Source organism: Ixodes scapularis, unplaced genomic scaffold, assembly GCF_016920785.2.
Source record: "Ixodes scapularis isolate PalLabHiFi unplaced genomic scaffold, ASM1692078v2 PGA_scaffold2__306_contigs__length_199485367, whole genome shotgun sequence".
NCBI classification, from domain to species: domain Eukaryota; kingdom Metazoa; phylum Arthropoda; class Arachnida; order Ixodida; family Ixodidae; genus Ixodes; species Ixodes scapularis.
In genome coordinates, this window is record NW_024609857.1 from 109,762,751 (window position 1) to 109,834,839 (window position 72,089).

General features: G+C 42.9%; 1 pseudogene; it reads left to right on the forward strand.

The window, feature by feature from the left end:
* The first annotated feature begins 23,699 nt into the window (after positions 1–23,699).
* Positions 23,700–24,418, forward strand: LOC121046464 (annotated as a pseudogene).
* Positions 24,419–72,089: the final 47,671 nt, after the last annotated feature.

Sequence of the window (72,089 nt, forward strand, 5' to 3'; positions counted from 1 at the left end):
AAGCGTGCGTGGTCTTAGGCTCCTTTGAGGGGTAAACAAACGCACAAGGTGCAGAAGGAGCAGGCGATCTTCTACGCCGTAGGAGATCGTTTCGTAAGACCCCTACAGATTCTCCTAACAAGGTGTGGTACGAGTTTAAGCATACACCGGCAGCAATTCGGAATCTATCTTTCCCACCATAAAAGAGGCTCTTGATGTTGGTGCAGGTAGTCAGTGCCTGTGACATATCGGCGGCTTACGTTTGCTGCCATGACAACAGTGTGCAAACTCTTTTCGGGAAAAGAAAAAAAAAAAACACGCACATACAATATTATTTTGTTCGTATTTCAACTTGCTGCTTCCGCACAAAACTTACTCTTGTTAAGGATCTGCGCAGCGCCGCTCGCAGATCTTGCCCGCTTTGTGCGTAACATTGCAGCGGATATTTAATGCTCAGAAAGAGCGAGGCCGTTCCAAAGAAACCCGTTCGATTGTAATTCGGAGAAACACGAATAGAATAAGAGATGCTCGACAACATAAAGCGTACTGAATTAAGAAAATAAAAAGCATTTTGTGTGCATCTTTTTGTTATTTTTGCCGCCCGTCCTTTCGCAAAGGCACATATTCTAGTGCCTTTGACTCCCGTCCTTTCAAAACATCGTTTTCGAGCATGCTTTAAGACGCTACATTTCCTTACAATCTTTCTATTAATAACGCGAGTCGACACAAGCAATATTGCGTTTCGGAATAAAAATATTTGCCCTTTTGGAGAAAATAATTCTTGTGCCGTTTCAAAGGTTGCCTGTTTCACATTTCTGGGCAGAGATAACCCATACAAGGACAAACTTTCCAAACTCAGTGACCCTATAAAGCTCACATTACCACATAAACAGTAATGTACTTATGCCTGCACACAACTTTATCACCTAAAAAAAAAGAACCGCCTAAAGGTTGCGCCTAAAGACGGTATAATGACATAAGGAATGTATATATTATCGATCTGTGTTAATTTCTTTGCAGTTTTGCGCTTAGTCAAGGTTGTTCGCATTACACGTGCGTAGACGCAAAGCGAGCTACCTTTGTTGCTACTCACTCTTCGAACACCTTAGAACATCGAAGACATGCGTCTGGTGTTCGAAGAGTGAGTAAAGGACAAAGGCAGTAAGCTTTGCGTCTACCCACGAATCATTCCAACCTAAGCTCGGCGTTCTGAAGTCTCCGCGCGCTCCCGTCTGTATTGTTGTAGTTGTTATGTTTGCTCCTGACGCCAGTTAATAAGGGTCTCAACATTCCATTTAATGTGAATCTCGCATTAGTTCAAAACTCTATGTAATGCCAAACAAAGAAGAAGGGTGCGCCATTAGCGTTTAAGATGAATTGACGGACACCTGCAGTACGTGACAGTTAAGATACGAAATATCCAAGGCTGTATTTCTAGGCGTAAAATTAAGATTTATATGCAATCGTTTCCTACCTTTTTACCAACCATTCAGACAGTGAAACAAATATCTAGAGAACTTGATTACTCCGTCTGCGACAATATGTCACCGCCTTAAGACACTGCATGCCGAGTGCTCGGTTTATCCTAATGTTAAGCAAGCACCGATGTTTCTAGGGTTTGCAACGTGGTTAATTCTGAAGCACTACAAAAGCAACTATTATTTATTCCGGCTTCGAAATTTTGATAGTAAAGATCTTAACTACCTTCATACATAAAAAAAAATAATGTATTGCTGGTTTAGTTATATATATATATATATATATACATACATACTGTAAATCACTAAATTTTCGCGAGGACCCAATTTTCGCGAATTTTGCGAATCGCCTACAATTTTCGAAAAATACGTCCCGTGAACGATTCGGGCAATATGTGAACGCTACGGAAGATATATTCGATTCGCGAAAATTATGACCTGCGAATAACTAAAAATTTTTAGCTTTAGCCCATTCGCGAAAATTTGAGCCCGCGAAAATTAAGTCCTTTACAGTATATATATGTAGATAAAATCTAGAAATTTTTTTTTTTACAACACCGAGTGTGTTATAGATATGTTTTTCATGAGATAACTGCGTAAATGCCATAAGGAACGTCAGTGAAAACCCCCGTCGCACAGTCACTGTACGCCTCGCAAGTGGGCTCATTTTTGTCTTTTGCGCATGAGAAAGGAAGTAGCGGTGACGTGAGAACGCCGAGCCCTGATTGGCTGGTCGCGACCCCCTATCTGAGTGTTGTCTGCTCCTTTGCAGCGTCGGCTGCTCGCGACATCGTCTGCGTCTGTCTTACCTTTCCTGCGACTTTCGGAAGTGCAGGCCTTTACGAGCGAGCTCGACTTCGCCTTTCAGAGAGGGCAGACGAAATAACTCAAGTGGTACGTTGTTTTTGTCTAACAACTAGCAGACGCGCATCAAGGAGGGAAGTCAAAGGACTCACTGGCGAGGTGTCCCGAGGCGCCGAGGTTTGTTTGCTAAGAACCGAGAGGTGAGCGTGGTAGTGTCGGCAAGTTCCTTCCCAAATACTTTTTCCCTCCTTTCGTGTGCGGCGAGATTCCTCACTCTTTAACGGCGTCGGCGGGTCGGCGCAGTTAACGTCGTCTGCTTTACGTCTGCTAGTCAAAGCGATGGCTGCTTTACCTTTCCTGCGTCTTTCGGAGATTCACCGCTTTTTTACCGCCGAGAGTCACCGTTGCCTCGGAAAACAAGGAGATGACAAGAGGAAGCGATTAACCTCTTAATTTAAAATTGAGGTCAGCGATCAAAGTATAAGACGGGAAGGGTTCGCAAGGGTCGCGCGGGCATATTCCATTCAGCACGCCAGCCGGTCGTGGGCAGACGGTCGCCGAGTCGGACTACCTGCTAGGCCTATCTGCCGAGCTCGCTTGGTCGTTGTCGGTGGAATCGTGGCCGTTGGAGCTTTTCCCGGGTGTTTGTGGCTCCAGCGTTCTTGTTCGTCGTGGTCTGTTTCAAGTACTTTTTACTTTTTTTCTTGCTGCTTGAAGTCGGGACGCGTGGGAAGCTCACGTAGAAAAATAAACGTCCGTTGGTCGTCGCGACCGCGTTGCTGTCGGCCATGCTGATTTGATTGTAAGAAGTGCGTAAGACAGCTTCGGAGCTGTCGTAGGATTTCGTCGTAACCTGCGCAAAACTTACAAAAATTTCGTTTCATGAATACGAATTTGTTCGCAAGTTTTGTCTTACGCATATTTTTGGCGTAAGAGTGTTTTGTTAACCTGGCCTCTGGCCTCTGCACTTTCGAAAGTCGCAGGAAAGGTAAGACAGACGCAGACGACGTGTTGCGAACAGACGACGTTGCAAAGGAGCAGACGACGCTCAGATAGGGGGTCGCGATCAGCCAATCAGGGCTCGGCGTTCTGACGTCACCGCTACTTCCTGCGCAAGATGCAGACGAACTTGCCCTCCGCATATTCTACCAAATCAAAAAAGAGTTAATAAAAGTTTATATTGCAGCGAGCACAGCTGACCAAGTAGGCAGTGCGCCCGTTGCCTAACTGTTCTCGCGCTCGCCTTCCTCGCACAAGGTCAGAGTTCTATTCCTGGCCGCGTCTACACATTTGTGTTGAGGTTGCAATGTGATGTACTGGTAAATTCAAGAAGCGTCTTGCTGATTCGAGGTTAGAATGTTCTACGCATCGAACCCTCTAGGCCGAGTGTTCCAGAAGCCCACGCGTGTACAAAAGGGGCTTCGCGTGGCAAGCCGGAGTCAGTTTCGCCCCAGCGTTCGACTCTGCTGTCACGCCGACCTCGACGCCCGCGACGCACTGCTTTCTTCTGTTCCCTTTTTATTTTTGGGCACAAATTCACCCCATTAAAAGTTCAGTTTCTCCAGTTATTTTTTGTTTCACCTTGTTATTCGTGACAATATAATAATTTATTAACGATAATAACAATTACACTGTTCTTTCAGCTACACCTGCGAGTTTCCATTTTGTTGCGAGGATTAAGATATATTTACTTTTCTAATCATTTAGTATAGATACCCTGCAGTAACGACGTCGACGTGAAAAGCACGCGAGTGTAGACGGGGAAGCTTTGTCTAACGAACAAATGTTTTGCGTCAGCGTGACCTATCACTGGGATATGCTAACACGCGTGACTAAAAAAAAGAAAAGAAGAAAAGAATACAGTGTTAGGTTAGGGGTCGTTCCGGAAAATAACTTATGAGAAGCCGTTCCAGGAAACCTCGGGAGGAACTGCCTGTCCGCGAGCGATTTGCCAGCTATCGATTTTTCAATTTTCGCACGCCGGCGGCTTTCCCTGGTTTGTCTCAGGTTTTTTGTGGCCATTTTTTTTTTCAGAATTCGATGTTTCGTGTCTTGTATTGTTGCCAGAAAACAACGCGTCACACCAACTCACAACAATGTTCTTTTTCTTTTTTTATCATAAACACCCGATCACTTTAGCACTTGGCGTATGCGAGCTATGTTTTGAAAAATGTACGCGCGTGATGACAAAGGTACGCTGTTCCTTCTATGCAGAAAGGGGGGGGGGGGGGACGAAAAGTTGATTTCCGGGTGAATGAACACGTGTAGCTTTGCAATTCACAAAAAAAGAGGTAGTTTTTTTTAGCAGAATTTGTGGAATTTTTTGACGCGTGAAGAATAGCAACACGTTTTGTGCAAAACGCACTTGTTTGACCCTTAACGTCACCTTTGTCAAAAAAAAAGAAAAGAAAAAAAAGTAACCAACATTCTAACCGGTCTTGGTTTTCGTTATAAGCGTTTTTTTTTTCTTCCTTTTCTTAGTTATAAAGAAAGCAAAATTTTGATTTTACTTTTTGGAAGAGTAAGCACTGAGGACTTTATGCCTATATATTATTCTGAACATCTGCATTCGGTTGAGTTCATTGTTTTATCTCAACAACACGGAGGAAAGTTGGAAAAGGAGGGCTGAACACTTTGCGTAAATAAAAACACTTTGCGAAGTTTAGGACACAAAGAATTTGTATCGACGTGTAAAAATAAGAGAAAAAAGAAAACGACGAAGGAGAAAAGGGCAAAACAGAGGGATGATATGAGTTACATTACCGTACCTACTCTGCTCAGACTTCGCGCGGTGTGTTGCTTCTCGGCCTAGAAAAACAACTCAGCCTTTGTCAGTAGCCCATATAAAATAATGTAACTAATGACATCGACGACGAATTTATTTCTCATTAAAAAATATCGTATAAAAATTATATTTCGGATTTTTTTTTCTTTTTTTTTTCTTAGGGGTACTAAATGTTCCATAATGAGGAAGGCGAGTATCTGACGTCTATGCTATTACAAGTTTCGGAAAGTTTTTGCGTTCCCAACCAGGAAGTATGAGAGACGCCTAAACGGTAAGTTTGCTGAGAACTGCTGTAGCAGATGGACTAACCAACACGCAGCGCAACGTTAAAAGACCAATAACTAAAAAAAAACTGCTAACATATCGAACGATGTAATACCCTATACTTATTTTCGGTCGACTTTCATTGCGACGTTGTAGGACACTGGATCAGGCTTTTTTGTTTTTCTTCCAAGCGTGAAAATAAATGTATTCTTAAGAGGTAACCCTCCTATGAGCGTGCAGACACTCTATCAATGGCGCATGTCACAAGCTTAACAATTTTGCTGTGAAAGTATATATTGTTACGTTGTACTGAGACCAAGTAAGGAGACGTCCTCTTCCGTTACAATTAAAAATGAGCGTGTTGGTTAATAGATACAAAAATTGAAAGTATAAAACAGAGAGGACGAGGACGGGAACAGGACATCTTTCATTTAGGAACAACATAGAACATCTTTCATTTAGCAACATTATGTTGTCGCTAAATGAAAGATGTTCTGTTCCCGTCCTCGTCCTCTCTGTTTTATACTTTCAAGTTTTGTGTCCTCTTCCGGTTCGTCTTTTAATTCGAACTGATCGCCACCGGCACGAGCCGGTGGCTCGTGTCCGTGGCGCCGAGACAGCCCGTCGCCTTCTTCCTCGTAGCAATTGCCCGGGGGGACGCGTAGGTCGTCCCGACCGAAGGGTACAGACATTGAGAGGGATGGAGGATGGTGCTATGGTGTGAATGGGGGATGGTACGGTTTGTATGGCTGACGTGAAGAATGTCTGTTAAGGTTCGAGGGCGATCGTGGAGGGGTTGCGGGAGTTCCACTCTGTGGGTCACGTCGGAGATATGAGCGATGATTTTGTAAGGTCCAGCATATCGATGAAGCAGCTTGATTGCTTTGCCTACTTGTCTAGTTGGCAACCAAATCCAAACTAAGTCGCCGACAGAATACCTTGCAGGCCGATGGGTGGCGTTGTACCGCAGGGATTGTCTTTGCTGCGAGGCGCGGGTACGTTCACGTGTAAGTTGGCGTGCTTCCTCCGCTCGACAGATCATCTCTGCAACGCTGGGGGAGAGCTGGGTGACATTGTCGCGGGAAGGGAAAAGTGTGTCTAACTGGGATCCTGGGAAACTGTTATAAAGAAGAAAAAAGGGAGAATAGCCATATGTGGTCGTGAACTGCAGTGTAATAAGCGTATGTTACAAATGGAAGTACTGCGTCCCAGCGGCGTTGGTCGGCCTGGACATACATGGACAGCGTATCTGCAAGTGTGTGATTGAATCGTTCGACCATACCATTTGTTTGAGGGCGGTACGCAGTCGTAGCTGTGTGCACAGTGCCGCAAACATTTAAAAGATCTTGAATAATTTAAAACAGAAAAGCGCGACCACGATCGCTGAGCAGCTGGAAAGCTAAGCCATGCCGTTAAATGACTTTAGAGAGAAGAAATTTGTCGATTTCTGTGGTTGTACCTTGACGCAAAGGGCAAGTTTTAGCGTACCGCGAGAAATGGTCGATTTCGACAATCACCCAGCGGTTGCCTGAGAACGATTTTGGAAACGGCCCGAGTAAGTCAGTGCCGACTCGCTCAAATATATAGTGAGGAGGTGGCAGGGATTGAAGGAGTCCGGCTGGCGGCTGGGTAGGCTTTTTCTGCCGCTGACATTTGATGCAGGATATGACGTATTTGAAGACATCACATACATACCTTGCCAGTAAAGTTGGTGCGGGCACGAAGCTACGTTTTGTAAACGCCCATATGACCGGCAGTAGGGTCGTCATGCAATGCCGAGAAAATATTCGCTTGGAGGTGTCTGGGGACGACGAACAAGAGATCAAGACCATGTGGATGATCGTTTCGGCGATACAGTATGCTATTCTGAAATACGTAAAAGCGGGCTCCTTTTTTGTCTCTTTGATGAGAGTCTTCAGCTCACCAGTCGGAGCTGATGCCGAGGGGACGCAATTTTGCAGCCTGAAAACGGTGGCTTGACCAGCGATGCGTCGGTTCCTCTGCGCTTCCCACCGTCGACACTCCTTTACTTTAGTCACCGTAGTTGGGTTGCGCGATACGAGCATGGTAAACGCGTCTTCGGCGATGCCTTTCATTATATGCGCTACTTTCTAGGACTCGGGTATTGCAGGATCCTCGCGCCAGCAGAGGGCTAAGACGGCCTTGATGTAAGTGATTACTGCCTCGCCTGTTGTTTGTGCACGAGAAGCAAGGGCGTGTTTTGCGTTTTCTTTGCGGCCAACTGGGCAACCGAACACATCCGAGACCTTAGTCTTGAAAGCATCCCACGAGCTGATCTGGTCCTCGTGGTTGTCGAACCAGACCTTGGCGGTGTCGCGGAGGTAGAACACGACGTTAGTGAGTTTAAACGTGCCGTCCCAGGCAATATCGAGGCTTGCCCTTTCGTATGTACGAAGCCAGTCCTCGACGTCATCTGTCCCGAAGCCGGCAAAGTTGCCGGGGGTCCCTGTGACGATATAGGATGGATCCCGCGCGAAGTGGAGCGGCTTGCTGCTTACTTTGGGCCTTTTCGGCCGGTGTTTGTTGGTGGTTGCTGCGAAGTAACGGTGATGGCAGCAAAGGTGCGATGAAGGACCGTTCTCCGAAAAGTATGTTACGTTGTTCAGAGACCAAGTAAGGAGACGCCCGTTTGCGGTTCGGCTTTTAATTCGAACTGACCGCCACCGGCCCGAACCGGTGGCTCGTGCCCGTGGCGCCGAGACAGCCCGTCATCTTCTTCCTCATAGCAATATATATATATATACAGTTCTTTTTTTTTTTTTTTGCACCTGCCCTCCGACGGCTGATGCGTGGAAACAAGGCACCGTGAACCAAGGCCACCCCAAAAGTGAAAGCTCTTTCTTGCAATGTCATGCTCTTTCGAACAGCGAGGAGAGACGTTCCTTATCGCCTGGCCACGCGCGCGCTCTACACTTCTTTGTTTTTTTACGAGAGAGCGAAGGGAGGTGCGCGGGTGGCGGGCGAGACTGGCGAATTGTCTGGCCTTGGTTCCGCGCTTTGGCCGTCGGAGGGCCGGGCAGCTGCCGCCAATATGCGCTTGGATAACAATCCGAAACCAGAATACGCGTCAGAATTGAATGGTCTTTCAAAACATGGTAAAATGCTCGGCCTGCTTTATACTTATCTAAAAAGGGTTGATACAGAGGTTATTGATGACGCCCAGTAAGTTTCGAATTGAAACTATGGCCTTAAAATGAGCAAATAAAAGTTACTTTCTAAAAAACAAAACAAAAACTATTTTTTCCATACCTTAATATTTTTTTATAAATAGGCTCTTGGGCAGATACCAACACTGCATCAACATTTTTTCTGTGCGATGCTTAGTTTTCGCAGGAGTGATCTGGACAAGTTCTCTGAAACACCCGGTATATATAACACTATAGCATAACTTTTTCAAACGCTTAAAAGTTTCCCATATATTATATGGATGTTGGGTCTTATTTTTGGTCGACGTATTCAACTTCTCGGAAAATATGACTCGTACTTTATATCGTAGGTTATTAAATATATTTTCATTCAGGGGGCTCCTAAGTTTGTAGCTGCGGAGACTTGATACGCGTAAGCTGAAAACGAACACTCGCCCGCCAACTAACGCGGTTGACACTGAACGACAGAACTGATTTTAATAAATTAGTTAGGTTGCTTTAATTTTAGAAGCGTTGTCGCGACGCGAGCTGCCGTCTGATAAATTTCAATAACGCCGAAGCGCGCCATCAGCGTGCTAGATCGTCGGCAGAATATTCCCCCAAAAAACGTCATCCTGAAAAATAGAAGAAGAAAAAAACCCGTCTAGGTCCGCCAGGGGGCTTTGTCGCCTGGTTTACAAGCCGCGTGTAGAAGGCAACGCAGGATTGACCTTTTTGGCCGCTCTTCAGAGGAGTTCTAAAACAGACGGCTGCTCTTATACGACTCGGCTATTTTTTCGTATACTTTACTATACCGAAGAATCAAAGTTTATAGCAAACATTGGCGCAAACAAAGGAGAACTGAACGGGAAACCCACTGCTTTTTCGGTTAAGTGATTGAGTGCCTACACGCGGAATTGTTTAAGATTACCGAGTAAGAATTTCGTACATCCTCTCTGCGATACTCGGCGCGCAAGCGCCATGTACGCGAAAGCAAGGTGCAAACTATTTAGTACCTACCTTTATGTTATCTGGGATTATTTTTACTCAATGAGCGGGTTTGAGTTTTCGAACGCAATCTTCTTAGGACTGCATCGCGTTTCTAAATTTATTCCGAAACTTTATTTGGCCTTGTTATTTGTATTTGAAACTGCATCATTGTAATAAAAAATATGTATATAATTAGAATAGCTTCTGCATTATCCTGTGTCGTAAAATAAACTATTTAGCAGTCGGGACCATTTCTTTCAAATTAAATACCGAACTAAAGAATACATCAATAGGAATATTTTGCGGAAGCCTCCGTTTTGTGACAAGGTTTTGGACTCAAACATATGTATCGTCATAAAAAAAAAAACGAAAAAAAAAACCGCTGAGGAGTAAAGTGAACACTAATAAATCCGCTGCATATACTTTTCCATAAATTACTTGAAATCGCTAAATGTGCAGAGAGAATTTGCCAAATGACGAGGCTAAAATTACTTTTAAAGTTAAAAAAAGTCTTTACTTTGGCATCGAGCAGAATGTAAGGACGCAAAAGGGCGAACTCAGGGTCATAGCGCTGACTTTTGTTTTCTTGGAATGGTTATTCGTAGATTACAGTAGTTCGCTCATTTAAGGGCTTTCCCTTAGCGTAGACACAACAGATTTATTAAAGTGAAGATGTATCTACCTCCACCGAGCATGTTTTTGTGGAATTGTGTCGTGACATATAACATATAGCAGGTAAAATGTAGTTAGCGCAAATACTTATGAAAAGATTCTGCACTACGTTTGACGCGAGAACACTAAATATTCACCTACTTTCATTTCAATTAGAATTATACATCTATAACGAGCGAGAATCTCGTTACTGAAATGGTCTATACGCAAAATGTCAGCGGTACATTTAAACTTTCAGAGTAACCTGCATTAGAGCTTTCGAGTCCGTGACAATAAAACTGTTCAAATATTTGCCTTCTAACTAACCAACCCGCTCAGCCTTATCCAGGATTGCACCGTAAAAATATATAGATAAAGAATCTGAAAACAACTGCGAACGAGAGTAGAGAACGGAAATAACGTAATGCACTGTACGACTAACACCGCATTGCGGCATTACGCCGCTGCTCCTCCGATGTCGTAAGGAGCGTAAGAATTTTACAGTTGTCGAAGAACGTCACGGTTTTCTCGTGGCAGGTCCAGGAGTTCAAATATTCAATAACATTGAGCATGTAACACACCCGCTGACCCATGACAGCCAGACTCGCAAGAGCGAGCGTGTTGAAACAAATTACCGTAAACCTCCATATGTCTCGATTACCTTCAGCAGGCAGTAGCTTTTTCACGACATATGTTTCTAGATTTTAATTTCAATTTCGTTCGGGCCTCTTTAATTGTTTACGCGTCGTTCCTTCTTCAAGTATATGTGTAATTAATGAACGCCACTGCCATTAATTGAGGAAACATTCTTTTCTCAAGTTCTCACGGGGATGCGATTGCAATTTGAGTATGAATGCAAATCGATACCATAGGAAAAGGATTACGTTGGTCCAACAAAAGGTCAGGATTGTCTGGGAAATGCACCCGTCGGAAGCATTTTTCTTTTTTTATAGGAAACAATACCACTGAATTTGTTTTATTTCAATTTGGTAAATTACCATCGAGCCTCTTAAACTGCGGGCATAAAAAAGAGAGCATTTTTATACGTTTTATGTTTCAGTGAGTTGAAAGTCGAATTTTTCCCTACGGCATTTTTAGTATAAGAAACATTCGTTACGTCAATAATGATATCACGCTAATTTTAGCTGTGTACGTTACTCTATTAACAGGAACAAATTAAGCTGTACTCATTTCTGCTTCGCGCTTTTCTTCCTGGAGCAGTTTACTTGCTGCAGGGATCTCAGATGTTTACATGAGCGGTAGTTAAACCTCGTTATTCCAATAAGGAACATCGGGCAAACCTCAGGCACACGAAGGATTGCCTTCAAGACCGGTTGGCTTATCCGAGCACATTTGATTGACGATTACTGCTTAATAACTTCAGCGTGATTTTATCTCTAGACTACACTGTTCTATTAAAAAGAACGGAACTCAGGGTATATTTTTGTTGCATATAAAATGGAATGACTCTAAACATGCGTAAGGGAAAATGCGCGTATTCTGACAGTAAGGGAGGAACAGCGATTCGTCTATTCCGAGCACGCACACTGGAGTCCTCCATTGCACTCATATCGTACCCAGAAGCCGCCGCGTAACTTATATTCTCCAGGTGCCCAGATTTCCCACGAATACCAGAGCGCCCGAAGGCTCTGAGCATTTGCGTTGGGGAGAAAAGCGGCGTGCGACGGATGATTGCATTTTGGGCCGACGAACTAAGGACGAAGCTTACTACATCAGCGAACAAGACCCTATTTGTGCGAAAGGCACTAGTCAGCACCCATAAAGATAAATTTGCTGCATCGTGCGAGAGTTTTATTGCCTTTGGTTTATCATAGCTCATAAATTCATAAGAATAATTTATCATACTTCATAAGAATCGTTCGCACGCATGTGTTCTTTCCAGTGTTACGCGAAATACTCAACAAAATTATTTAAAATTTAGAGTAATATTAAAGTTACGTTTACTACGAACTCTTTTGAATAGAATACAAATCTTGAGTAGAGTATAAGTATTTAAATTATATTCAAAGATACTCGGCAAGAGGATTGTAAGTTGGTAATATAAGAATAAAACAGTCAAAAGGTGTTCTCTAATTTTGATGACTTTGCTAAATATCACATTCCGCTGTGATCTTCATGACTTTCAAAAGCGACTCAACTGCTGCAATCAATTTTTTTTTTTTTTTTTTGTGTATTTCGGGATATGCTACATAATGGGTACTGAAAGATGTTAAGAACAAGGAGGATTCACGTATTCTACGAAGGGATACTGGCGTGCTTCAGTTTGGAGGCAGGTTCGGCTCATGACGCATTCCTCAATAAGTTCATAATGTGCCTTGACTCTTATTCGGCGGACTTGACACATAGTCCGGCATTGCATATTCCTAACAACTGAAACTAGAAGTAATGAAGAAACATCGGCTACACGATAGCAGCATTTGTCGCTGGTCAACAATCAAGAACGAGCATTTTGTCTCCCCAGCCAAGGGCGAGGGGAAGCGCCTGTATCTTCAGTCTGTCAAAAATATTAGGAAGGTCAAGATGGAAACACAAATAACAAAAGGGAATGCCCACGAAACCTCACTCAATCGCTGGGTCCCTTTGGGAGAAAACTGGGTTAGAGGATTTTGAGAATAAAACAATGTGGATATTCAGAAAGATATATAAAAAACCGCTTTAAGAGCATGATTCAAGAGGGAGTCAAAACATCCGGACCCCCCCCCCTGTGAATCCTCCACCAATCAAGGCCGCTGCAGCTCAATAAAGCCAGCAGAATCTAGCGTCTTGGCGGAGTGAGTGTTCGCGCTCATAACAGAGCCCCCTGAAAGGGCGTTGGGGTCATAACCTTCCATTGACAAAACCGATTTATAGCTTCAGACAAGAGGTGTAAAATCCCCATAACGTCACCAGCACTTTGTCAGCTCCAAGTGTAACGTGCTATTCAAAAACAACTTGAAAAAGGAAAAAATAAACGCACAGGAGGACACATAAAGGCGGTCATGTTTGGGGCTATCCATTTGGACTTTGTTGGCATTAAGAGACTGCGTTTTGCTTGTGGCTTGGTCCCTTTCCTGTGTTTGGTCCCTTGCCTCCAAGTCAGCAATCGGTTTAGATTCGCCCTTGAGTCTGGCGACCCCTAGTTCCGCCAATTGATCTAAAGATAATTATTTTTGAATATTAGAAATATATTAGAGATGCGGAGTACTAGATACTGAGAAATGTCATTAAGATACAGGAGTAAATACCTTACACGAAATGTATTTGCAAGACACCGAAATACTGCCGAAAGTACTTGAAATACAGTATCTTGTGTAGACTATTTAAGATAGGCACAAGTCCGGTTTTTTGCTCCGAATGTAATATTTTCTAAACAATATAAAGGCATTCTACAGTTACAAAAATACCTGACAGATACAAACCCTGTAGAGCGCGGGCAAAATCAGTGATCAAAATGACGGTGGTGCCTTACAAACCACAAACAACGTTTTGACGCTCAAGCAGATTCTGCGTTTGAAAACCGCATGGCCCTACATTTTATATATATATATATATATATATATATATATATATATATATATATATATATATTCTAAGAGTCGTGCATGATGATTTAATGTTGTATGGGTTTTACAATGAGGCTTGAGGCATTGGCAGTTCGTGAATGCCCCAGTCGAAAAGCCCGAGCCTTCTGAGCATCCGTTTGCAGACAGTGCTCTTTTGTTCCTCTTTTCCTAAAGTGTATATATATATATATATATATATATATATATATATATATATATATATATATATATATATATATATATATACATATCAGGCTGTCGAACCGGAACCGAACCGAACCGAAAACCGGAACCGAACCGGTATTTTTTCCGGAACTGAACCCGAACCCGAACCGTTATATTGTTATCGCGATGAACCCGAACCGGAACTGAACTGGAAAAAAAATAACGGTTACCGGCTCATCTCAAAACGGTTCGGCCACGCGCTGTTGACAATGAATGTGCTATCAGTGCCGTTTGCGGTTTTTTAATTGCCGTCAACTGACACACACACCTCGCTTACATATTTTTCTTCTCCACTCAGTCTTAGGAACATAAACGCTGCATCCATGAATCTTGACATAAAAACCAGTATTGCGCTGGTCGCGGCTTGCACGGAAGAAAGAAAATTGGAAGGCTGTGCAAAAAAAAAAAAATCGCGTCACGGGATTTCATTTTCTTACAATCTCGTAAATCCTAAATGCTGCTGTGTGCTCATTTCATAACACGTTTCTAGAACGCGCGACTTCTTGAAGCTTGCTTCCATCGGAATGAGAAAAGAAAAGGCTGTGGAGTTTGATAATAATGCATCCGGTTTCGTATAGGCACTTAGAAGCTAACATATTTGTGAGACAGCGAACTCTTCTATTTTAATATTTATCCTATTACGTCCTTCTGGCGTTGCGTTCGGCGAAGTGTTTTTCATATTCCGTATCATGTTTAATGAAAACTTCTTTAAGGGTCTAATTTGAGTTACCGAAGGCTAGTTGAAATAAAGAAAGCTGTATTTTCTCCCCACTGTTCCTTCAATTGCTTACACACCGAGGTGGCGGGATAGTTAGCGAGTTCTACTTGTAAGTGGGTTTGTAAGGAGGTCGCGGATTTTACAGTTACTGCGTCGGACCCAATTAGATTAAGTGCGAATGCGTAAACGTCGGTGAGGTAACCTTTGAGTGCACATAAAGAAACCATTCCTGGTAGAAATCCCTGAGCCTTACACTACGATGTATCCCGTTTCGTATGTGCTGATTTCAGATGTTTTATTTGTAATTTATTTTGATGTTGCAATTTGTCATTTATAATTTCCGAACCGGTTCGCGAACCGGTTCAGCGCCCCGAACCGGTTCGCGAACCGGTTCGCGGTTTGAATTAGTCGAACCGGAACTGAACCGGAACAAAATAAATTTACCTGAACCTGAACCATAACCGAACCCGTATTTTTTTCGGTTCGACACACTGATATATATATATATATATATATATATATATATATATATATATATATGTAGTGTCTATTTTCCTGTAGAGACGTGTCTTTTTATAGTCTTATCGGGATTTCTTTTAGGCCACCCTTTTCTTACACAGAAATTAACTATGATGTTAATAAAATGAACTTGGGATGAGGGGGGAAAAGATCGTACAACCATGACACCATCTTTGATGATCAAATATTGCATCACTGTTATTGTACTGTTTTGTTTTTCTTCTAACTCATTTACAACTGAATGTGTTACTCCGTTTTACTTGAAACAAAATCGGTTTGTCTTAGCCAAGACAGCCTTAGGAAACACTTTGCCACTGCTAAACCCTAGAATCGGCAGTGGTCTTTCGCGAGGCTGATTTAGATGAGACCGCATGCTTTCATTTCGAGTAAACGGGCCCCACTAGCCTTAACTTTACTGTCAGTTAGCAAGCTCATTCATCCACAACAGCATGTCACAAAAAAAAAAAAAAAAAAAAAAAAGAGCTGATGTCGTACGCTGCTCCCACGAACCGCTCCCGCTAACTCGTGCAATTGACCCGAAATCTACCCTGTGCCATGTCATGCATCGCTTTTGTTTTTCTTTCACTTTTACAAATCGAGATTTTATAATTGTCATGTACAACTTAAGAAAGAGAGAGCACGGCTTAATATGTTTATGCTTGTTGCTCCATATTTCGCTCAATGTAGTTCTTAGTGCCTAATGCAGCAACCTAATTTGCTGTCGATCATTAATAACATGGTCAAAGTTCACCACGTCCTTCGTTGGTTAAGTTGTGAATTACGTTAGAGTCAGATGGGGGGACATTAACAAAATATGAGAATAAGCAAATAAAAATAGTACAAAAGATTTGTAATCGACCCAATAAGCACGCACATATGCTTGCGTTTAAACATTGAAGAAAAGAGCACAAATGGCCTGTCTCGCTTAATTGTACCAGTCAAGTTCATGGAACCTGAATGCCTCACCTAGGCATAAAACCCTTATTAGTGGACGCGCGCGTTGTTCACATCCTCAACTGTACTTTTCTTACTCCTTCATGCGGAGTGAAAGTGGAGTTCTCTGCTGACTCTCCGATATGAGGGGTACTAATAATAGTCCCCGGTAATTGTAGTCGCTTTGTGCGCTCATGTCCTGCACGTTCCCTTCGAGCTTACATGCTAAGACGTGTTCACTTGTTTACGACGCCATATTCGCGATCTCGTCGAGTAAGAACGTTTGATTAAAGCAGTTACCGGCTTCCGGCACAGTTGTTTTTTTATTATTTTGATAGAGAAGCGTTTTTTTTTTAAAATTTGATTGCGTTTCATTTTGACTCCCAAAAGTTGCCTTCACTATTTCTGATTAAAAAGTTCATAATTATTTAGCATCCTGTTTCGGACAGCTCAGAAATGTTTTGCGTGTGTTCAAGGCACCATGCGCGATATCAACATACAGGTGAAGAAAGCGGGGCTTGACGACTGCGCTAACGTGATTTCAAATGCGCCGAGATAGAGTCATGGCAAAACTTGTTTACTTCTAAAAGCCACCAGTGAGAGTAAGGAGTTTTTGGTTTTGTTTCAAACAACTGCGAAGCTATTAATCGTTATTTTTTCCCACCGTGGTGGTCATTTTCAACAATATAAGGTGTTGGCAATCAAACTAACAACCAAGAGACAAATCTATTATTGGACGCATTTTAACATAAAACAATGTCCCAATAAAACAGCAGTCTACCAAACAATGACGACATAAAACAGCACGCTTAAAAATTTACATCCAAGATGTAGCACTTTATTTGTGCAATTTTGTATTAACAACATTTGAAGTCTTATTGAAACTTTTTACGATTTGAGTGTTTTAATGATTGAATAGTTGTCAATTGTCTTCGCTTTCCTTTGCTGAGAACCTAAAAGATCGGCTGAAGGGATGATTAAACTAGTGAATTGACAAACCAAACGTCCACATTAGCCATCTTTCGGGTAAAAAAAAAATCAAAGATGGAACACTTAATTATTCAATATTTCGTGACACGTAGCTGCAAACTGCTTTAGGGGCATAAGATCAGTTGAACGATTTTTGCGAAACACGAAGGTCAGGAATAAAGCAATACATTGCCAACTGGCCACGAGAATGCTGAGGGAGAAATCAAAATACCTATTCATTATTTCATGGAAAGGTAGTCTGTACCCAACAAGAAAATTATGTTTTCCTCATTCATGAAAATCCGACTGGTATGATGCATTGATGACATTTAATGATAATTTCTTTCCATCGATTACTTTGGCCAGCAAAGCGTTAACAATTTACCTCTTTGATAAAGACAATTAAGAGTAGCTCATTATTTACTGGTGTTAATACATTTAGTAGTAATGGTTTCCTTTCAGCAATATCTGAAAATCTGTCCAGTTACTCATCAACATCAAGAAAACCATGTTTATGTCTGTAAAAGTGTCCTAAAATAAAGCATGCCCAAGAAGTCTTAGCTCTAGATGTGCATCTCTAGTCTCATCAGCCAGAACCTTGTGGTTCTTGATGTTGACGGTGAATTCCTTGAGGCTTCTGTATTGCAAGAAAAAAAACACCACCGCTAAATAATACTATATTATACCAAACGGAAATTTAGAAATCAATCAAAAAGACTTGCTGGTCAATTTCATTCGCAGTAAATTTATCAAGGTTTGAAAACATGCGCTAGGATTTTGTAGGCAAATCATTTTGCAAAATATATTCCCGTGGTTACTTGGAAACAGTTATATTGACCTTTTTATTGAATGTTCACATTCCGGCTGTTTTTCGCAGAATAAATCCTACGGTACAAAATACTTTTTTTCAGCCTGACCTATGAACTTCTTTGGGAACCAATATTTACTATATTATATTAAACCTTAAATTACGTCATAGTTTTCACCCGATTCTTAATATGTCCAATTCCACAGTTAATAAAAAAATTATGTTAGAATCCATTGATTGGCTCAGCGGGGTTTTTCGTCTAAATAGGTTTTGTACCTAATTTTCTTTGCGTTCTTCGAGTAGAGTAGTTAATGACAAGACATATGCGATATATTTTGGGCTTTGGTTTCTTCATGCCAACACTGTGATGTGGTTTCAAAAATAATTCCGTTGAGTGCTGCAGGGAACACTGGACCTGATTAAAAGTGACGGCACTTTCCAAGTTTATGCGAGCAAACACATTTTTGCATTGAATACCTAACAAATCGTACATGACGTTCCATAAGAGGGGTAGCTAGAAAAAAAAAACTTTACTCTAACGCTGGTTAAACCAACTAAATATACTGTCTTTTGTGAATAAACATATAATTCTGGCTATTATCTTATCAGACCAAATCATTCTCATAATATATGTTATGCATTTTAAAGACGCAGTGTGATATGTTGCTCTAGACACTAAAGTGCGCATGTTACAAATTCTAAGGTGCTCAAGAACGCCGTCTGCAATAGACGGCGACAAAACCTCCTAGAAACGACTAGTTGGTGCGACCAGAGGGCTAATAACAGTGTCATCGAGCGCGTGCGATGTCTATGTTTGGTTCAAGAAAGCCTGCATAATGCAGGAAAGACCCATTGAAGCAACAGTTACTTTGCCGTGCTACGACGTGATCAAACAACGATGGTCTGCAAGGCTTGACGTCAGAAAGCTGGCACTCGTACCTTACACGCTTTTAGAGATTTTATACAACTGGAAGTTATCTGGATTATACACCACGTCAACTAAGAACGTGAATTGAAAAAAAAACAATGCAGTGTTCAGATGTTTTCTTTTTTTACTAGAAGCATTAAACTAAAGGAGAGTGATTTTATGTTTTAGATTCTATAAATCAAGGGTCTCCAAACCCCGGCCCGCGGGTAAGATCTGGCCCGCGGATGGCCTTTGTCTTTCGAGTGACGCCCGGTCCGCAGTCCGTTGCAACCAACGCAAAAAACAAGCTCTTGTAAAAACAAATAGGCGCCGGGACACGCATTAAAAGCTCGAACGAAGATATACAAAAGCATGAGAGAAAACTGCAGTGCTGTGCGAATATTTGAATTTTCGAATAGTAGTTTCGAATAATATGCTATTTGATATTCGCTTCGAGGTAAACTCTGATGTTCCTGTATTTCGAAATGTTGACCGCGGCGGATTAGCCCTGTTGAGCGCGCGTCATACAGAGCACCAGTGCACTGCAGAAAAGCAACACCTGCGGAGCTTGGGTTCGCGGGTGTTTCTTCTCCGCAGTGCACCGTTGCTTGGAAAGAAGCGCGCTCAACGGGGCTATCCCGTCGCAATCAACACTTAGAAGAGTACAAAAACTACAGATATTGCAGTCACCCCTAAAAGGGACCCTGCAATACTATTTCAGCGTCTAGCGTTTTTGCGGTTTCCACGTTTCTTGGGGTTCGGGGAGCCCAGTGGGTATGGAGAGAGTAACTGAATATCAGTGCGTCATATTCTAACCGGACGGCGCGGAAACTTCGTCCTCGTACGGGGGCGCCCCGTGCTGTCGAACACGGGCGGCATGGGACGAGATCGTGACGTTTTTGGTGCTGACGTCAGCCGACGACAGAGAGCTGCCCCGTCCTGGGCAGCTTCTCTCCTCTGCCTCACCTCCTTTACCCGTCTTCCCCTCCCTCCCCACATTCCTCAGTCACCGCGGCAAGGGGAATCTTCTAGCGCCGGAAAAGGGGGAACAGAGGGCCAAGGACGTCATGAAGTTTGTTTGATTCTGTAATTTAAATATGCCTACAACTTTAAACTAAAGCGAATTCCCTGAAAAAAAAAGTCCACTAAGTTCCTACGTTCAGAGCGCTCAGGTTCGGTACAAATTAAAAAGAAAAAATAAACAGTGAAAAAGTCGTTGCCGTTTCCCTTTAAGAGGAAAGCCCACTTTCAAAGTGGGATAATGCACGCGCGCGCGTGGTCTATGTACAAAGACACGGAAACCTTGTGAATCTTGAAACCTACACTACAGTAAAATTTAAAAATTAAACTGCTGGCTATTATGTAAGAGTATCTGTCAGCCGAAGATGTCAAATCAACCTACGTTCATCACTCATGATAGTCTTCTTCTTAGTTTCTCAAATTTTGGATGTAATAAAGAATATTTGCATATAGCAACAATATCTATCAATCCCCACAATTAGGTAGAGCTGGGCTTTTCCACTGTTCTGATTTTATGTCAAATGCATTGTGTTCTTAACATTCTGATGTAGGCAACGAACTTTCTGAGGACTAAGATCATAAACATTGCGAGATTAAAATTAGCTTAGATATGAACAAGTTTTTTGAACTACCTTTACGAGTTCAGATGTCTTTTCGTTTAGACATAGAGCAGGAGTGAAAACCAATTAATTGTCATCACCACAATTAATATTCAGAGCTCCCCTCTTCGTGTATGCGTAGCTATAAGAAAGTTAGTTTGCGTTCTCGTGTGTATTGTGCAAAGTAATCTGGTCAGAGATACCGTTTTCATTAGCCTTCTGCCCTATGTAAATATGCCGTTCTTATTTGGTCCTAATTACGTCCGATGAGATTTTGGCTCACTATTCTTTTGTTACGTCATAAAAGTATATAATTGCGCTGAAAAAAAATTATATTTATTTGTCCACTTTACATTTTTTATAATTTTTGTTATAGTTTAAAATTTTTGATTTAAATGCCTGTATAAGCTTATTGATCTCATATTTACTCGTTTATATTGTCTCATCTAATTTGCGGCCCTCGAGGCTGCAAGAGGTCCCCAATCCGTCTCCTTAGCCGTGACCTTCGGAGACCCCTGGTAGAAATGGAAGGGAATAATCCTTCGGAGCCTGGAGTCACTGACCGAAAATAACGTCGTGGCTTTATGAATAAATGAAGGATTGATTCCCAGGCCGATTGTTTCACAATAAAAAAAAAAGCTACAACAATACAAAAATAGCGTTCAGTGTATACCGATCATTAAATCAATCAACACTCGTGTATTAGTATTTTGATGCTGCCATCTTGGATATGTATGATTCGTCATATATAATTATTGTGCGTAGTAATGTGCACCAGTGCTTAAGTAACAAAAGAAACTTTTCATTTGTACACGCAGCTGAGTTTTCGCGTATTTTTGTTTTTTACCGCACATTCTGATTATTCTAGCACATGTATATTACATTTTGCCATAAGATACAGCCTCATTCTTTTCGAATGAAAACTGAATGTTGATAATATTTCAGTAAAGAAATATGTACTTATAAATCCTAAATATTTCCCGACTAAGCACCGCAACCGGTAGTTCATCCCATGCATTCTGGCATCAAGCAGACCGGAACTTCAAAGCAGCAGGAATCGGTGCGTACAGATCCCAACTTTCAAGAAACTCGTGTAACATATCTTATTCGCGACTGTAAGACGGTACTTCCCGATCATGTCCTAACCATTACGTGCTTGCCACGAAGAGTGTGCAGGCAGGAAGAAACGACTTCCACTGCCAAGCGTGCGTCCAGCTAAAAACAACAACAACATATTTTTGGTTCAGTTCATTTTAGATGGCTCCTTTCAGCGAGGGTCCAGAACTGCACTGGCGCGGGATTCAAAACGCTCACACCGAGTCTCTCGAGCACGGGTAAAAACAGTAGCGGTAAAAAAGAGCGTAACTAATAGGAATGCGCATTTCGCGCCACGGTCAGTTTATGGTTTGACGGAAGTTTCCGCGGTAGTTCAGCCTTTCCTGCTTTGCACGAAGATGGACGTGCGATGTCGAAGACGTGGCGGGAGGCATCGCGGTATTGAGCGCTTGATTCCCCGATAACGCGTTTGGGTGCAGATCGTGAACGATATGGGAGTACAGTTTTCTTTGTGCATTTTTGCTTGCTTGTTTCCAGAGCGTCGGAGATGGGCAGTAAACACTGCGTCGTACCCAAACGATCTCGTGCACGCGTTGCTCGGTTCTCATTCCGGCTCGTTCGACCGTGGAAGTTTTGTGATCAAAAGGTTGTTTTCAGATCAGCGTAGGGGCAAGCCGGAGAACGTGTGCGTGATTGAGATGCAGACGTATGTAAAGTAATAGAAAAAAAGTGAATGCTGAAAGTATAAAAGCGAGAATATTTGTCGGTAACCCAGGAAGAGAACTACGGCAAAAAGCAAAACAAAAAAAAAAAATTCCTGATTCGAATTTTTTTTTTTTTATTACTATAAGCTTTATTCCGACATTTTGTGAACAAAAACGCGGAAAAATCTCAGTCCATGAGTCCATACATTTCTGCTGTTTATCTCTTGTGTGATCTGTTCCGTAATAATGTGAATTTGTTTAGAATGTTTCCAAATGGGAATGCTCGAGCTTTCTGGATACCTCCGGGGAAAATCTCAAGAATACGCGAGGGTTTATTTGTTCATGCGTCGCGGAAGTATGTTTTGTTGAGAGACCTCCGCGTCGTCTGAACAAAGCCCTCACAAACCTCCATTTTCCGTTCCTTCTTGGGTTGGCTGAAATCGATTTTAATCATAGGAGTAAGATTCGACCATGCACAACGTTTTACGGATCAGTGCAGTAATCCCTTGTCCAAGGAGGACAGTGAGGCAAGGACGATGGACGGTGCTGACACCGGGACAGCTGTCGCAAGTTGACAATCGATGCCGCCGGAAGACTCATTGATTTTTTTTTGTTCGGTTGTTTTCTGAGCACTGTAACTTAATAAAACAAACAGAATGCACGACATATTTGTTCCGTCGGTACATGATTTTTGTATATAATACACTTCATTGGGTATATAGATCGAATTGATTGTTTTTATTTTAATAGATCGATGTTTTTTTTTTGTCGATTGTTATCTGAGCAGTGTACTTTATCTAACAAACAGGATGCACAATATCTTTCTTTGCTGTCGTTAAATGATTTTTGTGTCGAATACACTTGAATAGATTGATATATAAAGAAAATAGAAACGACCTTGAGTTTGAGGCAGTAATACAACTTTGAAGTTGGCTTCGGATATGCTAGCTTTTGTAAGTCCTGTTATGCTGGAATACTGGCTGAGGTGGATCGGTTTGAATTCGCACCTCTTTGCAGTACGACATCCGGAAAGGCACTGATTCTTACGACAGCTAATAAAAAAAAAACATGTTTCTTTATGAAGATACGAGATTAAGCATTCTAAATCTCCCCTGGAACCATAGGTTATGTGGTTATAAAAAATTAAAAAAACAAACACACACATATTCTGGAAACAATTTAACGCAGCGACAACATGCTTCGGAGGGCTCCGTTTCTAAATTAAGCTGCAAATGTCGAGATGTTTTTGATTTTTGTATGTGCTAATGAATACATTTTATATTCGAAGTGCTTAGTCGGGTTTCAAAACAGCCCTATAATGGACGGCTTTCATTCTCAGTGGACCAAGTTTCGGAGTGGCACATTATATACTCTTTACATCAGCATTATTTTGTATATTACTTTCCTGTTTTTATTGTGGTGTCATGCAGACGCGCCGTGACGTCACTATCGTGGCTATCGCTTATCTACAAAAGCGCTGGGAACGCGAAGCTCTGTGTTCTTGATACGGCCGCGCTTGCTGAATAAACATGTTGCGTTAGTCGCTCTGTCTCCTGCCTCGTCCACTGCGGCTACAACATAAATGGCGACGAGGATGGGATCCGTGCCGGGTTGAAAAAGGCCACTAGCAGTGTGTCTGGAGCGTGCCGCGACGAGACGTCGGGATGACAACGGTTGGAAGGTTCGACCAGTTCGTCGAGGACGGCGACGAGGACTTCTAGTCCTACGTGGAGAGGTTTGAACACTTCCTGAAGGCCTCCAAGGTGAGCGACGACCTCAAGGTCTCAACGTTCATAACGGCAATAGGAAAAAACGCTTACAAGACCCTGAAAACTTTGCTCGAGCCGGTAAAGCCCGAATGTAGGACCTACGCAAAACTGGTGCAAGCATTGCAGGGATATTACTCGCCGAAGCCCCTAGTTATAGCGGAGCGGTTCATGTTTAACCGTCGTTTCCAGCAAGAGGGCGAATCGGTGGCAGCTTTTGCAGTAGAGCTGAAGCGATTGGCTGCGTCATGCGACTTCGGTGCATTTCTGGACGACGCCCTTCGGGATCGTTTTGTCGCCGGGCTGAGCGACCGAGAAACCCAAGCTCAGTTGTTGAAAAAGAGCACATTGACGTTCGCAAATGCCTGCGATATAGCGAAGAGTATCGAGCTCGCACGCAAAGAAAGCAATACATTTCAGCCCCGTCATGCCCAGGGGACATTCAGCGCGCTGCGCCAAAAGCCAGGCAGCGGGAGACGCCCACAGCGACGGGAGAAATCGTCTGCTACGGCTGAACCATCGAGTAAGATGTAAACACATTGGAATCTATATTGAGATCTCACCGCGTCGCGAAAGTTAGAACCCGCGAAATATTTCAAAACTCCAGCTTTGACCTAAATCTTGAAATATTGAAACCGCAAAAAATCAGTCGTTTACAGTATATAATGATGATTTTTTTACCAGTGTCTCCTCTTCTATAAGCCTTTTTGCTGACGACTGTGTTATTTACGAAGACATCCTTAACGTCTCTGACAGCTCCGCTCTTCAGACCGAGATTGATAATGTTACCCAATCGTCCAACGACTGGCGTATGGAAATATTTGAAAAACCCCGAGACAGGGGAAAGGGAACGGACAAACACAACGAGATCTTCAAGTATGAACGTTCATCAGCTAGTCTGCTGCACAACTCTTATTTCTGGCTTATGGAACTTAATATCTCTAAATGTAAATTCATGAATGTCTTTCGTTCTATAAGTGCCTTGGTGTTCACATTTCAAATGATCTCTTCTGCAATATTCATGTCGACAACTTCACGGAAAACGCTAATCAAGTTTTGAGTTACATCAAAAGGATGATTTATATTGTGTCTGTTTTATTAAAAATTCTTATTTATAAAACCTTAATTCATTTTTAACTTGAATATACCGCCGCAGTCTAAAACCCTGGTATGACCCTTTCATCTGCCGTAGAATACATCGAAAATCGTTCCTACCGTTTTATACTTTCTAAACATCCCCGCACACTACAATGAAAGCATTACTATCCTTGCCTATTCTATCTCTTCGTCGAAAAATATCCCGTCTATGTTTATTCCATAAGATGTATCACTCTAACCCTACTCTCTGCCAAGCGCTATTTTTTTCTGAACCATTTTACATATCATCGAGCGCCGATCATCAAATACCACTTTGGATCCTCCAATTCAGCGTATTCGCCTTTAAGGCCTCTTTCTTGCCTCAAACCTAAATTGACTTAAACCGCCTTCCCGCATCCACTACTAAAGTCACAGCCTCAGATAATTCCAAGATTGCCATTACTAAACTGCTAAATGAAGTTTCGTAGAAAGTTTGGTATTTTTTGCCTTTTTGTTGTTATTTGCTTTATTTTAAAATACGGTGCTCCACTCCTCTCTGTAATGCCTTCGGACACTGAGACGTATAATAAAGGAAACGAAATGAAAATTGTCGTGTCCACGTACCGCACAGAAGCTGTTTGTGGAGACGTGAAAATAGAAAATATAAAAATTTTTTATTATTATTGTTGTTAATAATAATAATAATAATAATAACAGCCAGTAGAATTTCTGTTCAAACACGAGGAAAACATTGAGACAGAATAAACAGGAGAGGGAAATCAAGGCCTCAAAGAGGCATAAAACGCAACACGAAGACATTAAGACAAAATTAGCGAAGACACACATTAATGCACATAAAAACACATTCCATCAGTTTACAGAAGTACATTCACTAATTCGCTCCACGAACAACCGTGGCAAAAAATAAAATCAAGAGCGCCATCAAATGCGTTACAATAGCCTTAATGACGCGCGACTGAAAGGCTGTCGTTAAATATGTCTAGTTTTTCGGCAAAGTAATTCTATTTCCGTTGCATGCGGGTGACAGGGTTCAACATGTTCGCCGCAGGAGGTAAAATGCGCTACTAGACACAGTGCTGTAATACTGTAATAATTATTATTATGATTATTATAAGGCATTTGGTTTATTAAAAAAACTACTCCTAAGAAATGTTTATCGTGAAACTGAATATTGTGTAATAGTTTAGAGTGTTTCCTTTCTGAACACACAAAACCAAAGCTAAAAAGACGCGACTTGAAAAAAATGTATTCATGATTATTTGGACTACGCAAATTGGAGTAAAGAAGACATACACAGCGCGACACAGTTAGCACAAACAAGCCATCGCCGATTGTTCCCGGTTTATTTCCACAAGTGAACAGCTCTCAATCAAACCACTTATATGAAACACTGGGTCATCATAGGCAGAAGCTCCTCAAACCGCTTTCTGAGCAATATAGAGGGATAATTGGTGCTAGTGCCATGGTTGCTCTTAGTATGCAGTTTCTTTGAACTTGTTTTATTATATTGTTCTCCGAACCCCGTGTAAGTATAGGAAACCACATCCTTTTAATGCCCTTTTATACTATGCGCCGTACTTATAATGTATAGGCATATAAATAATTAAATACATCTAACCCTTCGACGAAACGCACGATTTACTAATCCGCTCATCTATCGGCTGTATCAGAAACTGCCCGCTTATCTAGAGCCACAGATGCAAGGTACAGTAAGGCACACGACGTGGACGCGCGGCACCTCGCGGAAAAAGGAAGTGAGGTGGGTCTAACGAATAAACCCTCGAAAAAGAAAGGAATCAACGAGTACAGACACGTCGCATATAAGAATGCAAAGCCGCAAACCAAGCAACACACAGGAGAAGGCGGAAGCGGACGACGTGAGCGGACAGTGAAATTCTCGAAAGGCGGTGCTGCCAATTCTGGAAAACGGGCATTTTGAGCTTGCTTTTTCAAATCCCTTTTCTCCCTGGCCGCGCTTACAATGCCTCCCCCTCCCCCTCCCCCAATTCCACTCGTTCCACCTCACACGCACACGCACAAACAATAACAAGCTTATGAACAAAAAAAGATGCTTCTGTCAGAACTTTCTTCGACCCTTGTTAAACTCTGCTCACCCAGCAGCCAAAGTTACAGTCGCGAGCAAACCCGCGCTCCAAGCTTTGAGACGTGAATTTCTAGCGCGAGAGCTCGATCTGCAGAAGAACGCTTAAAAGCAGAGAACTCGAGCTCTCCTGCTTGTGGCGTTCGCTGCAGTCTCAACTTAAGTGTGAACGGAGCATAAAAATTACAACGGATACCACTTTCGCATGCGTTTTCCAAACACTGACTCTGGTCAAATTTGTTTGTTTTTCCCTTCTTTCCTTTTAGTGAGCAATTCTCGTCATCCGAGTTCACGGGTGCGTCTGCAAGAGACAGCAGACTGTTTTCTGAGCGTCGAGTCTTCCCTTGGGCCTATTAGTTCAAGAAATAGCAGTCTAGATTCTGGCATGACAATGCAAGAAATTGCATTCCGAACTGTTCCGCATGCATTTATACTTATCTTCCATGTTCCCTACGCTGAATACTCGAGGGCAGTACATATACGCCCATATTTAGTTTTTAATGCGAACTGAAAACTCACATGCGCCAGGCAAAGAAGTTTTATGATATATGTGTCTCTGGTATTGTATGTGGTGTTTCGTTGATTATAAGTTTTAATCTATTTATTTATTCCTTTCAGAGCTTAGGATTTATTTTGCTTACCTTACATACAGTGCCATTTGAAGGGGTTCAGAAGTATAACCATTTCGAAGGGGAAAAAAAAGAAGGACACGGCGGGCAAACGAATAAAAGTGGATTTCAAATGAGCAGCATCATATCATTTCATTTACTATTCCTCAAAAAGAAGACCCGCTTTCAATGCAGCTAAGCTGAGGAAAAATATAGTTAGGGATATCCCCCCAAAATATTGAGAAACGTAGATCCTCTTTGGATTTTTGAGGTGTTGTCGATCGGTTGTTGTCTTCAGAGGAAAAACACGCTTCAGGGAAAAAAACAACATAAAACTGCTCTTTTTTTAGGAGTGGGAAGAGGCTTTTTTTCTTTCTTCATATAAAACGCAGGAAATTTTTTTTTATGAAGACAGTCGTACTAGTGAGACGTGACGCAAAAGTAATTTCTGCAAGAAACGGGTGCATTTTTAGAAATCAAAGCGGGTGGCATTAATATTAACTTTAAGAAAATCTCGAACGTCTACTTTTCTGCAAAACACATGGAAAAGCCAGCTACTGTAATCTACGAGAGGGAATCGGCGAACGACGCGGCTGATAATTAGTCCACACCTAAGAAAGCCTGCTCTGTGACACTGAGAGTGCCCTTTTACCTTGCTCAGTGTAACAGCGCGGACTATTTTTCGAAGTATGAACATGTTATCAGCTTCGTCATTTGCGGTGCTCGCTCCGTGGATTTCATCGATTGACTTTCCCAAGTGTTTGCAGGTGTTCCGGACTTCTTAGAGAGTTCGCTCCTGATAACTCTAGACCGTAATGCTAATAATTTTCTGTAGACCCAAAGAAAGAATCATTTGCATAGTCCGACGAACTCTAAACCTTTCGGGAATTCTTTAGGGTGTAACGAGATTGTGCAGTCTAGAAATCCATATTCCATGCTGATCTGTAAGTCCTTTGAGGACACTTGCCATCCTTTGTATTAATCTCTAAATAACGGCAAACATTGTGTATCGAAACAAAGAAGAACGAAAATATTCTGTGCGTTTGGGTTCCAATTTTCAACTTTATATTGTAATATTTAGCTGTATACCCTGGTTGCACTTATTCAGGCCAAAAATAGCTGCTTGTCTTGAATTGGGTCTTGAGAAGCGCGAAAAAGTCAAGCTAGAGCCAAACTTGACCTTCTTTCGCCACAGTCGGGGTATCTTTGCCTTTAATTGCCAAAGTTAGCCTTCATTGATACTAGTTTGTCTGTTATCCGGCATCTTCGGGTCTATATCAAGGAACAAGTGGTTGTAGAGTTAGGCTTCATTTCTGGTAGTTCTGTCTTGATTTGGAAACGTTCGTCCCAAATTGCCAAACAAGAGCAAAAATGTAGGCATATACTGCTGGTTCTTCGTTTCACGTGTGGTATCATTGGCTCAAGTCTGACACTACGGCAGTATTGTGGCGAACTAGAGAGAAAAGCCATAAATACGCCAAAGAGCATAGAGGTAGGAAATTTCTGGAGATGACATGACGCCTCCAGAAACTTCCTACCCCCATACCAAAAAGAATACTGTGGCACTAACTAATATCTTGGAGAAAATCCGTATTAGGCCCAACTTAGGCCCAAGTTAGGCCCAAGTTTGGTACCTAGGACTTCCAACCGTCTGCCAAGTTGTGCGTTTCTCTGACGTGCTACCTGGATATGCTCCGTATGTACATCTGTGCGCAAGGTGAACTGCATGATGTTTTTTTTTTTTTTTTTTCACGAGACGTCACGAAAGGGAAGTATATTGTAAAGCCACGAATTCGCGCATTTTCCTGCGATAGCTTTGCATTTAACTCTTCAAGAAGTTTGTATGACCATACATCACATACGGACAAAAGCATTTAGCCGTCTATCCTACGCCAAATGAGGCGTCCTGCACCTGCACTAATGTTTAAAAAATGGCCCAGACATATCGCCGCACACCTCGCTTACATCATAACTCTTTGAATTGACCAAACGCCAAGGTGCACATCGGAAGAAACCAGAAGCAGCGTGTGCCAAAATTTGACACCAGCTAGTGTGTGTGCAAATACACCATTGTTGAACGCGAACAATTGCAAATATTTTCAATTCGTAACTCTCATAAATATACAATTATAAAGTGCTTTACTCAACTGAGGCTTTTTAGAGCAACTGTAATATTTAGAAAGCGTTCGTTGACAAGGAACTATGAAGCAATAGCATGGGCATACACACCTCGCTTGAAAAGACGAATTAACTCAACCGTCTCGTGTAATGGTTGCCAAGAAAGTGCTCCCTGCTATCTTATTTGATGGGAAAAACTTAGTTGTTAAGACAACCTGATCGATGCTTCGAAAATACATCTGTAAGAATTGCATTACGATTTTAGAAAAAATTGACTTCAGGTAATGACACTGCGAGCCAATGGTGTCTTTTATATTTTTAGCACTATTATGCCCATGGCGCTCCGACAACCTAGATGTACCTATAACATATTGGTTGGCGCGACGTGTCAGCTGATTTCTGCGCTTAAAGTGGGCCTATTAGTATAAAGATGTTATGCAAGTTGTTCAACGGCACTGAAAGGTAAGTTCAACAACGGCACTGAACGGTAGCTTGCATTTGGCCTTGGAGCTGAAGAGCATCGTATTAGGCTGTCAGCGTTTCTTTATCGTTCAATATAAAAATAAAAAAAAAATAATTTGAAGTTTTAAATTAGCATACAGCCGCCCTGGCCGATTAAGGAAACGATCTTGTCGTTATTACCAGTCTTCTACAAAGTAAGGGACATGTAAATTTAAGTCCGTATTACGGAAAACTTCAAGGAAGTGCCTTTTGATTGATATTCTGAGTTTTGTTTTTGCAGTAAAAATAGAGATGACTTTTTTCAATACACATCAAAGCAAGACTTTCAGACTTTTCACTTTCAGCGCACTCACACGCTACAACTGAAAAAAAAATCAATAATCAATTGTATTAACAAGCAGAATTTCGGGACGACGGTGACCGAGCTGTTCTCATGGTCAAACGAATAAAGCAATGAAAAAGAAAACTTTCCACCATATTTTTGACGTACAAGCGGATGAAAGGAAAGTAAGTGAGGATGGAATGAAATAAAAATGTGAACCGAATTTCTGCCAAAATTATATGATATTTTCTTGAGATCCACGACACAACAGTGCTGCAGCAAGTAGGACGCAAGCGTCACCCGCGGGACGCTATGCACTGTGAAAGTGAGAAAGAAGAGGAGAACAAAAGTGCGTGGTGGGACGTGAGAACGTCGTGCAATGGTTGGAGTGATTAGTGGGTAGACTTAAAGCTAGCTGCCTCTGTCGCCGCTGCACTTTCGAAGGCGTTCGAATCCGAAAGCCAAACGCTACACGCCGGCGTTCCGCGCTCTAACGCGTTCGACGAATGCAGTGGAGACAAAGCCAGAGCTAGCTTTAGGTCTACCCACTAATCTTTCCAATCAGAGCTCGGCGTTCTGACGTCTCTCGTCCCGTCCTCTCTCCCAGTTTCTGGGCGCATGTGCTCCGGAGATAAAATCCAGAGCTTCCACCTACATTCGAGTAGGACAAGCGCGTTATAAAAGTAAAAAAAAAGGTATATTTAACGTAGTAGAAAAAGAATACACAAAGAGTCGGGGAAGTCTTAAAAAAACGTAACGGGGTTCTTGAGAAATAAAAAACAAACGAGTGAGAAGTGATGGCAGAGTATTTTTATCCGTGAATATGAATCTCACGTTTCTTTTTCCCTGAAGATGGGACTAAACGCGAGGAAACACGAAAAACTTTATTTTAGTCGTTACGTCATAAAAAATTTACCGCATCTCCACGTGGTGAATGATGTTGATTGGGGCGGAGCTCTGGTGGTGCTTGTCTGCGTAGACGCTGAGCCGCAGCATGCCGAGCCTTTCGTTCGTTTTCATCCATGTCAGAAAGAAAATGCGTGTTATGGAACGCGGTTATATACGCCTTTGAGCATTTGACCGCAGTGCCCTCTCGTCAATAAACATCGAGCCAATGCATGCGAAGTTTAACGCGATTATATACGCATTTGACCGCAGCGCCCTCTCCTGTATAGGCGTTGAGCGGCTACATGCAACGATGACATCCCCAGCTATTTGGTTACTACCACATCTCAGAGACCCCTACTCGTCCCGCAGTCGTGGCCGAGTGGTTAAGGCGATGAACTAGAAATACATGGGGGTCTCCCCGCACAGGTTCGAGTCCTGTCGACTGCGCAAACATTTTTCTTTTCCTTTTTATGCGAGCACGGACGCCGGCCGGACGGACGGACAAGGCTAGACCCTAAGGAGCTTCGCCCCTAAAAAAACAAACGAGCTGCTGTCAGAGCCGTCTTCAAAATACAAAAAGAACTATACCTACAAAGGTACAGCCAGACAAAGAAAGATAAAAGACACGTACACGTGATTCTGTACTGGCATAAAGTATCCCACAACATTAAAAAGATAGCCAGTAGATTTGATGTAAACATTGTTCTCTCGGCCCCCTGTAAACTCTCTCAAATCTGTCCGATGCTGACACGGCGAAGGAACCCACCCTGTTCTAAGAAGCATGCAGTGCAGCATACTGAATGTGTGACCAATGTCGCATACGAGATACCGCTAAGTTGCGGGAAAGTTTAAATCGGGCAAACTGGCTGCTGTTTCAGCGATAGAGCACGAGAGCGTAATCTTTCCGTCAAAACAATGCAGGGGGCACCTTGCAGACCACTGCAGGAGATGTGCTGGCTGTAAACCTGATTTGAATGCAGCAAAGCTTTAAAAAAAAAGCAAGAGATAAAACCGAGAAAGAGACTGTAGAGGCGTTTTATATGAAAAAGACAGATGGCAAATGCGTTTGTGCGCTTTCTCTTAATCTGCTTCAAAAAGAAGTGACTTTTTTGGATGGCTGCTCGTAAGATTGGTGATTGGTTGTGTTGCAAGTCCGGCAAATGGGTATGTGTATATAAGTGACGATGGTTTATAATAAAATCAGTTGAGAGTTTGTGCCTGTCCTGTCGTCTTTGCGTCTTTATTGCCATTGTTTTATTCACCGCACAGGTTCGAATCCTGTCGACTGCGCAAACATTTCTTTTATAATTTTTTTGCCCTACATGAGCACGTGAGCTCACGAGCACGAGCACCAGCAATATCGATGTGAGCACGTACCCCGAACGGACAAGGTTAGACCCTAAGGAGCTTCGCCCCTAAAAGTATCTTTCTGTCGCCAAGCGCGTGTCACTCGTGTGGTCAGCGCGTGCAATTGCAAGCTTTCCAGTTATATTCCCCCGCACTGACACCAGTCGTGAAGTCCCTTTCTGACCTTTTTGAAAATATCAAGAGTGCGCGTGCATAGCTTTGATAGGCGCTGACGATACGCGAGAGTGGAGATTCCGAAAACTTGCTTTTTGACGTGACACTCCGGGAAGGTGGGGCTTCAGCGGTACATTGAAAATGATTTTCTGCAGCCTACATGCTCCAAATTGAAAAAAAAAAAACAATTTCGATATTCGTAATCCTGAAGGTGAAATGAAGATAATTCAAGGGTTTTACTAAAATACATAACAGATTCAATTTCCCCTAAAAACACACACACACAGACACAAACACGAAAGGATGACAATGAACAAACGGAAACGAAAGAAAGCAAAGAGCGCCAAGATAAAAAATAGGAAGTTCGAAATCGCCTCCGGATTTCAGAAATAGTTCATTCTAGTTTTTGTGTGCGCTTTTCGAGTTACGATTTTGTATTCGTTTATTATTTTAGAGATTTGTGAACTAATTGGAAGCGAGACGGAAGGCACGAAGATGTTTAAATTGCCCCCACGTCGCACTGATGGAAAATTCTTCAGCGCAAAGAAGCCTCGAGAGACTACTAAAGATTTACCCTCTATCGTCGGTCGGAATTTAAACATTCTGAAGATAAAAAAAAGGAAAGAAACATAACGCTCCGTCCCAGAATATTAAAATCGGCTTTGTTTGCAGTTTCATAAAAAAATAATAACAGCGGTTGAAAATGAAGGGTTAGATATGTTTCGCATCTAAGCTAGTGCGAACCTATTAAAAAGTAACATTGTTTTTTAATCTTGCCACTACCCAGGGTCGTCACATAACCGTTGGCATAACATATTTTTTTATAGTGCCGATGAGCGGATAGGTTAACTTAAATTAAGCCTCCGCTCTACGTTTTATGATGGGTACTTGAAAAAAAAAACGTGTTCAAGTCTAAACATAAAACATATATAAAAGTTACCAAGCTTAAAATTTTTTATACTAATAAGGTGCAAACCTGTATCTTCCTAAATAGCTTTGAATAAAAAACTAGTAAAAAAAACAATGAATTGATGTACAGTGAGTAAAAAAAAAGAACATGCCCAAGAAAATAAAAATATTCACGCTGAAGCTAACTCTGCGTGACCCTGTTTCTTCTTCGCTTTGTTGTTACTGAAACTAGTAATCTATATTTAAGGTTGACAACTGAACAACTTCTTTTGAACAATTTTCACAATTTATATTGAAGGCTAACAGGCCGATAATGAGTCTCATGAATACTGGCTCGTTCTCTATGACTTGTCCGAGTGACAGGACTGTCAAATAATAACACGTGTTAAATGCTTAAAACGTTCATCACTTGTAGTTAGACAAATTGATGCCGCAAGCCGTTAAAATTGCACAACACATGTGTAGTCATGCTCGATTTATTAATGCTTTGATACGGTTCTTGAAAGTAGCATGACGTCAGTGCCTCCAAAGTCCCTATGGCTGCAAATGTTCGCATCCACACTTCTCCGAGTGTTTTTTTTCTTTTGTTTCTTTATTGCACCAAAAAGCATCATCAAGTGTACATGGCAACACCTAAAGGAGTAAAGACTGGCAGGTACAGAAAAAAGCAGAAATAATGCAGACTAATCTCACAGATGGCTGGTCTGGTGGCCGTCATTTGCCGGAAATGGCGAGGTACTTCCAGATGTGAGCCCCGGTTCCCATGAGCCGTGATTGCGCAAGCCATAAAACCAACGCTAATGGGTCACCCATTACACAAAGTGCACATTCCGCGCAGAGTGTTGCAGGTCTTGAAAGAGCCGCAAAAGCTTAGGACTGACGGTCATTTTAAGAAGTGGGTGACCCCAGTGACGAGAGCTGCCATGTCTTAACCTAGGCTACGTTACCGATTTGGTTCGGGGTTTGTCCTGGCGTGAATGGAGAGGAATCTATGGAAAGTTATTCAGGTTTTGTCAAAGAAGCTTAGTGTAAGACTACACTTATGCGTATATAAAATACGCATACGTGTAGTCTTACACTAAGCTTCTTTGACAAAACCTGAATAACTTTCCATAGATTCCTCTTCATAAGTTATATTCATAAGTTTGTGGACGTCTCACCTTAGCCGCAATCAATAGCTCATCACGTTCGGGCTTGCTTCCCAAGTATGATGACCTATCGGCGGTACGGTGCCACTGCGCTAACAAGGATTGGATCAAAGTACAGGCTAGCTGGTGGAAGTCAACCATTTCGTCGTTTACCCTGAGACTGGTTTTTTTTTAGAGCGCAGCTCTTAGGGGCCCGTTTCCGGCTTGAGCGGCGTCGCCGTCGGCGTCGCCGTCGCCGTCGCCGTCGGCGTCGGCGTAACCGCGCGGTGCATCATGGGAAATGTCCCATAATGCACCGCGCGAGCCCCCCACCAAGGTCACGTGACCCCCCGAAGTCACGTGGCCCCCTCCTCGAGGTCACGTGACCCCCGCCGATGTCGCGTGACCCCCCGATGACGTCATCGTCACTGATGACGTCACCGGCATCCACATCGTCATCGTCATCATCACTGATGACGTCACCGGCATCCACATCGTCATCGTCATCATCACTGATGACGTCACCGGCATCCACATCGTCATCGTCATCACTGATGACGTCACCGGCATCCGCATCGTCATCGTCATCATCACTGATGACGTCACCGGCATCCACATCGTCATCGTCATCATCACTGATGACGTCACCGGCATCCACATCGTCATCGTCATCATCACTGATGACGTCACCGGCATCCGCATCGTCATCGTCATCATCACTGATGACGTCACCGGCATCCACATCGTCATCGTCATCATCACTGATGACGTCACCGGCATCCACATCGTCATCGTCACTGATGACGTCACCGGCATCCACATCGTCATCGTCATCATCACTGATGACGTCACCGACATCCGCATTGTCATCGTCATCATCACTGATGACGTCATCAGTGACGTCACTGATGTCGTCACCGGCATCCGCATCGTCATCGTCATCATCACTGATGACGTCATCAGCGACGTCACTGATGACGTCACCGACATTCGCATCGTCATCGTCATCATCACTGGTGAAGTCATCAGTGACGTCACTAATGACGTCATCGGTACCCGCATCGTCATCGTCACTGATGACGTCATCAGTGACGTCAGTGATGACATCATCGGCATTGGAGGTCACGTGACCCCCAAGGTAACGTGACCCCCCCTGGTTAGTTTAACCCCCCCCCCCCAGTGCCCTTCCCTCCTCCTCCTCAAGAGCTGCGCTCTAATTCGGCGTTACAGGGAGTTGTAAGCGGCTTTCATTTTTTGAAGAGCAGAAGTAACAGAAAAAACGGAAACAGACTGAACAAATTAAAGTGCACGCTTATTGCTTGCATTTTAATTTGTTCAGTTGTGCCTTCGGTGACAAAAGTACGAAGAGTCGCACTTACTTCTGCAAATAATATCTGGCATGACGTGGGCATTCAATTAGAAACAATAATTTTTATTATTTATCACAATGAAATTGAAGGGCGCCTAAAACCATCCTTTTTTGTCGCCAACATTCTTCTTTTAAAGAGGAATCCAAAGGCTGATCGACCGTTTCCACAGTTAATTTTTTATAAATCAAATGATAAGACTTTTATATTCGAAATGTTACTGCCTAAGCTTTCTTATCGAGACACGATGAACGAAGTGCGCATCCTGTCAGAACTTTTTAGCTTAACGCTACTGTCAGCCGATTTCGCCATGTCTTTGCAGTGATTCCACACCTCACCTCATACCTCCGTCTCGTTACCTTGATCAGAATATAACAACGTTAGGATTGCAGCGTTGTAAAGTACATTAAGTTCCCCCAAGGAATCATTTCTGGGTTGGATCTCCACCCTTGTCATATCTCGACGACCGCCGTTCCGGTATGGAAGGTGATGTGGTTATAGTCGTACACATTTTGACTGAGTTGCCTGTCCACAGCGAATACAGCATACACCCTTTCGGCTCAAAAGATCATCTCGTTGCTAAATTCTATACGTTCCGAATTGGACTTGGTTGTTCATTAGAACACGCCGTGTTCTTTGAGGCCACTGAATAAGAGAAAATTTATTTAGTTATTGGCTAAATGTCTCCACCCTCCCCCACCGATAAAAAAAAATCCCTACAATGTAAATGGGATTCTTCAGAATCTCTGGTATCGTGCACGAGGTGTGCGCTATGAAGGAAGATAAAAAAAAATGTGTCTAGTTATATATAGCTTTGACTTAAACACCTCTGTCTATTACACCCATGTTTTTTTACCCCTGCTCTATGGTATTTTTTAAAGACGCCTTGATGTATAAAACATACTGAGTACAGAAGGTATGCAATGCCCCAGGAATAAGTACATTTCGTATACTGAAATAGTTTTTTTGCTCATATCCCACAATTACGACGGAAGTTCGAATATACATTTCAAACTTAAAATATCGCGGATTATTTTAAAGTTTATCAAAAAAGAAGACTAAAATCTCTGATGGCAGTTTTGACTCGCATTAGTATGCAACCAGTCAGTGCGGAACCTCGGAGCATTTGGGGAACCAATTTTTTATTAATTTAGGAATATGTCTTTCGTAATTTACGAAGAAAGTTCCAGGCTCAAAAATATAACTCACTTCGTTCACAAACATATTAGTACGCATATTTATTTCATACCTCGACTAACAGATACCAAGAATAATATTTGAGTTTAGAGAAAAGCTCCGTACTATTCATGGGTAGTTTTGTTCTCACATGGAAGAAGCAAACCGTCGCCAGGCGCCAGTCTTCCTCGTTAAGCTCTATGACACTGTCACCATACAAATTGCACGGCAGGTATCCACGCAATCAAACTCAATGATCATGTTCTTAATCTTTTTTTTTTCTGTTGTCCTTTTTCGAAGTTCCGCCTCGGCTTGCGTACAAACAAGTACACTCACACAAATATACATGACCCCGTTGAGGAGAAAGTGCAGTGCAAATATTACGAACATGGAGGAAAGATAAATAAAGAAAAGGCGAACGTGTCAAGTTTAAATGCACAAAAAAGGCTGAAGGACTCGGGTTCGGGGAACCGACCACGAAATTACGCTAATGCGTAACCCCTTTAGGCTCTCCAAATTCAATTTCGAATGCCTAATAGGCAAGCAGAGTAACTTTCGTCCACCTCCGGAGGCATCGGCGCCTAAGTCGGAAAATCGCCTTCGCCGTTCGCGCTACGCGGCGTCCTCCTAAAGTGCGTTACAAATGCGCGCGGTGAGTTCCGGGCTTCCGAATTTCGAGATGTCATAATTAGAAGGCGGAATGAGCCGCTGGGGAGTGAAATCGCTCTGTTTTAGACGGCCTCGTGTATACGAATGTTAGGCACTTCACGTAGACCTAATGGTCCTAACTTGTTTTGGTATGTCCCAACTGTATTCGTGTATCGCAGAATATGAACCTTATACTCCGCGCACTCAGAGAAATTAGGAGCGTCTATTTTCTCGGAAAGCATTTGGCAGAAACGATTGCTGCAATCTACAAAGGAGGTTTGGCCAATGACAAAACAAAAATACGTTTAGATAAAAAACATTCTGCGCTGTGACATTGAACATGACGAAAGCACGCAAAACATCGTGCTCAGTGTCACAGCGAAAACTGAGTTTAACGTGAAAAGGTACTTGGCTAGGTGTTCGGCATTTTGTGAAGCCCAGATAAATGCGTGGCCGTGAGACTCGACATTGATTGGTTGACGAGTGGGGGAGGAGAAGAATGGTGCTCGACGCTGATTGGTTAACGGGAAGGTTATGAGACCGGAGGGGTCGGCGAGGAGGAGCTCTACCGCCTGCGCGTACTGAGGGTGAGTAGTGAAGCATCTCGAAGATTGTCAGGTTTATTAGCCTGATTATCGGTAGTATCAATTTACTCTAGGAGCTACCAAGTGTGCCCACGGTAAGCGTTATATGTGACGAAGCCCGCCGTAAACGGGGGCGTCTGGACTCTGGAAACTCGGTGTATCGCTAAACGTTTGATGCTAGAACGTTGCAGTATGCAACTCAATTCCCTAGCAATTTGTCATAGGATTTATATTTAATTATATACACCAAGGAGCGGGATTGACTTACTGAGCTGCGACGGCGCTGCGATTGCGACGGATCGGCCAAGCGGGCTAGGTGTGGGCAAAACGGCGGGTGCTTTGCATGTGTGACGGAGCATTTCGGCATGCCGCCAAACTGCGTAGCTGTTGGTTGTGCCGAAAGGTACTGAAAAAGCAGTGGAATAAGCTTCCACAAGTTCCCGGCGGACGCTGACAGAAGCGAAAAATGGAACAGCAGCGTGTAGCGCAAACTTTCCAAGGACACCTAAGCACTTATGAGTTGTGAATGCGAAAGCATGAATGTCGCTCTTCCACTCCCTTAGTTGGTCTGCCGCGTACTGGCGTGAACGGCCACGTTTCGCTACTGCCGAGGTAGCGGCCGACGGCCGAGCGCGCGCTCTCGTGAAGTGGCCGCGCCGCGCTGAGCTCGGCCGTGCAGCCTCCCCAGAGTTTGCCCGTGCAGGCTCTGTGGCCAGGCTCGCACCTCCTACCGGCGGCCGGGCCGCTGCGTGCGCTGCTCCCTCATAGAGGGGGCTTCTCTGTTGGCGTTCGTTGGAGCTACGCCGCGTGAGAGCCAATCAGAGCCTCGTTCCTTGAAACTATGGCGCGGGCCAGCCAATGGGAGCCTATCCATCAGATTTCTACTACAGACGACAGGCTTCGCTCCATTGGGAAAGAGGAAGGTGCCGTTTGGCGCGGCTTCAAAAGCTGATGACGTCGGTTCAGTCCATGGGACAGTTAAAGGGACACTAACGCGGTATTTTTGGTCGCCGAGGTTTTTCGTTCTACGTGACATATGAGAGCCCAACAACCCAGAACAGAATTTGCGGCTCGAAATTCGGTTCCTTTCTGCCCGAAAACCGCCGATCAAGAATTGGCCGGTTTAAGTAGCGCTCACTCTCTTCTTCGTGGTCACGGGCCGTTTTCTAAGGTTTAGACGTAACCACCAAATTTGATCCAAGTCGTCGGTATTGAAAGCAAACACTCAATATTAAAAGTAAAAAAAAAAAAACGAAACGCATTTTTTGTGGCTTCCAAAAAGCTGCAAATACGTTGATTAAAAAAAAAAGTTGCACAGAGAACTGGAAGCATTCTGCGTTCACTGCGTAATTTTCAGCATGGCGTCGTATCGCGTATCGTGGGTCTCGAGGGCTGGACGGTGATGGCAGCGGACGACGGGCGTTGAACCTCTACTTTAGAACTGTCGTTTGCGGTACCGGCGAATCTGTCTTCCTTCAAAAGAGAAATTTTTGACTGATCAAGAGAATTGCTATTGATCCCGTACTACACGCCCGACTCCCAAGCCGATTTGCATGAAGACGTCGCCGAGCCGTTGCCCCTTCTCGTGGCTGGAGATATCGCTCGTGCAAACGCCAATCACGAAGTCCGTACTTAGAGTTGAATATGCACGCGTACGAATTCTTTACTCGGTGCGAATGTGGCCAATGTGTGGAGCTGCACGACTTCGAGGCGGGAGTGCCTTTGCTGCAGAGAAATCGGCAGCAAACTTTCCGACCTACAGTAGACCGGCTGCATTGCCACGAAAAGTTAACCCAACAACTCATGTCCGCTTCACACGCAGAGGGCCCAGGTTCAATCCCTAATGTGGGCGTACTTTTTTTTTTGTCAGTCATTTTGCGATATTTACATATCTTTTTTTTCTACAGTTATCACTGAAGCCAAGAAATGTTGTGGACAATACCTCGTTGAACTAAGTGGTATCGAATTCCCCTTTTGACACGCATACTGAAAAAACTACGAGAGAATGTCACACTCCTTGAAAATCCGTCACGCACATTTAGCAGAGAAGAAGCCACTACTCTAACATGCGCAGAAACCAACACACTATTCACAGAATATTACAAACACTATATTAGCGGCGCACCACACGCCCCCACATGCACACACTGTGGCATCTACTTCAATTACCAACATCAACTGTGCAAATGCCCAAGATTTGCTCCCACCACCAAAACCACACTCGACAACCAACCGGTAGCGCTCAGAACCGGGAGCTGGGAGGAATGACTCACCCCCCCCCCCCCCCTTTTCCTTGCAACAAACCACATCGTTGGCCGCTCCTAGTCCAGCACGAGAAAAAGCTGCTGGGTGAGGAGTGGTAACGACGGGCATTGTACTTGGTGATTCAGTAAAACGCTTACTCTCCCTCACTCTCAGAATGAGAACGCTGGTCGTGTCTTTCGACCGCCCGGCCTCCAGCGCACGCTTCATTCCTTCCGCCGTTCATTGGCTGCGTGCGCCCGCGCTTGAGGTTTAAAAGACGCCGAAGGGTTGTCGAAAGTAAGAAGCTTGCGCTGGAAGCAGGACAACCGAAGCTCCTCCCTCCCGTTCGCACCTTGTCAGTGATCATAAAAGCGTAAGTATTCCTGTTCATCTGACGGAATCTCAAATAGGTTATTTCTGTCTAATATTTGCTATAAATTTTAATAATAGATTTGGTTAGCCTTTAGTAATCATTGCGTGTTAAAAAAGAAACAGGTACGATGGGGAGACCTCGAGGCTTCTCATTGAAGTCTTTCATGAAGCGTAGATTTCATTGTTTCTGTAAAGTGAGCAATTTATTTACAATTGTTGACGACGTCAGGCCACCTACGCATTTCCAGTAACGGTTTACACAGAAAAAAATTTAAAAGTAGGCTTTATTTTGATGTATGATTATAAGGTACCGATTTTATATAGGCATTTCGGTGACATGGGGAGTTCTAGTAGCCCAAATCCCGGGACGATAGTTTCGAGAATGCTAAAGGAAAGACCGAAAAATAAACGGACATAAGCACCAAAATAGGTTTGAGAAAAAAATATAAAAGCTTTCAGATTATATATATATATATATATATATTAAACGGAAACCGCACGAGGGTATTCGGAGCATGAAAATAGCGAATATAGATTTCAAAAGATCGTGTTTGCGAATTGCTTGCTATAACTAGTCTCGTTTTTCGAGAATGGCGCAAAACGATTTTCATATAGTATTCTTATCTTTGTCGGATATTTAGGTGGTATTTCGTAAACGTCCAACACCTTTAATCACGTAATCACGCGGCGCGACTTTGCTTGGTAATTTAGGTTGAGATATCACGTGCCGCAGCTTCCGTCCACGCTTTTTTTTCTGCGGAATTTAATCTCACCAGCAAATTTGCGCCATGCGATGCAAGCATGGATCCTAGAAAAACTGGGAATCCAAGCAATAGAACTGGTAATCCAAGCAATTGCCGAAACTTAATATTTAAGTTCCAATTCCAGGATTGTTCTGTTTCTTTGATTCGATACAGGTGCTCTGATTGTTTCTGTATATTTTCATTGATTATTTGTTAATGTTAAGTGTAAGAGATCATCTCTTTTTTGTTCCTTTCTCAAAAATGCCACGGTTTTGTGGTGGATTATAACGTTGTTCCGTACCCGCATTTATTATATTGTTCAATAAAGACATGTTTTGGGTTTTTCGGTGTTCAATCTCTTTTTCCTTTTTCATATATATTCAACACTACGTGAAACTGTAGTTTAGAACTATATTAACACAATGTTCAGCAAATGTTTTGGTTTGTTTAGTTGTTTTGAATTGCTTTGATGGATAACAACATTTATATATATATTGTATTTGTCATGTTTGTTGCTTTGGCGTGCTGCACTGCTGAACTGTAGGGGCAGAGGCCCTGTCAGGAACCAAGCCTTTATCGCTGCCACACCGCGCAGAAAATTCTGAAAAAAAAAAAAAACACAATGACATACGATAGATACATATAAAGGATATTTCTACCCGGGGGACGACTGGCGGTCGCTACTGCGCTAGGTATTTTCTTCAGTATCGTTTCTTGGCACGCTTACAAGGCCGAGGAGTGGCACACCACGCACAATTTCCTCGTCTCCCCCGAGTACGCAAAGCGGCATCTCCTATGCTAATGATTTGAACCACTTTAGCTTGTACTGTGGTATTTTTGAACTTTTTTTATTCAAGTGGGAGTAATATTTAAGCTCGCGAATAAGTTGCAACGCTGCTGTTTGGACGGAAACTTGGCATATCTTCCATCTCGCCGATTTTTACTTTTGCAGCACGTTTGAAAAGAACTCTTTGTTACTAGTTTATTTCGACCGTTTTTACTTTAGAAAGTGAAACGGTTTCTAGCAGATTGCAATGCAAATGTGTCGCGAAGCCCACATTACCGAACTACAGTTTCGCTACGAAACTGCGACGAAGTTTTACCGCAATGCATACGGCGCCACGACAGCTTACGTTTGTAAGGTTGTCTGTCTGTCGAACGAGCGCAGTTGAGTAGAATTCAATTTAAGCGCGTTCCTTGCTTCAGTTCTTTTTTTTTTTTTAGGTCGCAAGAGACAGTACATTGCCGAGTGAATATTAGGTATTTTATATTTCTTTCTTGCCATCGTTTTCTTTCTTATCGAGATGTATCCAGCCCATTTAATTTTTCCTTCCATTCGATTTCAAAATTACAAACGTATTCTTTCCAGCAGGCGCACAGTATGGAAAGTGAGATACACGATAGATGCTTACGCCGTAGTACTCGCTATTTCACCATATATTTTTTATGTGCGGGGGAAAATTAATTTAAAACGAGGAGAGTGGCGTTCGAATTAGTCTGTCTTTGACCTCATGACTGACAACTGGGCTGCCGAGCAGTGATAAGAAGATTAAACTATGTAAGGGGCCCTCGATGACATAAATATATATTCTGCCAATAAAATAACTAACAGCACTCCAAAATAGCAAAAAAGGCCCTCCCCCCTTTTTTCTCAGTTTTGTTTATAACGTTGTATGTTTAGTACTAAAATAAAAGTTTTTTTTAACTCGCGGATACTGACTTATGAATAAATGGTCTGTATATTGTCTACAATATTTCATAGCACTAAACTTTTTAGAATATTTTATGTTTGCGTTAAACTGAAAACTGGCCTTCGAAAATTGCATTACGACAAGGAGTCGTAATGCAATTTTGCTTCTGTCATACTTAGGTTTTGTTTACAACATGTAGACAAAACTTGCCTCTCATTACCTCCATGGCCAGCATAAATATTAGATTATGCTATTCGGATATATGCCTACATTGCCTACATCAGTTGAAATTAGTCGACGTAAGTCCAAATATCGTTCAATATAATCGGCGTTTCTATAATGTTTTCGGACTGCGCGATCAGGCTCTTGCGTACATATAACGAATTATACATCACCATTAGCTCCACATTGTCAGCGCACTGGGTTTCCTACTATAGAACAGTATTAATTCGGAACTACTATTATCACGTCAAGGCGTGTAGGCTCACATTCCAAATTGTAGCACATGTTTAGTCAGACGAAATGTGTGAATACGGCCTGAACCACTCAGTCCTCGCTTAATATTGCAAAATAATGTCTCGATATTGAGGAACTCGTAAGATTCTCAACCAGCACAACACATTGGCTCCTTTCATTCCTGTTCCCCTCTTTAAAAAGGGACCTCCATCCTGCGTAACAAGAAAAATTCGTTTAGGAGTCTAATTAAGGAAACTTTGTATGAGCAACCACGGTAATTGCATAAGTCAACCGCCCCTGGTTCTAAGTGAAAGGATGAAGAAGTTCTTGTTATTGTGATTATGCGTGACTAGGTGGGAGGTGAGAGGGCGTTTAAGTGGTTTTCTCTAATTGTTCATTTTAAGGTTTACGTTGTAAGAGGCTTCCCTGGGTCTCTTCAGAGGTGATCTCGGGCTTGTTTCTGAATTCGTTGGGTATGTGTGTTTCCGCACCAGGTGCATGAGGGTTTTCGGAGAGGCTTAGCCGGTCTAACCGTTGGTCGTGTTAAGCCGATGTCTGTCCATTGAGGTCCCTCTTTCCCTTTTTTACGTCTCAAAGTGTATTTATTGTTCTTCCGCGTCAAAAAACTCAACTGCGTTTGAGAACTTGTGTTGTCTTGTCCGTTTTTTTCTTTCCCCTTTTCTCAAGGTTTTTAACTATGTCCTTTAACCAACTCGCCTGCACTCTTTCCCTTCTTGAGAGATGTGTACCTTCCATCAACTACTACTGAATATGAAAAAGGAGATAACTCTGAACAATTGAAGAAGGTAAGGTGCCCTAAAGAAGTTTATGCCTCGCTATTTAGGATGGTGTACCATATGTTTCAAAGGATTAATTTAGCAAGAAAATACGTTTGCCGGGTTATTCCCGAGTAGAACCTCGTCAGGTGTATGTGACTGTTTTGGAAACACCGAGAACGTGCCTCTGCGAATGAGATTGGCCTCTCGACGGCGAAATGCTGAAAATTTGATGGGGACGAATTCTGCACCGCACTTCATTTACGAGGCTCGGACTCATTATTTGGAGTGCTGATGTGCTCTCGGACCCCACGTTGTGTTATTTCTGATCGGGACGAATGTAACTGGCTATCTATGTATAAGTAAAAAAATATCAGAGGTCATACCGAGTCCTCAACTGACAGAGCGTTTTAATAAAAAGAACCGACAAGATTTTGATTGGGCTGCGTCAACCAGAAACAATAGTACCAATTTAATATGGGTAAGCGGGTGCGTCAATTTAACATTCAATCATGGTCAACAATAAATATAATCATTTGGGGGTTACTTTCACAGGAATAAAATTACATCTTGGACATCCCAGTGAAGGCGTGAGATTCCAGTTAGGCTACTTTTGAAATATAATTTCAACGAAAATATTCGCACACTGTGCCCAGTTTTGTTGGTCTTAAAGAGGGTTGGCCAGGATCGTACATGAATTTGGAATCAGGATGCACAGATTAACCAAAATATTTTGAAACCGCTTCTTTATATATTGGGGATATAATTTTAAAACCGCGTCATTCCAAAATACGGTATCTTTCTTTGTCGGTTATAAGTTGAGGCGTCATTTAGCTTTCGTTGATTTGCGAATAGAATTTTCATGTTGCATTTATATAATATGAATATTTCTGTTGGCAAGCTTAATATTGATAGGAAAATTATATTTTACGGGAAACATTACTTTTAGGCACTTGCGTTAGAGGCAATATAATTGTTACTTTAATAACTGATAAGCGGTGCGTGGCTTGTGAGTTGTTATAGAATGTTGATTCCAATTGAAATCGGTGTTGTTATTTTTTCGTGAACACATGTGCATGCACCAGCATCAAATTTGCTGGCTTTCCATTTTTTCACATTGGCTGCAATAAGATAAAATCTCGATGGAGCGGCTTGCAGCTTTAGATATAAATATATAGCTTAACAAAAAAGGTTCTAAAGTTGAACATCAAAAACGGTACTCTGTGCCAACCCTCTTTGTATCATCGCAGAGCAAAAAAACAGCACGCAAAATATTTCTAGAAACGTCTTGTTATTTATTTATGCGCTGGACGCAGTGAGTCTTGCGCAGTCTTGCACGGTACTCAATATAAGTAATCCAATTACTGGAAATCGATTACATTTGAAGTAATTTTATAATAATTTGGCTACTTTTTAAAGTTAGTATTCATAAAAGTAATTTTCTTACTTTTAAAAGGAATGAAATTACTCGCAAAGATTACTCTTCACCCCCCTCCCCCTCCTTCGTTTCTGTCTTGATGACTACCTAGTCCCCACGGTTCGAAGTAAAAACTGCTGCTATAGGTCCACTTATCAGCTTCTATATCTTGAAAACAACAACGAGTAAAACGATTCATAACAAGTTGGTCGGAAGGAGGTGAGCTTTTTGTGTAGTCAGTTTATAAAGTGGTTTGTTCGGTTTCAAGCTGCCACTGTGAAGCCTGACTTTTTGATAAAAACCTCCGAGTACAAAGCTTGAAGGCTAATGTAGCAAATGCGTCTTTACCCACCGGTCAAATCGTTGTCCTCTCCTAAATAAAAAAGAAAAACTAAATGCGGCTTAAAGCATTTCTACAAGCTGTACCCCCCTCCCCCTTTCCTCCCAAGATAACCAAAACCTGATAAAATCATTACTAAGGTGCGACAAGGAAGCTAACCTCTCTTTCATGCGTAAGATGGATGGTCGGCATGTATTCACAAGAATGCACCATTTTTCAAGTTAGTTTCGAGTGTTCTTCTGTGGGAAGTTGCATGGGCGTGGCAAAAGGGAGTACGAACGTTCCTTCGAGCTTCGAAGCTCGATTTCGTTGGCTCCCTTTAGCTGTTGTGACCTCAGTTAAACTCCAGAAATGTCGCTTTTTGACCATAGTGGCTTATCTTTCGCGCCCAAGATCGTACAAGTATACTAGCCTCCGACAGGGTATGTTCTACCAGCATTGGTGGATTAAGAAGATGAAAAGCTTGTCAGGCGGTGTGTCTAAGTACGCAATTACAGTACAGGCGGCCCGTTTTCAAACCGGCAGAAATCTAAAGTAGCCGGAAAAGTAACGGTTACTTTTTAAAGTAATGGTCCATTACGTTTCGCTTCAAGTAATCGAGGAATCTAATTGTATACTTTCTGACTAAGGGTAATTGTGATTGTAATTGACTACGGTTCTTTAGTAACCTAAACAAAATTGATCTAGAGTTAGGTTTTGGTTGTTCTCTCCCGCTAACATTGACGCCCTTTCAATTACCATATTTTGCTTTGAGGAATAAATTCGGCTGAATTAATGTTTAGTTTTATCAGCGCTTGGATGGCTTGTCACTCGTCGCTCGTGATAATATTAACAAGCGCATATGTGTTCGGAGCGTTCCTGCGGATTACAAATGTCATGCGGAGAAGAAAAGATTCAAATAAAGTGAAGAGACCTTAATTTCATATTTGGTATTTCTGTATAAGCTCCAGATACGCGACCTGCATGCAATTAGTTCTTTCTTCTTTTACCAATGACACGCCTCCTTGAAGATTACAGCTGGTTCAACGGGGTCCCTTTCTTTTCTGTATTTTAAATTGTTTTTGACAATTTATTCGTTCTCCCAAACATGACTAATCCAAGTACAGTATGCTTTTTATCGTCTTTTTTATTATTCTGAATTAATGTTCTTAGTTTACATTTTCTTTATTGTCTCCTTCCCAAGTAATTCAGTATTTCTTTGAACAGTTGCACCATTCTCGAAACTGATTGGAAACATAACACGCAAAGATGAGCGAACCATTTTTCCGTGGTTCATCAATATTTTCACACCCGTGGAAACGGCCATTTATGCTGCACTTGATGTACAACAAACAAAGTTCACACGCAACTTTTTCACAGGTGAGCAAACTAAACGGCCTCTGCGCAGGCTTGCCCTTACTCCCGGTAGAAATTTAAATCCATAGAAAACAATGCCATCCATTCTCGATGCGGAAAATCCATCCGCCATATTTTTTTTCTTATTATTATTTCGAGAGAACGGGATTTGCCTCGCAACGCCGAGACTCACCTCAACCGTGAATGAATATCTTCGAAAAGACATTTTAAGACTGGGATGCAGGTGATGCGACGACGGCGATGGAGAGGTTGAAACTTGAAAGGATGTGCGAAGGAAACATTTCCTGGTGCTCCCCACTTTGGCGACCAGGGAGTGTTCCAATGTAGCAACCGCCGCGCCTGAGCCTTTTGCTTCAGTTATTATTCTTCATCCATCTTTCTTACAACGCGCAAAGAACGCGGTGCCTTGAATGTTATTTTTCCTTTTATTCTCGCAAACAGCGGCATGTCCTGAGAGAGGCTTCGGATATCTTTCAATTTCTCCGACGACATTTATAAATAAGAGAAGACAAACAAAACACGAGGACGGAAAAGACGTTTTATCCGTCCTTGTGTTCTGTGTGCCTACCCTCATTTCTAAATGCACATACGAGCAAGCTAGTAAATGTTGCACGTTTAGTAATATTTTCGGAAGATAAAACTGATGATAGCTATGAAGCAACAAAAGAGCGCGTTGACGATAACTAGTTAATGTTCTCGATCACTGTGTACCAAGACGGGGCTTAGTAAGTTTTTGTTCAGCCTTTTTGTTTTCAGCAAATGTGACCATTTTATCACAAAAAACTTCTACGCTAAAATTGTTTAAATTGTGTCTAAAGTTTTAAACTTGGATTCGCAAGACGGCTATCTGTAAAACTGATAATGTATGTGTTCAGCTCAATAACTTCTGAAAAAAACAGCGAAAAGGAAGGTGTTATTCAGGGAGACGGGTGGTACTATAGGACTATTCTCTCCCTCGTGCAGTTATCTCGTTAGGACAATATATTGTGATCATTTTAAAATGAAAACTGCGTTAACGAGGAATAAAAAGACTAGGTAGAGAGACAGAGCACTAATTACCAACTGCTTAAGAAAACACGCAGACTCACCTGAGAAGCAAAGGCAAGTCCTCAACCCGTGAACTCTTACTATGTACGAACGAGTCGAGCTCACTCGGGAATGCCAGTCCCTTCTAAAAAAAAAATCAAGGGCACACTCCGTAGACAAATTGACAAACGGCATTACGAATCGCATTTTAATTCCTCCAATGGTTGTATCAAAGTTCTGTTTCCCCAGATACATATTCGTTCACGTGCCGTGGAAATCCCTTTCTACTGAATGCCCTGGGTAATGGAAGCGCGTGGTGTACGTGGTGTACGCAAAACCAAATTAAGCGTTGCTAAATAAAGACATTATAGATGAGCAGACTGGGCTAGAGAGTTTATTTTTGTTTGTGTTTTACCATTCACTCAGGATTTCGCGACTTCTCTGAAAAACCCGAAGCGTGTGATTGCTCTGGTTCTACTCCCTAATATAGTAACGGTATGAAGCAATGAACTAAATTCAAATGATCTTCTCCATAATGATTAGAATATGTTCACTAGAGGTTGGGACCCTCGAAAAAAGCAAACCCTAAACAAAAGGCGGCTTCGGTTGGTACCTTCTTTGGTAGTTATGCCCGCGAGCAATATATTGAAGAAAAAAAACATTTATTTTATTAGAAGGCGCCGAAGGAGGAGCGGTGAATTAACTATTTTGAGATACTATACAGACGCGGTTCCAGCTCTCTGTAACGTCTGCCATATACGCTGATTATTTTTATAGCAAAGGTACGACACGCTTGTTAAGAAAAGTAAAAGGAATAAACCCCCAACTCACTGCATTACTTTTTGGTTTATATCTATATTTCAAGCCGTATAAGCCTCGCCATGTTGTTAGGTACTCTTAATTTAATAAGGTGTCATAAATGTACAGCTCATTATTTGCTGCGATTTTCTTACTTCAGTGATATTTCGCGCTCTCCGCTTCTCATTTGACGAATGTCAATATAGGCGAAACATGCAATGGACAATTTGTTTCCATTTCGAAGCACAAAGTGAGATGTGTCAGTGCGGCGTCGACTGCATTGTTTGACGAAGAGTTGAAATTCATGAGCAGGTATGACAAGTTTCGGGGACAGATGACGACGTATTTTATGGTACGGGTTTCACGTCGATTTCGGTTTCTTCAAAATAAATCAACTGGGAGTCAGAGCTTTGTTTTGTACTTCATCATCTAGTTCTTCGTTTTATGGCGTTATTTGTTTTACCGTTAACCTATAAGTCAATTAGTGTATCATCATTCTGTTATCGATATTCGACACCTGATTTGAATTCTCTCTAATTTAAACTCGAGCACGCATTCACCAATTTTTTTTTTTATAAACGCATATCTTCAGTGTTTATGGTACTAAATGTAGGCGTAGTGGGGGAGGACGCGAGAATACTAATCTATGTCCACTCGATGTAGTTTTTTAAAGAGTTAATAAAACTATATGATACTTCATTTTGTGACGAACTATGGATCGAAACACTTAACCAAATGAAAGGTTTGATACTGTAGTACATATTTACACGTGGACGAGGGTCATATGTCCCTGTTTCCGTGTGTTCCCATATCAATTTCCTTGTGATCATGATGCATAGACGGGAGCCGTTTTTATTTTCAGTCGGATTACGTAGAGCCGCTCGTTGCTGGGTGAAACGAGGAATTCCCGAGAATTTGTATTTAAGGAGACGGCGTGTTCTTGAACATGTGATCAATGAACATCGTAAAAGATATGAATGATTTATGAAAATAAAACGTCTACGAGGACATCGCATGACTTCTGGAGGCTACCTGTTTGGAGCCCTCCCTCCAAACATTTCCGTCACACAACATAACTTATAACAGCCTACCCCTTAAACCCCCCCCCCCCCCCCCCGAAAAAAAAAATTAATATATATGTATATCCATACACACACATATATATATATATATATATATATATATATATATATATATATATATGGGTGGTTTCATCTCAAATCGTGCAGGCAAAAAGGGTCGAATTTTTAATTTCGATGAAAAAAATATATGTTATGGCGCCGTTTCTAAAACCGCAGTCGACACAAACCGCAAGTTTGTCGGATTTTTTGTTCTCGACTTATGAATTTTTAAAGAGGCCGCGGCGAAAAGCAGTGTTTTTCACACCCGTCGTGGGTCGGATGTTTCGCTTGATCTCCCGCCATGGATTTTCAGTCCTCATTATATTAACTTTTTTCAAGCACTCTGTGGACACATTTAAAAGGCTACAATACAATAAAATAATTTTAGGCCTTTTGCTTTTTTTCTGTAAAAATGTCAAATACGCCTCCTAGGTCAATTGTTGACGAACTTTGAAAATTAATTACTGGCGATCTACTTGGGTTACACCGATATTTTTTATGTCCACGGAGAGCCCAAAACACGCTCTTTATATTTATCATAAAATGCCTTGGCTGTATAAAATATCCTTTGCGGTACGTTTACGTTAATATTATGCAAAACCCAAAAAGTACCATTTTTGAAATTGATTTTCTCAAAAAACCCATTTTTTATTTTTTTATTTTTTGTTCAAATGTAGATATGATAGTTGTCTACACGAAAATCAAGCCTAGAAAGTGTATATTTTGTTTGTATGTTCTACATTTAAGCATCAATATCGTACAAAAACGTGTTTTTACGGCTCGAAATGGACTTGCGAAATGCGCGTCTTCACAAGCTTAGAAATAGTTTTTTCTTTTTTTCAACGGTCCCACATAAAAATGAAATACAGTATTTCCACCCTGATATATTTATTGATTATTTAAATTTTATTATAGGCGGCAAGCTACATCGGAGGAGTTCCAAAAAGAGAAAGCAACACTTACTAACAGACCAGCAGGTGTCGTAAATTTTTAACGTGTAGCAGTCGGCAGACGTCTTATTGATTCGGGGCCCTCATTGGCCTGCATGAACGTCCCGCCCTTTCGGAGCCAGCAGATGACCACGACCTTTCGCGCTCGTTGTGTTAGATGGGACGGCCCGTGAGAGTAAAGCGAGCAGCGCACCCTGTGTCACGAGGAGTGAAATGGTACGATTGTGTCGTTGACGCGGCGAACATTGACAGCCACCCAGGAGGAGTCTGTCAGAGTATTGCGCAAGGGAAAGCAAACGAATCGTTGCCTGAAAGGATGAGGACACCACGGCCTTACAATGTCGACGGTCAACAACTGTTCTGCCAGCCAAAACAACGCCGCGTGCGCGCTAAAACCGGCGGCGCGGGACAGAAATTCCGCAGACGCACATACGAAGATGGGCCGATTTCGTTAGGGATGTGGGGAAATTTGAAACCAGCCATCCGTGCATGCGTGAAACGATACCGCCTGTTTGCCCTAGTTTCGAGCGCCCGATCCTTACCTTGAAACGGCCGTGCTCTCTCTCTCTCTCTCCGGGGAGATCCAATAGCATCGAAGGGTTATCTATTAAACTTGAGGAAGAAAACGAGAAGGGAGTGTTTAAGTTTAATTATCCCCACCAACCCGCTCGTTCTGTCCTTATAAAGGGTTATCTCTTTTGGAAACAGCAAAGCCCGGAGACTGACATTAAAACGAGCGTGTTGGTAAATTACTTGTGTTTGTATTCTGCCCGGAGACTAGTTGGGTCGAAGTCAGCCTCCTTGTCAACTATAACCGTTTGTGAAGAGTGGGCTTCTCCCGAGATGAAACGTTAGCGCCGGCTGACGTGTTCTTTTGAAAAAGGGAAGGGGAAAGAGAAAGTTTGAGTAACTGCAGAAACTACCTCGAAAGCTCCTCTCCCGATATGAAGCTTGAAGCATAGTCTCGGTTACCTTCTCGCGCATCGCCTGCTCGAATCTATTCTTCACTTTCTTTCGTACAGCCACCGTTCCGCACAGCCGTCGTGGATGTGCGTAATAGAGCGAGGAACAGATTCGAGCATCATCCGGACGCCGTCATCCTGCCAGACTTCAATGTCGTGGGGCCGACTCGTGTGTGTTTCTTCGCCCCGCTGAACTTTGTTTCTCGGGTGCGGTTTTTTCTGAACGTTTTTTTTTTTTCAATGTTTTCTTACTAACTGTTTGTTAGCACTGTTCAGTTGTTGGGTTTATTTCGTCATGGCGTAGCGGCCTGGCGGTGATGTAGAGAGAGTTTTCGCACGCATTTGGTTGCGTCCCGTTTAGGGGATGCCCGGGGGAGTTGGTTTTTGTTCTTGCCATGTGCGGCTTAGTTTTCCCGTCTTTATTAAATTATTGATTTTTTTGTTTGTTTTACCTTTACGTGCCGTCGACTTCTTTGTCTGACTCTCCACCAGGCGTGGACCTTTCGCCTTGCCACCGCTCGAACCTAAATACTTTTTTTTTTTTTTTTTTTAACGCAATTTTCGTTATGATCGGAGTTGGGCAATTTAATTCCTATTTATTTATTTTTATTTCCTACCCCTCTCCATGGCACACTCTATGTGTGTTTCGGACCCTTTCTGTGTCACCACTTTTGTGTATTACGGAAGTGAAAGGACATTCCCTGGTGACCTGTGCGATGTGCGGTGAACAAGCCCCAGTGTTTGGTTTCGTAAACAATTGTATATAATATATCGACGATGTGGTGACTTTCTTTGTCTTAGTAATATGACAGCTAATAGCTAGTCGTGCTAGTTTACTTTGAAAGGTTTATAAATCGAAACAATACAACGTCTGTGCCTTTTGGTTATTGAAAGTCTACTAGTCCTGCTGATTTGGTTAGATATGTATCTCATGGTTCCCGCTGTTATCAAAACATACATAAATATTCAATACCACAAAATCCGTTTATAATTGATTACAAAATGCAGAAGAAAATTCAAGAAAACTTTTTCACAATTCATAGAGACGCATGGGTCGCTATGTCTGACTTAGGTCTTGCAAAACAAAGACGTCTTTTTCCGATATTGAGGCCTAAATATAAAACATGCAAACAAAATATACACTTTCTAGGCTTGATTTTCGTGTAGACAACTTTCGTATCTACGCTTGAACAAAAAATTAAAAAAATAAAAAATTGGTTGTTTGAGAAAATCAATTTCAAAAATGGTACTTTTTGGTTTTTGCACAATATTAACGTAAACGTACCGCAAAGGATATTTTATACAACCAAGGCATTTTATAATAAATATAAAGAGCGTGTTTTGGGCTCTCCGTGGACATAAAAAATATCGGTGTATCCCAAGTAGATCGCCAGTAATTAATTGTCAAAGTTTGTCAACAATTGACCGAGGAGGCGTTTTTGACATTTTTACAGAAAAAAAGCAAAAGGCCTAAAATGATTTCATGGTATTGTAGCCTTTTAAATGTGTCCACAGAGTGCTTGAAAAAAGTTAATATAATGTGGACTGAAAATCCATGGCGGGAGATCAAGCGAAACATCCGACCCACGACGGGTGTGAAAAACACTGCTTTTCGCCGCGGCCTCTTAAAAATTCATAAGTCGAGAACAAAAAATCCGACGAACTTGCGGTTTGTGTCGACTGCGGTTTTAGAAACGGCGCCATAACATATATTTTTTTCATCGAAATTAAAAATTCGGCCCTTTTTGCCTGCACGATTTGAGATGAAACCACCCATATATATATATATATATACAACACGGGCACTTCACACCATCGTACGTGGTCTCCGAGGAGGATATGAACGAATATGTGCAGATGAATGAACCGTACTTAATCCAATGAATCAAAGAATCAAAGTTTCCAGAAACCGGCGGGTTCCTGGAAACTTTGATTCTTTGATTCATTGGATTAAGTACGGTTCATTCATCTGCACATATTCGTTCATATATATATATATATATATATATATATATATATATATATATATATATTGTGAACGAAGAGGGGAGAAGGTGATTATTGAATTTATTGCTTTAAAGTTAGGGACAGTTAGGGTCAGAAATTGAGTCCGCCGAAACCAGTGGCCGGGATGGTCTAATCGGTTAAGGCGTCGCCCGGACAGGCGAAGGTTGCTGGTTCAATCCTCGCTCCTGGCCAAAATTTTCGCCAGCTGTCTTTCCCTTTCCCTAGCTTTAAAGCAATAAATTCAATAACCACCTTCTCCCCTCTTCGTTCAGAATATTACTACGGCTGCACTTGTCAATCTTCACACATTCCCATTATATATACGGTGCAGCCTGTCCCTATGGGGTGGAGTGGTTCCCTAGATATCTTGGAAGACGGGCCCTTTCCGACGTTTGCAAGCTGAGATGACGTGCCACGTCACTGCCGCATGTCGGAAATAGCGCGAGCCTTAAATCAGCAACGGTTGTCGTCTACCAAGTTAAGCGAATTCGAAACTAAACAGTACACATAGAGCTGGTCAGAAATTGAGACCGCCGAAACCAGTGGCCGGGATCGTCTAATCGGTGAAGGCGAAGGTTGCGGGTTCAATTCCCGCTCCTGGCCCAATTTTTCGCCAGCTCTCTTTCCCTTTCCCTAACTTTAAAGCAATAAATTCAATAATCACCTTCTCCCCTCTTCGTTCACATTATTACTACGGCTGCACTTGTCACTTCACACATTCCCATTATATATATGCATATATATATATTTTTTTTTAACTGTCTGGTTGGGACACGCGTGTCAAGAAAGTAGTTTTCCGCCAAAAAAAAAATGTAGAGCAATATTGACGGCGCGAGATTTATTTAAAATTCTGCGCGCAAAGTCCCTGACGTCACGGAATGGTCATGCCTCCTGTCCACCTCAACGTGATGGCCAAGCCCGTTCACCTCTCTTCCACGCGCCCAAAATGCTGAGAGAGAAAACAAGTGGAAAGGAGTTGACTACTGACTAAATCGCGTCTCGCGACGTAAATATTGCTCTAAAGATTTTTTCTTTTTAGAAAACTAATTTTTTGACACGCGTCTCTCAAACAAATTGTACAAAAAAGTTTTTTTAGGGACTCTTTAATGTGTAACAAATAGTGCAAACTTATCCGTCCTTTTATTTCGAGCGGGTACCAAAATAGCCTAGCATAAGGTCCACACTGCAGTGAACCTCCAGACGGCTTTCCGAGCCATTTTTGGTGCCTTCTTAGTAAAAAAGAAACTGCGACCGAAATCCAAGACTTCTTTTTGTCTCGAACGCTCCAAGTGGGTATAAAGACAATAGCTGTTCTTTTCCGGACGAAGAAGCAATTCGCAAAGAAAACCGGAAGATTTTGTTTCCTGTCTTAGCACTCCAGAGCTCAGAGAGATCAGCTTCCTCAGGCAGGAGAGTGGACTGACTGGCGCCGTTCCAGCCTCCCGGAACCATCTACCCCTACAGTCGCTAGACATACACAGAATCGTATAGAGGCTCTCCACCCACTGGTGAGAGCATTACAAGCAAGGGCACATATGGCAAGACAACAATTCGTCTGACACGCGCATCAATTCAATGCTCCCTATCGATTTCGTCTTTCTTTTCTTCTTTTTTTCTTTGTTCCTAAACATGTTTTCACTACCTGTATCCAATTTTCATGACATTTCGTTGCAATTTTGCCTCATCCGTCATCAGTTTTCTCTCTTCTTGTATATGTCGTGATTTTTGTTCTTTCGTCACTTTCGAAGAGTTCTTACTTCTTCATCTTCGCCTGATGCACTTGGGTCTTGCCAGTCACTTTAAAAAATCCTCCTCGTTCTATTTTCTTATTTTTCGTATCCTAGCATTGCACTCAAAAATTTCATGACATACTATTTGCTCTCCCTGTTCCGCTTCATAATTTCCGCCCTTCACATTACATAATGTTTACTTCGTTGTTTTTCTTTTAACTTTAGTGTCCTCTTGTGATTTCTAATGCAACTGTATCGTGAAAATAAATTCCTCTGAGTTGTGGCTGTTATTTCCCTTTGCTATCCGCTCTCCTTAATATCATCGGCGCACACCCAGCTCGACGCACGTGGAGCGAAAGCTCGCGCTGCAGAACCCAGGGATCCTGGGTTCGAGCCCCACGCCTGCTCGTTTCGATCTGGATGAGCATCGTACCGGCATGCGGTCGTGTATCACCACTGCGTGAGCACGTTAAAGACCCCAGGTTAGCAGTCGTACTGCACTGGCAAAATTGCTCATCTACAGTGTAAACCAGTGTCGCCCCTACTGGCAGACCAACCATTACGCTGTATAAATCACTAAAAACGTCCAATTTAACTTTGACTTTGCTTGATCATCCCCTTATTATCATTATCCACTAATACAGGCCCATCCTCCTTGATTCTAGATTAGGTTCTGTACCTTCCCAAAACCCTCACCGTCTGATAAAATAGAGTCTTAATTTCATACTTATTTACAGCGATGAACATTCTTCGATTGAACTCTTGGATTTGTTGCTAAATACAAAACATTCTACACTGTTGCCCACAAATTAAATAGAATATTGGTGGTGCTGGTCCTATAAAACGGACGATGAAAAGAAGGTAGAGGTTTTGAAGAAGAAAGTAACAAAAATATAAATAAACGGAAATATTTCTTTTCTGCGGGCCATGTTAGTCATTCTGTACCGCCTGAAAGTTATATGTGCCCCTCAGATACTATAGCGTACGATACGCTCTCCGGTCTTCCTCCTGTTTGGAATTACCCTACGGTTGGTTGCCTCGTTTCAGAACTGAAATATGCAGATTAGCTGGAGCGTCAGATTAACCTTTTCCGTGTGAGCTGAAATCAGCTTTAACGTCGAGAAAAGAAGATAATGTTCTGTATTTGGAGTGCATGTAGAGAAAGGGGTAGTTTGAAATTGTCAGCTATGCGTTTGCCGTTCACTATAATATTAGGTAGTTAAAACACTGCTCCATCTTTAAAAAACTAAACAGGATGACAATCAACATAAAAAACACGACATATTTGAGATCGCGCATGAACTGTACTTGGACGATTTACCAAAAAGATTTGAAACCCAAAGGACAGCCTAATAACTATATAAAAAAAACAATCAAGATGTTCTAAATATTTTAATTGTTGTTTTGTGATTTAAGACTAATTTAATTTTTTTTAAGTTGAATAAAGGCGGACAAAAATAGTTACGTAATTTACGCCGAACTTGTTTGTTGCAAGGTGAAAGGAAAGTTGGATGAACCGAAACTGAGATGAGATTACTGATGTTTACAGTGTCGCTTTACGTTACATCTCACCATTAATCACAAACCGCTTTTAGTAAATGTTATATACACTTAAAGACATGTAAAATGCAATCAAAAATAAAATGTATACACTAGCAGAAACAACCATTTTTTAACCCATTGCACGGAAAAGCCGTCAGAAATTCACATCCAACACACACATAGGTTGGGGAGTATCCCGATGATAACGCATTGAAATAGACTTTCTGGAATATCGACGTCTTGTAGACCCTGAGATGGGCAAAAATAAAAACACGGACGAAGGCAACAAAATCTCGAACGCAGCTCAAATGCATTGATTTGAGGACACCAATAAATAGACTTCTAAACACATAGAGAAAGAGAAAGGGAAAGAAGAAACTCAAACGCATAAACAAGACAATCAACGAGTTCTACCTAGACTGCATAAGCCACCTCTCGGCTCCACACTTTTGGAAAGGGAACCACCACCTGAATAACAAACACGCCAAGGTCCAACACACAAGGCGACCTCCAAACCGCTAAAGCCTAAGCTCAATTTCCTACTTCCAAGCAATCGCTTCCAGTTTCCTGGGTGCTCGAAAAGGGAGATTGAAACCTTATTTTAACAATTCAGTCAATTGTTATTGCGTGGACAATTTACAGCAGCACTGGAAAGCACGGTATTTTATACATTTGGTAGTGCGTATTTTGAAGTGGGAATTGGTGGCCCTTTATTTCTAGAGGTTGAACAGCCTGTTTAAATCTCCAGTCAATGTATCATATTGCGAAGTAGCAACATACGTATACTGCCTTCATAGGTCGGCATTTCGGAACTGAGTCACTCAATATTATACCACGTTCACAAACTTTTTCCGGAATTTATTCAAACTCATAGCATGAATTTTTCAAAGATCTAAAAGTCACCACCAGTCATATCACAAAGTTTGTCAAGAATAAAAAGTCACCGCGACTTATATCAGAACGCTTATCAGGATAAAAAAACAACACTTACGACGCCTGATACTACTTCCGACTCTCACCATGAACAATATCATCGACATCACCTAAATCAGACTCACAGATATTGCAGAATATAACCGACTCACAAATTTCACGAAAAATCGCCGATATCACCGACACTCAAATATCACGAAATATCACCGACTCAAAAATATAACGATATATCACCGATATTACCGACTTTCATATATCATCGATACCACCAACTCACGAAATATGACGGACTCACAAAATATAACAGATATCACCTACTCAGGTAAATCACGCGGGATCACCTCACTGTGCTGATCGCTGCCGTTCGATTCGGTTTTGGTATGTGCCGTTCAAAGTCGAGCTGAAGCAAGGGTTGCCAGACTCAATGCCGCGCCGCGGCGCTGCGTCAACGAAAATGCCGTTCGTTTCGCTTTTTTTTTTCCTTTTTTTTCTTTTTGCTTGAAGCGAGGTACTTTACTTTCCAAACGTTATGTGACCAGTGGGTGGGCTCAGTTTAAAAAAAATGTATTTTGCATAAAAATGGGCAACCTCGTCTATACGTGGTGGGCCCTGAGAAGACGGGATGAAAGCGTGTAGGATTGTAGGGTGAGAAGGATGACTATGGCGCTCTCGGCGTACCTCGGCGGCTCTCGCCGCTGGCTTTGAAGGATTGCGCGTTCACGGGATTTGCTCGCGCGGTTATGGACAATGAGAAATTGGGCTCCAGGGGCGCTCGACAGAACAAGTACCAGTGTATTGGCTTTGCACGCGCTTGTTGTAGTGCTGTTATTTCACAACGGTAGCTGTTAGTGTGCCTCTCCAGTGAAATGCGTTCGCGGTTATATATATGTGCTCGTGTGTCCGTGTGCGCGAGCGTATCTGTGTGCGTGCGCGTGCGGGCATGCCTGTGTGCGTGCGCGTGGACGTACACGTGAGTGCGTGCGCGTGCGTACATGTTTTCGTGCGCCGGATCGTTCGTCCGTGACTGCGCGTGCGTTCGCTCGGGACAGCGTGCATGTCTGTCCACGTGTGCCTGCATGTGTGTCCGCGATGTGTGCGTGTGTCTGTTCACACGCGTGCGCCTTTCGCGTGTATGAGTATGGGTGCGCGCGTCGACATGCCAGTGCGTGCGCGCGTGCGCGTGTACCGCGTACGCGTGTGTATGTGGTTGTGCGCATAGGCGTGCGCGTGTCTTTGCGCGTGGCTATGGGCGCGCGTGCGTGCGTGTATGTGCCCGTGCGCGGGAGCATAAGAGCACATGTGCATGAGTGGGAAGACACTGTCTATATAGGGATGCGCGATCGCAAGCGTGCGCGTACATGAGCGTGTGCGTACCAGTTTATGAGGAAGCCTCTGTCCGCATGGGTGCGTACGCGCGTGGGTTTGTGAATTGTACCGCCTGTTTTGTTTCTGTATCAACTAATATTACCAACTGAGATTAATAATGCTCCGTCTTAATGCTGCTAGTCAAACTTACGAAACAATACTAAAGGATGACTGAGGTTAGTATAAAGTGGTTTTTTATATATTTTTCACAGGATAGAACTCATGCATCTTTTATCGGCTGTGCCTAAACCACGACGACTCTCGCACAGTAAAATAAAAGGTACAAATCTTGATATCGCTCAACAGACATGCCGAAATCGCTGAGTGGGCTTCTACCGCCGAATCTGTGCGCGTTGGCAGATAGGTTTGAGCGAAATTCGCTAATTTTTGTTCTGTGGGCACGCTATTCAATACAGTTGTTGTTCACCACAATACCCGGCACAAACGGCTTGTATACGTTTCTGAAATAGAAAATAAAGCAAGCAAGACGAGTTGTTGCGTGAAAAGACGCATGTTCAGACAAAGTATTTCATTGCATATTGAGGTGAAATTGTATAGGCCTAAGTAATACTAAGCACATAAAGAAAAAAGCGCCAGGGGATGCTGAAGTAATAGGGTGGTATTTGTGGTCAAACAGATTCTTGATGGGGACGCTGTTAAAAGATGCCTGGAACGGCTGTGATTATTCAGCGGCATCTGTATGCAGATAAGGTGATTCTCTTCAACAAGGCAGTTGTTAGCCATCAAATATTGCAGCTGTTCGTGTAGACATGAAAAGACAAGCATCAGCTTTGCGCGTTTCTTATGGTAAAAGAAACAAAAGTCGCATGCAAAGCCGTTGAATCCCAAACATAAACACGTTGTTTTTCGTGATGGCAAAGGCGCAAACGCAAGCCTATGGTTTTCAACGTGCTTTTTATGCGCAAAGTCTTGTACACGAAAATCATTCTCGATAGCCACGCACTCTCTAGTGCCTTTGAGAGTAAAAAAACCAAATTATGCAGTGACAATGCACACGATCGCACTCAAGCCCTTGTTAGCACAGTAGATGTCTGTAACATGAAGATATACTGACCATTCCTGAAACGGGCTTTCGACCGCTTCCACTTTCTACGTTCGTACGTATAGACCTATATCTAAATGACCCAAGCATCAAAGAGAATGCAGGGAATGGTGTTCCACGCGCCGCACGTGCAGGCGTCTGCAGCAGTAACTTTTGTAAAGCAAAAGCTTAATCTTGAACGCGTGTTCGTCAACGCTTTTTCACGGTTATTTACTTCGAACCTTTTATAGGGGGAAGGCGTGGGCGTGCGGCGCGTGGAACACCATTTCCTGCATTCTCCTTCATCCTTGGGTAATTTAGCAATATATCTATTGACCTGAGCTGTTATTGTGTATAAATTGGAACAATCTATGCAAGCGTTTTGTTCGTGAGAGTAAACAAGACGCGATTTTCGCTAAAGGGTAGTCTGAGCAGTGCCATTTTGAATGACCCGTGCGTGTAGTTTTCGCTTTCATTCAAAAGCAATAAACACGCTCGTGAAAAGCTGTAAAAATTGCACAATGGCCACTGAGATCGAAGGCACTGCAATAGTCTTTTGTTCACCATGTGTCTTCATTATTAGTAGTTTCCACATTTATGTATAGAGGGAAGCCTCTCAAAACATATGTACACGCACCATTTACGCCTGTGCGCCCAAGCTCTTGGAACTCCTATGCGAAACAAACAAAAAAACTCAACGATCCGAAAGTGATGTCCTACAGTATGCAAGACAAGAAAGATGTGGCATAGGAATGACGCAATCTCGTAATATAATTATGACCACTGCCAACTAGCGACTATGTTCATCGCAACTATGAGTGATACTTCCTTCGCGGGTCTACACAATCACGGCGGCAGCCCCCTCCCTTCGCGAGAACCTTCCTTCAAGGAAGTGCCTCTACGCGCGCGCCATGAAAAGCTCCAGTGCGCTGACGCATGGTATGCATCGCGCAAGGTGAAGCACACTAACCTGAGCAAGAAACCAAAAGTCAGGTGAATATTTTTTTAAGTTCCAACGCATTCGATCGAAAGCAGATGAACTCGCGTTCTCACCACGGAGTCACTCGGTGTCATATCATGAGCTGATATTAAAGTCACTCAATTCTATCCGAGGAACTCGGTCATATCACGGAGTCACTCAATATCATCTGACGAACTCACTCATAGCATGGAGTCACTCAATATCATTTCACGAACTCAAACTCATAACACGGAGTCAACTCGGTATCATCTCACGAACTCAGACTCATATCACGGAGTCACTTAATATCATCTCACGAATTAAGATCGATGTCACGGATTCACTCAATATCATCTCATGAAATCCGAGTAATATCACGGAGTCCTTCTAATTCACTCACAATCACGCGGTGAGTGTTAGTAAATTTGTGAGTGAATTTGCCGAGCTATGAAATTTGCAGACCTTTGGCGTCTACCCAAAAACGGCGTTTTAATAGCAAAAGCACAAAAAGCAACATACCTCTTCAGCTCGTGGCTTGTGAAGGCATAGTTCGCAAAGATAATCACCAGGGTTCCTTACCTGAAAAGAGATGAATTCATAATTTCATGAAGTCGTCAGTAAATAGCACACGCGCAAAAGACAAATGTGAAAGTGTGAATGGCGATAGATTTACATTTGCATAAAAGTTACGATTATGGTCGTTGGCTATCCGGAATTTGAAAAAAAAAATATGATCGTAGGGAATATGGCCCTGAACACAGTTACACATTCCGATCCTCAAGCGTGGGAAGGCACTTAGAGTAATCTGTACAAATGCCGTGCAGCGCACTCAAGGGTCAGTGTCTTCTATTCAAATCACTTGAACATCACCATCTGTCTTGATTTTACCCGTGAAATTACCAAGGCCTAAATTGTTATTTACCTATGTTTCATGTGCTGCCTTTGACCATCGATACGCTTCAATGTTAATCATACAATCTGCAACAAGTCCATTCATTTTACATTTCCTGCCTATGAATATATATATAAAAAACATACTTTTCGGGCTGAACTTTTACTTATAAAACGGACTCGCTCCAGAGGTTGAAATCGTATGCTACAACACATCAACCTTCTTCACTGCAGAATTCTCTATTTTATTTCATTATTGTACTAGAAGTTTGTTTGCAAATTTGGGTGCAACTGCAATTGCAAACTGACTTTCTTTTTTTTTGAAGCCGAAATTGTACAATTTCTAAAATCATTCAGAATCTTTCGCGCTAATAAAAAAAAAAAAAAAAACTTAGCAAAATGGCTTATGTTCTAGAAATTTTCAAATTGAGGCATCAAAATTTGCAAGCACCACTTCCGAATTAATATGCAGGGCGTATTGCAATCTTTAAGACTTATTGACTCCGTAAAACATTACCTGCACTGTTGAGCCCGAGCTTGTAGCGACTGCAAGAAAAATACCATAAATATACTATGACTACTCATAAGAAATTAGTATTATCATTACTAAAACAAATTGCAGAATCGTTGCAGTATGACGTAGGTGGTGGACGCTAAAGAGACGGATACAATTATATGGCTTCAAAATTAGCCCTGCACTGAGGCATTGGGCATGTGGAACATTATGCTCATTGTGGCTGATTCCGAGAATTATGGTAAATTTGTGTTTTTCTTTTTATTTTCAGTCCATTAGTACGTCGCAATAAATTACCCTCGATATACTTTGCGAGGAAGTAAACATGAAGGCATGTCTTGCCTCCGTGATGGTAACAATATGCCAAGCCCAGGCAAGCACAGTGTATAATTAAGGACCATTTAAGGCTAAAACTTATTTATGCAATTCTTAGTGTAGCCGTCTATTCACAGTTTTGCGATTAGTGGCTAAGAGGAAAGGAGCTTTAGTTAGTCACAATAAAAGATATGCCCTCATGGGAACCCGTCAACGGTCCTCATTGAACCCTCAGGAGTTCCGGGAAAGTGCCGTCTCTATGATAATAGCGAGTTGTCTTATAATTTATGCAACGCGCATACAAAAGTTTTGTTTGTTGTTTGTAACCAACAAAAGTGTGGCGACACAAACTCAGGCGCACAAATTAAAGCCTATCGTGCTACGAACGAAGAACAACGGAACCTGCCCTAGTGTCCTAGATTATGCACCATATGCTGTATTGCTCCGTTATTTTAACGTGAAACGTCTAAACGCTAGGTCAACAAGTAAAGTGAAGCATAAAAATGAGTAACCGCGAATTTCCCCACTAAACTTAGCGGAAAGATGACGCCACATGGCTTCGTGTCACGTGACTAGTTATACACGAATTAAGCTTCCCCGTTTAATTTGGCGGAAAAATAGACGTCACGCGACATGGTCACGTGACTTTTACGCAAGTTGTGTTCCCACGCTAGATTTAAGTGAAAATTGACATTACGTCACCTCAACAACAACTTCGTTTTCCCGCTAAATTTAGCGAGAAAAATGACGTGGCATAACTTCGTGTTACATGACCGATACACAAATTCAGTTTCCTCGCTAGAGTATTTTTATTGCAAAAAAGAGCATTGATACGTGTGTGCGGCGTGCCCTACGATTTTCATAGAGAAAGTTTTTCAAAACACTGGGGATAATGAAAACACCGGAGCACTACGAATACAGACTTAGCAAAAAACAGAAACACGAGATGTTTTAAAGAAATAGTTTTTACTATTGTTAGAGTGGTGTGGGCCGGCAAACGCGGCCGGAAGGCCGCAGTACAATTACTGACGCGAGACAGGAGCTGCACGCTGACTGATCTTTATGCCGATGGTGATGCTCTTACATACAATCGGTAATACATGAATTCAGCGCTGTCTATACACAACATATTTCCCGCCTTAAAACAAACAAAACCCCAGTAACACAAACATAAATGTCATCAATAATTTACAGTTTTTACATAGATCTGGAAATACTATAACAGATAACTCTAGTGCAAAAAATCGTCATTGTATCTTCCGGGCATTCTTCTGTGTCGCTGAGGCCTGCTGTACAACGGTGCCGTGGTCAACAACTGCAGTTGGCCGGAGGTGTCCTCCGCTTCAACTTGCTCTGGAGCTGGCGCCGACTCTCCTGGTGTCGACAAGATTTCAGTCTCCTGAAGTGTAGCGTCTGGAAGTGTCTCAGCACCCCGTGCAGCTTCCGCTTTGTGCGTAGCGACGGTAGCGCTTTCGTCACCTGGCGATAGTGTCTCTGGGGTTCTGGTAGTTGCGACGTCCTGTGGTGATGGTGGTTGTGATGCTCCCTCTTCAGTGGGCGAACCCAGGTCACATAACTGGTCTGTTACTGCTCCACGTCGTTCCATAACTTTTTCTACCAAGCTCCGGGCACCTGGTGCTCCTCCTTTGGCCACTACTGTCAACTTGGCGGCGTTCCATTTATTCCCATTGTCTAACAGGAAGGAATTTTTCCCACGCGTCTTTTTACTTCTATTGGCAAAGAAAACCTTTGCTGTCTTTTTGGTCCTCCCCATCTCTTTATTTTTACAAAGTGGCTGGGTTCAATGATGGAGTGCCTGGCACCCAGTCTTTCATCGGTGTATTTCTTTGTCCTCTGCCGTCGGCTTTTGACACGGCGTTTCAGTTTCGCGACGTGAGGGCGCAGTTCGTTAACAAATTCTCTCTCCGGCTGTCCCACGACGTCCAGTCTTGTTCGCGGCCGACTTCCGTGTAGCAAATACACCGGAGACATGCCGGTGGTCGCATGGGGAGCTGCCCTGTAAATATTCAGATACTCCAGAATTGCCTCCTTAAGTGGTCTCCGCTCCAGTTCCGCCACCTGAATATACTCTTTTAACAGGCGGTTAAATCGTTCTATTTGGCCGTTGCGCTGCAGGTAGTACTGCGAGGCCTTCACAGTGTTCAATTCCTCTGTCTTGTAGGAACCCTTCAAACTGTATCGAAAATAAATTGTCTGCCGTTGTCAGTGACAATCCTCTTTGCGTAACCTTCCATTGCGGATAGCTCCAGTAACACTTTCACCACCGAGTAAGCAGTTATCGACGACACAAAAAATACCTCAGGCCACTTACTGTGATAATCAATCACAGTTTTTGCAAATCTGCACTCTGGAAGAGCTAGGGCTTTTCGGGCCATTGTACTGGTTGTAGAAGGGCCACCGCGGTCTTTGCAGATTTGTCTGATGCCTTGCACAAAGCGCAGCTTCTAACACAGTTTTCCACGCCTTCGTCCATCCCAGGCCGCCAATACCGCTCCCGGAGTCGCTACTTTGTTCTGACGATGACCGGATGCGATTCGTGGGCCATCATGATTAAGCTAGACACCAATGTCGATAAAGGCACCACCCGCTCTGCAGGAAACAGAAACCTCTGCGGAACAGAAAGCTCTTCTTGAATCCGGAAAAATGATAGTAGCTTTCATGACAGTAATTTCTTTTCCGGCCACCTAGATGTGACATACTGCATCACCTCCCGTAACATGCCGTCCTTCTCTCTCTCCACTTGCAATTGGTTCTTTGTTACCACGCTTGATACTACAGCAATAACCTCCTCTACTGACTCGCACTCTGTGGAGAGCAAGGGCAACCGGGAGAGTGCGTCAGCGACTACATTATATTCTCTTTTCGTGTATTGTACAGTAAAATTTTACCTCATCAGCCTGGCACATCATCGTTCTATCGGAAGTGGCCGCCTTCCGGTGCCATTAGTAGGGAGCAATGTTACCAGTGCCTGGTGGTCCGTTCGCAACAAAAAAAAAAAATCTGCCTCGCAAGTACACATGCAAGTGCTCGCAAGCCCGTAGACATGCCAGGGCTTCTCGCTCTCCCGTAGAGTAGTTGCGTTATTGTGGCGTCAACGTCCTTGATGCAAATGCTATCGTAAACGTCTCACCGTCGATTACCTGTTGTAGTACTACTCCCAGCCCATATGCCGATGCGTCAGTTGTTACCTGTACAGGTAAGGACCGGACAAACATGGACACCGCGCTGCACGACGCCAGTAGATTCTTAGCCTTGCGGAAGCTTTCCTCAGCGTTCTAATCCCAGATGATCTCCTGGCCCTTGCGAAGAAGGCGCCGCACTGGCTCCACCACTTCTGAATAATGAGGGAGGAAATGAGGGTAGTATCCCATGAGCCCAAGTAAAAAACGCAATCGCACCGAAAACTTTGACGTCTGTGCATTTATAATCGCGTCCACTTTCGATTTGAGGGGTGCGAGACCCCTTGCGCTTACATGGTGACCCAAGAACGACAATTCCTCTACCCCGAAGACAGATTTCTTGTTCTGTTGTAGACCAGCGGCCGCAATTCGTTGCAAGACCTCGCGCAGATGACGGTTGTGTCTTCCTTATTTTTGCCAAAGACAATAAAATCGTAAATATACTATAGGACGCCCTTGCAACCTTCCAATATTTCTTCCATCATCCGCTGAAACGCGGCGGGCGCCGAAGCAAGGCCAAAACAGACTCTACGGAACTGAAACAGTCCTTCATGTGTGGCAAACGTCGTCAGTGCCCGGCTCTCTTCTGACAACTCCACCTGGTGATAGGCTGACGCCAGGTCCAATTTAGAGAACCATGCTGCTCCGTTCAAAGCGTGGAGAAGCTCCTCTGTGTGCTGCAACGGAAAGCCGTCAACGACAATGGCCTTGTTTGGCTTCCGTAAATCTACGCAGAGTCGGACGCTCCCGTCTTTCTTTTTTACCACCACTATTGGAGACACCCACTCAGAAGCGTCTACCCGTTCGATGATGCCTTCACGCTCTAATCTTAACAACTCAGCAGAGACTTGTTCTCGTAACATCAACGGTAACCGCCTAGCTTTGGCTGATACTGGTTTGACGTTGGGGCGTAGTTTAACTTCGTGTACCACGTTTTTAGCAAGTCCTAATTTTCCCGCAAAAAGGAATGAAAACTCACAAAGTTCAGAGGGCAGGGGTTATGGCCACGCCGTTGTCTATAGGCACGCCAGCGATGCGCCGTCGATATGTAGTCGTAGTTGCTGCACGGCATCCAGTCCCAGCAACGCCATGTCCCTTGAAACCACATAGAAGCGAATGTTTGACCAAACGCCTCCACGCGCAGCTTGAGCTACAAAACATCCCAAGACATGAATTCTTTGCTCTGAGAAGTCCCTTTGAGTCACCGTTGCTGGAGCTAAGGCGAACCGCCTTGTAAATTTTTCTTGATAGATGTTTTCTGGCAAGATAGACACTGACAAGCCTGTTTCCACGACAAGCTATATCACTTCGCGCTCGACGCAAACGTCGACAATCAGAGTGGTTTGCTCGTTATCTGTGACTGTTAGGACACCCAACTCTTTGTCCCCGTCTGTGTCTTGAACCGCTCGCACCCGCGCTTGCCCGGTACTTCTACGTACCGCTTGAAAATGTCCAACCTTGTGACACCTCGAACAGCGCTTCTTTCGCGCTCTGCATTCCCGTGCACTGGCTAGGTGTCCTAAACACCGCATCTGTAACACCTGCGGTACGGAACTGCTGTAGAACTGCAGGCTTCTGTTCCTGAACGATTTCTTGCCCTCTCGACTTGCTGAACTATGGCAGCGCCACGCCCCTCCTCGTAGACAGAGGCACCTTCCGCTGCCCGCTCGAAAGTCTGTAGGATGTCAATGGCCTGGCCCAACGTATACGCTGTGAACCCTTCATGAGCAGCTTCTGTCTTAACCCCACGCTCCGTACTCCGTCGACGACTTTGTCTTGCAGAGCTGCCTCAAGAAAGTCACCGAAGTCGCACGTACTCGGAAGCTGTCGCAGGGCACTAACGTACACGCGTATCGGTTCGTCTTGAAGCTGTCGCCGCAACATGAATCGCCGTCGTTCGACAAGCACATTCAGAGTGTTCGTGAAATGTCAGTCCAACAAACGAAGTGCATCGGTATAGTCGTCCGGCTTACCCTATTTTGATGTGGTCTGCTCCGGCGTACTTTCAGTTGCAGCAGCACTGGTTGGTGGTGCGAAACACTCTTCGACCTTTCAATCCCAAATATTGTAGCAGTATCGCCTTTCATTGTGCTGGCCGTTTCGCGTCCATTTCCGTCGCTTGCAGAGAGATCTCGAAATCCACTCGCCATTGCCGCGATGGCACTGTCCGGGCTCCCGGCGCCTCTAAAAACGGGGCTAACGATGGCAGCCCGATCATATTCATCCTTGCGTTACTGCGTAACGCCCCTTGTGCACTACTTGCGAAGAACGGCTGTCATCTTGGCTGCTGCCGAGGTGGTGCTTTTGTCGACTGCGCCAATGTGGTGTGGGCCGGCGAACGCTGCCGGAAAGCCGCAGTATAATGAATGACACGAGACAGGAGCTGCGCGCTGACTAATCGTTATGCCGATTGTGATGCTCTTATATACAATTGGTAATACATGAATTCAGCGCCCTTTATACTCAATAGTTAGCATTTCTCAGAACAAGACCACATGTTCCACTCGTCAGTCTGACTTCTGGATAGTGAATAGATCGCGTGCAGATTACTGCTCTCAAATGATTGGAAAAAAAAACCTTGCCTTCATTGTTAAACACATCATGCAAACAAATACTGACATAGAATCCATCAGATCACGTAATCTTATTAACTGCCTCCTGTCAAGACAAATACTGTTCACAGCTTTATTCTTCGGCTAACGCCGAAAAGAAGTGATTTTACGTTATATAAATTATTCAGTGTCTATTATTGTTCACGTTTGCATTGCTGTTTGAGGCTTATGGCCACTAACAGCCTTCTTATTTCTGATATTTGTAGTATTTGATAATTTATATTTCGTTATTTTATCAAGAAACTGCCCAGCTCTATATATTTTCGCGACCACTGAGAACCTGTTTAGGGGGCTGGCCCCAGTGAAGCAGCTTGTACAATTTTTTTTCCCAGCCCCCTTCATTTGTAAATGATTAGCAAACTGTATTAGGGTGTAAACTGGGCGAGTTGGTAAGCGTTGAACCAAATGAAAAATCGCTCAGAAAGAGACAAAGACAAAAATGCAAGGAACACAGAACAGACACGCGCGTACACACATCTCTGCCTGTCTGTGTACTGTTCCTTCCTCCTTCGCCCTCCTTTTTTTTTTTTTTGTGCGCGATTTTTTATCAGGTTGATAAACTATTATTATTATTATTATTATTATTATATGGCGGAAAAATCCACTTCACGTGACTTCAACACGACTTCAGCTTCCCCACTAAATTTAGCGGAAAAATGGACGCCACACAATTTAATGTCACGTGACTTATACACAAATTCAGTATCCTCGCTAGCGGAAAAAATTGACGTCACGTGACATGCTGTTCCGTGAGCCATACGAAAATTTACTTTCCCCGTTAAATTTAGCGGGAAAATCGGTTTCACGTGACCTACACATAGTGTTCAGTCAATGGGGCAAAGGGAAGTGGGTGGAGAAGGGTGGAGAGACCTGGAGGCACAACGCGAGAAGAAATGCTTGGAGGTTACTAGCGCTAAACCAAGAGCGGCTTACGTAGCAACACAGTTGCAGGGCAGTTGGCGATACATTTTTTTCAGTCTGATCCAAACTAAGCATATATCCACTCACTCGATGAAGCATCCGTTTTGGTTGGGATGCCTACCACGTGTCGTAGAAATATATTTTAGTAGAGATGACTCCATAGAGCCGAAGAACAATGATGGGACCGTATGGGCCTGCGCACACATCCCGCCCTATTCAGACCATACCACCGAGACGACAAGACCTGCCTGCTTCTTTGCACCCCAAATACCATCACCGGTGGATCTACGCAGAGAATTGCCTATACTTCGCGTCAGCATTGTTGACATTGCGTTTCGCAGCTTCTCACGAGCGCCACGTCAGCACAAGGCGACGCCAAGACGGACGTGTCTGCAGCTTAGCGGCGGCTCTCGTCGAGGTGCAGCGTATTTACCGCTTGGGGCGGCCAGGGGGACCTACTAACCTTGACCTGATTCGCTAGTCTTGTCGTCTAGGTGGTACTTATTCAGCACATTATTCAATAACTCACAAATATATGACATCCCTATGGTGTTGGAGTATTTAGGGATTGCTTGGATTGAGGACTGCAGAGTGGTAATTTACGTTCGTTTAATCCGCCATTTTCTGATACCCCAATGTTGCCAACCTGTATAGTCGATTTCGCTAAATCAAGGACACTACAGCTACCCTCCTTGTGAGAAGATGAAATTGAAAACCTAATACATCAAATAAAATGTTGCAAAGTAACAAAACAAAATAAAATAAATGACGTGCTGTCGATGTTCAGCTGAACACTTGCTGAGATGAGTTCTTTCATTTTGCAATAGTTCACTCTTCTTCACAAAGATTTTAAAAGGGATTATGTTGCAAAGTCAGCAAGATGCCGTGGTGGCTTGCGGTTTCTGACGGGGTAGCGTCGATGAAGGGGGCTCTGTCGTCTTGCAGGCACTGATGACCCTGGTGCTGGAATGCAACTGTCGGTGCTGGACGG